Genomic DNA, 68452 nt, shown 5'->3' with positions numbered 1-68452 from the left:
GTGTTAATATCAGAGGAAGTAGACTTCAGAGCAAAGAAAACTACAAGGGACAAAGAAGGACATTACATACTGATAAAAGGATCAATCCACCAAGAAGGAATAGCAATCCTAAATGTGTATTCACAGAATAACAGAACCCCGAAATGCATGAAGCAAAACTGATAAAACTGAAAAGAGAAACAAACAAATCTACAATTATAGTTGCAGACTTTAACAGCATCTTCTCGACAGTAGATGGAATTACTAGTCATAAAATCGGCAAGGTATAGAAGAACAACATTATCAATCAACGGGACCTAGCTGATATTCATAGAATGCTCCTCCCAGTAACAACTGAGTGTTCATTCTTCTCAAGTGCCCATGGGGCATTCACCAAGATAGATCATATCCTGGGTCATAAAACAGATCTCAACAAATTTGAAAGAATTGAAATCACAGTGTGTGATCTCTGGTCGTAATGGAATCAAACTAGAAATCAGTAACAGAAGATAGCAGGAAGATCTCCCAACACATGGACATTAATACACACGTAACAAACTGTGTGTCAAGGAGGAAGTCTCAAGGGAAATAAATCACAATGAACCAAATGAAAATGAAGAGGCAACATGTCAAAATTTGTGGGACACAGCTAAAGCAGTCTGAGAGGGAAATTCATAGCACGAAATATTTACAGAAAGAGCTCAATAATTTAAACTACTACCACAAGAAACTAGAAAAAGAAAAGCAAAATAAACCCACAACAAAAAGAAGGAAGGAAATAATAAAGAGCTAAAATCAATGGAATGAAAAACATAAAAACAACAGAAAGGCAATTAAACAAAAAGCTGGTTTTTGAAAGATCAATAAAACTGATAAACCTCTAGCAAGACCAATAAAAGAAAGATACAAATTACCAATATGAAGACTATAACGCTGGACAGCCTCGAACCAGTGGATCTTAGGACAAGGAAGCAGACATGTGACAGTCCAGGCAGGAAGCCTCACTCTGACTCTATTCCAGGTTCCATAATGCGTTCTAAGCCTTTGAGCCCAGGCCAGCCCACAGGGAAAGGGAAGTCCTCACCAGAGAAGAGACTGGTGGTGAGAATGATGTTCCACACCCAATGCTCACCTCCGATCTGCTGACAGAAGTGGCTGGACACGTAGGCAGAGATGCCGCAGGTCAGGGCTTGCAAGACGGCACTGTGTTAATGTCCCCACGATGGTGCACATGGAACAGGCCCAGCAGTGCCATGATTATAATGCCTGGAGGGCAGTAGTGTAAAGCTTGCATTAGGTCTCACCTATCCTTCTTCTCGCAAATTCAGAGGAATCAGCCCCATTTCTCCCAGATCCAAGGACTCTAGCAAAACAATCTCCCCAATTCTGTTGCCCAGAAAACACACAATAGGGTATGTTCATCCTTTCTAGAGCCACCCCACCCCTTAGGTCTGCCACTCACCTTGGAAAGAAGATCTGCAAACCTTTTCTGAACAAACTTCCTACTTAGTTCTACTCCTTGAGAAAAATCCCTGATTAATTCTTATCATCTCACCAGTGCCTAGGGCCAGGAGCTAGGCACCCATGCTAAGCACAACGCAGAGCAGACCATGGTATGGAAGGAAGCAGAAAACATCTGTACGGATCAATTTCCAGCCATTGTCCCTCTGGTCAAAGTCATCACCAGAAGCTTCAGAGGTCATCTCTTCACCCAAGTTGTACTGATCCAGGCCATTCTAAAGCACACCCATGAGAACGACAGCCACAAAACACACCAGTAAAAACCATAAGCACCATGGAGTGGATGATGGAAAAACAATAGATTTCCAGTGTTTGGGGAAAGAAACCACCACCATCATCACCACGACGCCTGTCACTCCAATGCTACAGTGACATCTCAGAGCAGCACACACTGCAAGTGTGGCCATAACTCATTCAGGCTGTGGGGCTTGGCATCCTGCACTCTGACATTGGCGCATGTAATTCAGTCTTCGTGGAATTCTAAGTGGAAGTCCGGAGGGGTCCAGAGTCCTATCTTGTGGTTGTGTGGCAGGAAGCTCCTCTCGTCTGTGTAGCCCACAAAGCCACAACTGGCCAGTTGTCCACCATAAACTCAAAGCAGTACAGACCCGATGGCCTGGCACAGCTACTTCACATACAAAGAGCCAGTCAGGAGTCAGACGAGGCCTCCCAGCCACAGGCTTAGAGCAGGGTTTCTCAAATTCGACACTGCTGACACTTGGGGATGGCTAATTCTTTGTTGCGGGGGCTGTCCTGTGCATTATAGGATGTTTAGCAGCATGCCTGACCTCTTCCCAATAGATACCCAAAGTACCCCCTAGTTGTGACAGTTAAAAATATCTCCAGACATTGCCCACTGTCCCTTGAGGGACAAAATTGCCCCCTGTTCAAAAGCACTGGATTAGACCTTAGTATATTGGGGTCTCCAAAGAGAGCAAATATGATTTGACAGAGTTAAGGCCTAGAAAGGAGAGAGGCTGGGTGCAAGATGGTCTGGAGTAGACTAAGGAAAAGATCCCTAAGATCGGGTTTACTAAAGAAAAAGCATAACAGGAAAGGGTAGGTAGAAAGTAAAGAAACCACTTGAGAAAGAGCTGAGCAGTAGGTATGGAAGGAAACAGAGCTACGTAGGAGTGATAGTTGGGACCTTATTACCAACAGAGAAGCTTGGAGTCAGGATCCCTGGCCTCTAACATCAGCTCTGCAGCTCACTTTTCATGTAGCCTGCAAAAAGTCACTTCTAAGCAAGGATGTTTCTTCATCAACTGAATGTGAATAATACACCTGCCGTGCCTGCCACGTGAGGTTGTGGTTAGAATCAAGTCAGAGAATTTCCATGAAGATGCCTTGAAAACCAAAAAATACAATAAAATATTGATTCTCACTATCAACTCTGAAGACCTTAAAAGGATAATAAGGCAACTCTATACGTTAAGAACTTGGATGAAATGGACCAATTTCTTTAAAACCAAAAACTACCAAAACTCACTCAACATGAAATAAATAATTTCAAAAGGCTTGTAACAATTTTAGAAATTGAATTCATAGTTTTAAAAAAACAATCTCCCGTCTCAGTGGCCCCACAACTAGTTTGGTAACTCACTGGAAGGACTCATAGGATTCCACATAAAGTTGTACTCAAGGTTAAGATTTATTATAGCAAAGCATACAATGCAGAAACAGCAGGAAAAAGATATTCATAGACAAAGCCTGGAGGGGTCAAGTGCACACTTTCTTATCTCTCTATGGGATACCAAGGACACGTCTTCTTTAGATACAAACTACAGGAACATATGTGAGATGTTTTGCCCAGGACTTGAGTCTTGGAGTCCAAAGTTCTTAAAGGGAGCTGGTCACACACCTGCCGTGTGACCAAGCATGGCCGCAAACCAGGACCAGGTGTGCACGGTGAATCTTTATGTTTACTTTAAACATGCTGATAATCTGTTTTTTCTCAATCCACTGCTTTGGGCACAGAGAATAACATCTTACCCATTGCTGTGTGAATATTCCAGGAGTTTGGTTCCCAGAGTTTGACTAAGGGTCATCACCATGGATACAAAGATAAAGGAGAAATGAGTGCAACAGACCTGCTGCGTTCACTCTTACCTCACACTCTCAAAAAAGAAACCTCCAGACCCAGATAGTTTCACCGGAGAATTCTACCCATATTTAAAGCAATATTAATGCCAATTATCACAATCTCCAGAAAATAGAAGAGGGAACACTTCCTAGCGTAAATAATGAGGCCAGCATTACCAGGACACCAAAACCAGGCAAAGACCAGAGACATGTTTATGAGACATCGTTCCTCATAAACACAGATGCAAAATCCTCAACAAAATACTAGCAAATTGAATCTAGCACCATATAAAAACAATTTTACACCACAACCACTTAGGATTAATTCCAAAAATACGGCTGGTTCAGTATTCAAAAATCAAACAAAGCAACCCACCATATTAACAGGCTAATGAAGAAACACCACATGATCATATCCATTGATGTAGAAAGGCATTTCACAAAATTCAACACCCATTCATGATAAAAACTCTCTCAGCAAACTTGGAATGCAAGGGAACTACAACCCAATAATGAGCATCTACGAAAACCCTACAGCTAACTTCATACTTAATGGTGAAAGAGTTAATGCTTTCCTCCTAAGATTGGGAACAAGGCAAAGATTTCTGCTGTCACCACTCTTATTCAACATCATACTAGAAGTCCTAGTCGGTGCAATAAGGCAAGAAAAAGAAATAAGCATACAGATTGGAAAGGAAGGAATAAAACTGTCGCTATTTTCAGGTAACCTGATAGTATACCAAAAAAAACCCCAATAAATTGACGATAATAAAAAACTCCTAGAACTAATGCATAAGTGAGTTCAACAAGGTCTCAGAATACAAGACCAACGTACAAAAATCAATTCTATTCCAACATACTAGCAATGAACATTTAGAAACTGAAATCTAAAACTTAACGTTTACAATCACTCAAAAATTAAATACTTAAGTATAAATCTAACAGGAGTTGTATGCTGAAAACTACAAAATGCTAATAAAGATAGAAGATCCAAATAAATGGAGAGACATACCGTGCTCGTGTATTAAAAGACTTACCATAGTAAATATGTCACTTCTTCCCAAATTGATCTACAGGTTTGATGCAACTCCTTTCAAAATCCAGGCAAGAATTTTTGTTGATATTGACAAGGTTTTCTAAAGTACATATGAAAAACAAATAAACTGGAATAGCCAAAACAACTTGGAAAGAGATTAAAGTGGGAGATGTCACTCTACCTGATTTCCAGACTTACTGTATAGCTACAGTAATCAAGACAGGGTGGTATCAGCAGAGGGAGAGACACATAGCTCAACAGAACAGAAGAGAGAACCCAGAAATGGACCCACACAAATATACCCAACTGAGTTTTGACAAAGCTGCAAAAGTAATTCGACAGCGGAAAGACAGTCTTTTCAACCAATGGTACTGGAAAAATTGGACATCCATAGGCCACCAAAAAATGAACCTCAACCTAAACCTCACACCATATGCAAAAATTAATTCAAAATGAATCACAGACTTTGTATAAAATGTAAAACTATAAAACTTTCAGAAGAAAACATAGGAGAAAATCTCCAGGACTTAGAGCTGGGCTGTGGTTCTCAACCAAGGGTGATTTTGCCCGTCAGAGGACATCTTTCAATGTCTGGAGACATTTCTGATTTTCATGACTAGAGGTGACAGTGCTGCTGGCATCAAGTGGATACAAGCCAGAGATGCTGATAACCATCCTACTGTACACAGAATAGACCCCCCAGACCAAAGAATTATCCAGTCCAAAATGTCAGTGGTGCCAAGGGTGAGAAACTCCGGTGTAGGAGAAAGTTCATAGACATGACACCAAAAGCATGATCCATAAAAGAAAAAAACTGATAAGTTTAACTTTATCACGATTAAAACTTTTGAGCCAGTAGTAAAAAAAAAAACACAACCTCCCCCCCCCCCCAAAACCCTCCAAATGATCCATATGAACAGACATTTCAACAAAGAGGGAATAAAATGTCAGGCATCATTAGACATTAGAGAAATGCAAATTAAAGAGATAGCATTAGGGGCCAGCCCAGTGGCGCAGTGGTTAAGTTCACACGTTCCACTTCGGCAGCCTGGGGTTTACGAGTTCAGATCCTGGGTTCAGACCTACACACTGCTTGTCAAGCCATGCTGTGGCAGGCGTTCCACATAAAATAGGAGAAGATGGGTACAGATGCTAGCTCAGGGCCCGTCTTCCTCAGCAAAAAGAGGAAGATTGGTGGCAGATGTTAGCTCAGGGCTAATCTTCCTCAAAAAAAAAAAAAGAGGTAGCATTAAACATGCATTAGAACTAAAATGAAAAATACTCATAGTAGTAGCAGTGACAAGAATGCAGAGGACCTGGATCTCTCATGCGTGTCCAATGGGTCATTGGCCTTTGCCCGACGTCTGGGGCACTGAGAAAACCAGAACGACTTTCAGCTAAATGTCCTGCTTGAGTTTTCTTGCACTGCCTCTGAGATGCCAATTAGGTCTGCTATTCCTCAGGAAGCCTGGGTTTGGCTTGCTGTTGCACAGGGATCTTTCTCCTTGTGCCAAAAGAACATAGGTTTACACCTGGTCTGACTTTCCCCTGAGCGGGAGTGTTGGCTTTTTCTGACTTCTCACCTCAGGCGTCCCTTGGACTTTCACTTTGAGTGAGCAAAACCGCAGCTCAGTTTCACAACAGTTCCCTGCTGAGTTGGTAAATATGCCTTCAGGGCAAAAGCAGTTTTAAGAATTCATTTACGCACCAGAAGCAAAGGCAACAAAAGCAAAAGTGAACAAGCGGGACTACGTAAACCTAAAAAGCTTGTGCACAGTGAAGGAGACAATCAGCAAAATGAAAAGGCAACCTATGGAAAGGGAGAAAATATTTGCAAATTATATATCTGATAAGGAGTTAATATCCAAAATACACAAAGAACTCATACAACCAATAGCAAAAACAAACAATCCAATTGAAAATGGACAGAGGGAGCTGGCCCCGTGGCCGAGTGGTTAAGTTTGCACGCTCTGCTGCAGGCGGCCCAGTGTTTCGTTGGTTCGAGTCCTGGGCGCGGACATGGCACTGCTCATCAAACCACGCTGAGGCAGCGTCCCACATGCCGCAACTAGCAGGACCTACAACGAAGAATATACAACTATGTACTGGGGGGCTTTGGGGAGAAAAAGGAAAAAAATAAAATTAAAAAAAAAATGGACAGATGATCTGAATAGATGTTTTTCCAAAGAAGACATACAAATGGCCGACAGGTACAGGAAAAGATCAGGGAAATGCAAATCAAAACCACAGTGAGACAATACCTCACACCTGTCAGAATAGCTATTATCAAAAAGACAAGAAATAGCAAGTGTAGGTGAGGATGTGGAGAAAAGGGAACCCTTGTGGGCTGCTGGTAGGAATGTAAATTGATGCAGCTACTATGGAAAACAGTATGGTGGTTCCTCAAAAAATTTTAAAAATGGGGGGCCGGCCTGGTGGTGTAGTGGTTAAGTTCGCACGCTTTGCTTTGGCGGCCCAGGTTCATGGGTTCGGGTCCCAGGTGCAGACCTACACACTGCTCATCAGGCTGTGCTGCGGTGGCAACCCACAAAATACAAAATAGAGGAAGATGGGCACAGATGTTAGCTCAGGGCCACTCTTCCTCAAACAAAAAGAGGAAGATGGGCAATGGGTGCTATTCCCAGTGCCAATATTCCTCACCAAAAAAATAATAAATAAATAAATAAATGGAACTACCATATGATCCAGCAATTGCACTTCTGGGTATTTATCCAAAGGAAACAAAAACAAAAAGAAATTTTCACGCATTGAGGTATATGAGGAAGCCATTCTGGTTTATACCTGATTCAGCCTGACTTGTACCTGACAAACGTCCATCGTCCATCTGCTTTAACCATTAAAGTAACAGGTGCATTCACTCATTACCCTACGGCAAGGAATGTGCTCTTTGAACGTAAAGATCAATGCCTCCTTCCCTGTGATGCCAGGTAAGTCTCCCTTCCCAGGGCACCAGGGTCATGTTGACCCGCTGTGTACGTGCTGAGCTGTAACAAAATATCTCCTTGAAACTTTGAGAAAAAAACGCACCCCTGTCATGCTTGATGTGTGTTCTTTGTTCTGAAATGTTATGTAAACTGTACTAAAAGCCATGCTTCTTGGCAATGCTTTCTTCCTTGGTGAAGGCTGTGCTCCCGGGCTAGTCCTCAGTTTGGCTCAAATAAAACTGTCTTCTATTTGTTATTAGAGATTGATTACTGGTTATTTGCTTCGACAACACTAACTCAAAAATACCTCTGCACCCTCATGTTCGTTGCAGCGTTATTTACAAGAGCCAAGACACGGAAACAACCTAAGTGCCCATCAATGGATGAATAGGTAAAGAAAATAGTGTACACACACACACACACACACACACACACACACACACACAAAGGAATATTATTCAGCCATAAAAAAGAAGGAAATCCTGCTGTTTGCAACAACATGGATGGACCTTGAGGGCATCATGCTAAGTGAAATGACAGACAGAGAAAGACAAGTATCGTATGATCTCACTTATATGTGGAACCTAAAATACAAAAACCCCCAGAACTTGTGGATACAGAGAACAGATTGGTGGTTGCCAGACACAGGAGCAGAGGGATGGGGAAAATGAGTGAAGTGGGTCAAAAGGTACAAACTTCTAGTTATAAAATAAATAAGCTCTGGGGATGTGGTGTGCAGCGTGCGGACTATAGTTAGCAATGCTGTGTTGTATATTCGAAAGTTGCTAAGAGAGTAGATCTTAAAAGTCTTATCATAAGAAAAAAACTTGTAACATGTGTGGTGATGGATGTTAACACTTATTGTAATGATCATTTCACAATATATACAGACATTGAATCATTATGTTGTACACCCGAAACTAATATTATGTTTTGTATCAATTATATCTCGATTTAAAAAAAAAAGAGTTTATTAACCACCTCTGACATCTCCTAAATTGTGACCAGGTAATTCTTTGCTATCTTGTTAGGTCTTTAGTGCTTTCAAGATATTTTATTGGACTTCCTCTAGCAGTTTTTGCAATTTTCTTTTTTTTTTTTTGAGGAAGATTAGCCCTGAGCTAACATCTGCTCCCAATCCTCCTCTTTTTGCTGAGGAAGGCTGGCCCTGAGCTAACATCTGTGCCCATCTTCCTCTACATTATATGTGGGACACCTACCACAGCATGGCTTGCCAAGCGGTGCCATGTCCGCACCTGGGATCTGAACCGGCAAACCTCAGGCCACCGACGCGGAACGTGCGAACTTAACCGCTGCGCCACCGGGCCAGCCCCTTCCTCTAGCATTTTAGTTGGAATAACCTAGGAAGTAGAAATGTCCACAACATACAAACACCCTGTTCGCTCTGCTTAAAATGCTCTTCTCCACCCGCCTAGCTTATCCTCTAAGTCCCAGGCCAAATGCCACTTCTGCAAAAACGTTTCCGTATTTTCTAAGAAAAACCCCAAAGCACCAAATGTATACACCGCACCATCACAGGCTTTATCCTTCTGTGTCTGGGCATGAGTAGTGAGAAATATGGACTGTGTCTTCTTCACTCGTGAACCAAATATGTCTTGAGTGCCTACATACATCAGGCATTGGGCTAAGTCTAGGACGTATAAACATGAACTTTAGTCCCTGACCTCAAAGAAGTCACAGTTTTTAAAGGAGAACTCTGTCGCAATATTTCTGGTCGAGTGTGCTGTGAGCTGGGAGAGCTGGGAGCGGAAGAGGCTGAGGAAATGCCCAGGAGAGACGCCTCGCTGAGACCAAGAGGGTCGTGGAGAAGATGCTGGAGCTGAATCTTGAAAGACATCTGTCTAGGTGAGCCAGCTAAGGAGAGACTCGGCGTGTTGACAGCAAAGGCAGCTATAGGTGCAAAGGTCTAGAAGTGTGAAGGAAATTGAGGCAAGAAGCACACTTGTGAGAGATGGCACAGGACCGAGAAATCTTAAGCTGAGACGTGTCAGGAGCTGGTTTGCAGTTTAGAAGTTTCATCTGGGAGCAGGGAGCAGACGGCCTGCGGCAGCACGGGGGCGAGGATCCGGGACAAAGGGTGAGTGGATCAGCAGAAGCGCCGTTGAAGTCGTTATCTCTGGCCGTTGAAGTCGTTATCTCTATCCTGTGTGTCAGTCTCTCCTTCTCTGCTGGCACTTGCCGTGTTGGCACTTACGCTTGCCCAGTTAATTATTAATTCTAATAATCAACTAACTGTGATAAATATATAGATAAATACATAACCACCCATCCTCCTCTAGCTGCCACCTGTCTCCTTTGTCCCAACGACTTCCTCCGTCCCCTGACTGCACTGCCGCCCTTCTCCTCGAGGCGCCATCCTTCCCTTTTTGCTAAATCCAGGCACTCCTCTTTGACCTTGACTTTCCAGCAGCGTGTGACACTACTGGCCCTTCTCCTCTCCTTGGCTCAGGCGTACATCTTCCCCCACCGCTCGGGCTGCTCTTCAGCCTTCACAGGAATGGCTTTCCAAGTATTCCCCTAAGCTCACCTCCTTCTTCCTCCACAGTGTGAGGAACAACGGCTGTCTCGCCCATCCCGATGCTGACGCCTCTCAGATCCTCACACCCTCCGTGGCGCATCCTCTGATTTTTAAGTCCGGCTGTTCCCGGCGTGTGGACGTCTGCTCTTCTTCGGCTGCACAGCCTTCTCCCTCGCGCTCTACATCCAATCTGATACCAAGGCTTGGCAATCCTACCGTCAAATATCTCTGGCATCCATCTCCAGCCCCCTGCCCTCACCCAGGCCCTCCCTAAATCTCTCCTCAATCAACATCTCCCCGTCTCTCCCTCAATTCCATCCCCCCCCCCCCCCCTGCTCCCCGAGTGACATTGTTAAGACGTAAATTAGACCACGCTATTCTCCTGCTTAAAACCTTCAATGGCTCCCCATGGCCTCTAGGATGAAGTCCCAGCTTCTTTAACTTATCACACAGGCCCTGTATCATCTAGACGCTGCTGCCTCGTTCCTCATCTGCCATCCCCTGCCGTTCCCCTATAACACAAGTCCTCTGTTTCATTTCTTTGGAAATCCCTTCTGATTTCTTGAACACTGTGACAGCCATGATTTATTGAGCACCTGCTTTTTTTCAGGCAACGTGCATTATTTCATTTGATCCTCAACAACATGCTGATTGTTGTTTCCGCTTTACAGATGATACAACTGAGGCTGAGGGAGGTTGAGAAACTGGCTCAAGGTCATTCAGTTGTTAGTGTCTGGAGCTGGATCCAACCCAGGAGCACGACTCCAACGCCGTATTCTTAGCCTTTGCACCAAAAAGCACTTGACCCCTCGCTGTGGCTGGCCAGCGGCCACTCAGCTTTGAGAACTCATCTGCCATCACCTCTTCAAAACCCTCCCCTAAATTCCGTCTTGTACTCACGACCCCTTGTTCTCATGATCCGCACAACTGAGCAAGCACATTCTGCCCGCTGTATTCTAAGAATTCCTTTACGTTAACCATTTTTTCTCGCTAGACAATGAATTTGTGTTCGGAAGGCTCCGGGGTTTTCTTTATCTTTGGATTTCTCTTCCTAAACATAGTACCAGGCAGGTCGTGGGTCCTGAGTAAAGGTTTACTGTGTGGAATTCCTGGCTCTGCTGCTTACCAGCTTGTGTAAACTTGGGCGAGCTCTTTCAGCTGCTGGTGCCTCAGTGTTCTCGTCTGAGTCAGTGTCCTTATCTGTAAAATGGGTATAATAATAGCAGCTATGGAGAGTGGCTGTAAGGATGAAGGGAGAATTTCTCTCCAGGCCGGCAAACAGTGAGTACTTAATAAGTTTATTATTAGACTGTAATGTATGCCTTCGCAAAGGTGGGCCTCTCTATCCTGCCTTTGGGGCCAAACATCTTCACTGACATCTCATCAGGGCCAACTGGGACCCGGGTCCTGCCCCACCAGCACTGTGAGGCTGCAGGGTATATGGGCAGAATAGAGACCCGTCCCCGCACCCAGATCTCCTGCAGGGCTGGCAGGGACAGCTGGGGAGCTGAGAGGAAGTAGGGCGGCCCAGGCCTGGCCAGAGCAGAGGAGGCAACTGTGTTAGGGGGTCACAGGCCTCTGAGTCTAGGCTCCCAACGAGCATGAGAACCACCACCCCACACACTTCTGAAAGGGCACCGAAGCTCGACTCTGTGCCGCCCTCTCTGGCCCCTCCTGGTCCTGCAAACCCCTGCCCCAGGACACCGAGGTGGGCTGCCAGAACGGTAAGGGGCCAACAGACCCCTGCCGAGGAGCTCGGTGATCCCAGGAGCTGTGCAGAGACCTTTGTCTTAGTGCCTGCGGGGGGTCTGGCACCAGTATCTGAAAAACCTCCTCTGCGTTCCAGCTCCGAGTGAATGGCAGAAGCAATCGGAGAGGCCAGGCGTGCACAAAGCTTGCCTGGGAATCAGATCCGGAAAGCTCTGGAATAGCAAAATGGAACCCAAGGGAGGATTGTATTATGCAACCAACAAGACTCTGTTAAGAAGGTGTCTGTATCTTTATAAAAAGAAGTGAGTTTTCTCATGCAAAATGACCTTTTCCTGTTGTGTTAGTTTGCTAGGACTGCCATAACAAAGTAACCCAGACTAGGGGGCTTAAAGAACAGAAATTTATTATGTGACAGTCCTGGAGGCCGGAAGGCCGAGATCAAGGTGTTGGCAGGGTTGGTTTCTCCTGAGGCCTCTCTCCTTGGCTTGTAGGTGACCGTCTTCTCCCTGTGTCTTCACATGGCCTTCCCTTTGTGTGTGTCCTTGTCCTCATCTCCTCTTCTTATAAAGACACCAGTCATATCAGATTTTGGCCCACCCTAATGGTCTCATTTTAACTTAGTTACCTCTTTAAAGACCCTGTCTGCAAATACGGTCATTCTGACACGCTGGAGGTCAGGACTTCAGCACAAGCATTTGAGGGGGATGCAAGTCAGCCTATAACACATGTAAAGTTCAGGCAATTCAACAGTGAACAAAAACCTTCCAAACATATACAACGTTATCTAAATTACAAATTTCTTCAGGCTTTTCTCCTGCTTCCATCCTATCTCAGCTGTTAAATCAATAGAAGTCTCAGCGTTTTAAAAATCCCTTAACAACTTTGACATTTAGGAAGGCTCCTTGCCTGAGCCAGCTCTCAGATTTGCCCAGCTTGATGTGATCTCATTTTTCAGAGGAAGCAGCCTCTATTCAGCTCTCAGTCACAGCTGGCCTTCTGGAACATCCTTTCTAGCATCTGAACGCTTCCAAGTGGTGGGAGGAGATGGTTTTGTAAGGGGACATTTTGAGTAATCTAGCTCACGCAGACATTCTTCTCCATGAATGACTGCGCTACCTGACTTTTTACCAGAAACAGACGCTTCTAAAAAAAGCACTACTTTTTTTAAAAAGTTGATCTACCGCATATCAAAAGAGAGAACGGTGCAGAGAAAAATCGTGGCCTGAAAACCAGGACACCTAGGAATTTTGAGAAAATTACTTCATCTCTATAATCCTGTTTCTTCCCTTGAAACACAAGTGGCTGAATTAAAGGTCTCCACTTCTCCCCGGCTATAAAATTCTAAGCTTAATATGAAACAAACATGCAGCTTTCATCACAATGGCATCCTCTTAATTCACCCTAAAAATACAGATTATTCCATTAAATTCTGGCCTTAAGCATAGTTACCCCACTATTACTCATCTCAAATATTCCTTAGCAATGCAGAGGTGTAGCCCGGGGGAGGGACCAGATTTACAGAGAACAACAATGAACGTGCTGCAGAGATGTTAGGATCAGCAGCCACAGGTCTGCCACGAGGCCTCCCATTTCATCCAAGACAGATTCTCCCAACTTGGCCCTCATGCTCCCTCAACGTCTTATGGAGTCCTGCCCCCATGTCTTACAAAGCTGCTTGCTTTCCTGTATTCATTACTTCTTAGACCTAGTAAATATGTGTTAAAGACCCAAGGGTATGGGAGAAAACATTATACGAGTCAAAATACAAGAGCACATGCTGAGCGGCATTCCAGAAATTCCACTTGTGTGGTTTCTCTCCTGTGTGTGTTTCTCTCCATTGTTGCCTCATGTTTAAGCATCCTCTGACGGCCTCCCAGTGTCCTCACATGCAGAGGGCCACGCCACTGTGACTTCTCTAGTGCCGGAGCAGCTCTGAGGCCCGCCTGAAGGTTTTTCCACACCCTTTACAGTCATATCGTTTCTCTCTGGGCTGACCTCCCTGCTGCTGAATATGGTGTGAGGCCCAAATGAAAGATTTCCCACATTCTCAACAGTCAAAGATTGTCTCTCCAACATGAATGGTCATACACTGAATGAGTTTTCCTTTTCCCCCGCAAGCTATTCCACACTGACCGCATTTTTCTCTTGTATGATTTACGTAAGTTTGTTTACGGTTTGAACTCTGGGTGAAGTTTTTCCCACCTTTATAGAGTTTCCCTCCCATATGAATCTTCTTGCATCTAATAGGATCTGCGCTTTCCAAGTGCTGCCCACATCCCTTACATTCATGTGGTCGTTACCCAATGTGAATTCTCTGATATTCAGTAGGATGTGCATCTTGAATAAAAGTTTTCTCATGTTCACTATAGTCAAGGGTTTTATCTCCAGAGCAAAGCCTGGGGTGTTGACTGTGTTCCAAATACTGCTTAAACATTTGGTCATCTTTATGGGCTTTCTCTTCCATAGCAACAGTGTCATGTTCAATAACTGTTGAGCTCAGACTGCACTTTCTCCCACACGGATCATACACAGAGTTTCCCCAATGCTGCTTCAGGTTGTTTCCATAATCTGTACACCCCCAGACTCAGACATGGGGGCAACAGCCTGTGGGCATCTTCTCAACCCAGCGATGAGCGGCAATTTCACTTCTGCAAAAAGATCCTGCTTCTCAGTCAACGTTTTGTCCTCCCTCCCAGTCTCACAAGCAGAAGCAATAGAAAATGCAGATATCACCAATTCCCTGTTCATGGAAAAGAGAAACTACTTATTGGATAGCCATGGGGTTTTAGAGGCAAGCTTAAAAGAAAGAGTGCTTTTGAGTATCTACTCATCTCTCAGGGTTAGTTAGCACTTTACTCACACACACAGACAACAGAAGCTATGTGTCCTGCTATGGTCTGAATGTTGTGTCACCACTATTCCTATGTTAAAATCCTAACCCCAAGATGATGGTGTTAGGAAGTGGGCTCTCACCAGACGCCTAACCTGCCACCGTCTTGATCTTAGACTTCCCAGCCTCCAGAACTGTGAGAAATAAATGTGGCTTATAAGCCACTCACTTTATGATATTTTGTTATAGCAGCCCAAAAAGACTAAGACATGTATTTTTTTCCTGAGGAAGATTAGCCCTGAGCTAACATCTGCCACCAATCCCCCTCTTTTTGCAGAGGAAGACTGGCCCTGAGCTAACACCCGTGCCCATCTTCCTCTAATTTATATGTGGGACACCTGCCACAGCATGGCTTGACAAGTGGTGTGTAGGTCTGCACCCGGGATCCCAACTGGCAAACTCTGGGCCGCCAAAGCAGAACGTGCAAACTTAACCACTGTGCCACCAGGCCAGCCCTAAGACATGTGTTGAATATAAACAGATATAAAGACATTCTTCCGTGAAACTAGTTTTGATATTTCTGGTCTAGAGCTCTTTGGCAAGTATGCTTATAATGTTTATTCTTGTGGTGATGATAAGTTGATTTTAGTAAAGACTCTATCTTGATGGCATCTAGTCAAAGTTTCCCTCAGGATGACCTTGAAACAATTGACCAATATGGCTGTCTTGGATACTTAGGAGCTTGGAGCTGGGACACTATGAAGGAAAAGTGGGAGAGGTCCAGTAGAAGTTCTAGAATAGCTACACAGGAGGGTCTTGGGGGTGGTAATCTGATTGGAAAGTGGTGAGAGGCTGAATAAGGAATTTATCCTGAAGCTGCGTCGGCATAGTAAGAATTCAGATTTTAGTAATAAGACTGACATAATTACTTAATGTGATTTTGGGAAGAGGGGGCTGACGGAGACCGTGGGGAGCTGCATCTTGCTCACCCACTCCTGGTGCTGCCACAACTCTCTGCGTCATTGCAATGATAAATTAAATTCTGGTCCAGGGGCAAAATTTTCCATAAGGATTCCTCTCTCTTTGTTATTGTCAAGGTCAAGCAGAAGATAATTGGTTCGACATTCCTAGTAGCTGTAGACATTAAAAATTGTCCATAAAGCCATTAAGCACACCAGATGACACCATGGAATACAGTGATTATAGTTGTTACCTTTTAGATCTGGGGAAGGGAGACGCTAGGACTGCCGCCCTCAGCTTAGTTAGGTCAGCTGTAGGCTCATTTTCCTATCAATAATCTGTACCCTTGATGAATATTTGCTACATGAGTAGGTGAGTGAATGAATGAATCTGGACCCTCTCGTTTAACTTAACACTTCTACTTGGTGAAAACATTGTTGAATTTGTTAAACGGTATGGAAAAGTAGCCAAGAACAAAATCGAGGGAACATGCCGACTGCTATTTCATTTCCAGCCAGTGGGCTCAGTGAGGGAGGCCACACCTATTTCACTTACCCTGGCCCAGAAAACACCCCTCATTAGCACTTGACCACAAGACTCGTCTACAATGAGCTTCTACGATTTTGTCGTGACATCATTCTTCTGGCTGTCAGTCACAAAGGCAAAGCAGACAGGAAATAATGGGAGCCAAGTGTAGAGAGCAGGGGGGATGACCAAGAGGAAGGGAAGAAACAGAGAAACCAGAAATTCAGGGGCAGAGTCAAGGTTACCCAGAACAACATCTCAGGGAACAGATTATAGTGAACAGCCCACCTGGCCAAAAGCTAGGCAAAAGGGGAAAAGAATAAAACTTACAGAAAATCTTATTTAATTGGAAGAAAATAAAATAATACTATCTGTGATATCAAAGAACAGCACTGCTTATAATCTCTAGCTTGTTATAACTTACAGATTGCAAATAAATTTAACATATGAATTCAAATATCTCTTTTTTGCTGCAATGTCTTCCTGAGAATCAGGTTGCAAAGCAGATCCTATGTTCCCAATGAATAAAGTTGCATTCCAGACCAGAGACAGAACATCATCTAAATCGCAGCTTTAAATAATAGAGCATGAAAGAAAATAATCAAATATCCTAAAAGTCGGCTCCACGTCCTACACGGTTAGTATAGAGGTGCTTACAAAATGGATGCTTCTTTTAGTTGATATGCTTTGAAATATAAAATTAACCCATCACTCTATTGCATCAAAAACTTGAGCTGGTTAAGACCAGTGTCTAGTTATGATAAACACTAAACACTACATTTACTGGAGTAACAATCTCCTTCAAATTAGATTATCATACGTCAGTTAGGGTTCAGTCAGAACATGGAGCAACCCTGAGTTCCGTGGAAGATGCCCTAGAATTTTAAGAACCAAAGAGTGGTCCCCAGATGCATCAGCCTCCCTCGGAATTGTTTAGAAAGACAGATTCTTGGGTGCTACCCTACTGAGTCAGAAACTCTGGGGATGTAGTCCAGCTTCCTCTGTTTTAATATGCTCTCCAGGGAATTCTGGTGCATCTAACAGTTGAAACCGACTGTTCCAGAGCTCAAGTAAAAACCCGAGGTTCGGTGATAGCTAAAACCAAGTCCAAATAGTGAAGCTGACAGTAGCATCTGGGTGAAAGTGTGATGTAGGGTTTAGGAAAGGGGGAATGACAAAAGTCCCACATGACTATGCTGACCAGATGTCTGGTTTGCCAGGAGAGTCCCAGTTTACTCCTGTTGTCCTTGTGTAACTACTGACATTGTAACCATCATGGACCAATTTGTATGGGCCCTATTGTATCAATAACAAAATATCAAAGTTATCTTGCAGGAGCAATGAGCAAAAAGTGCAAGTCGTGTAGCAGAAGCATGTGCAAAAGACGGAAACCTTGTCCTCAGATGACCTCGAGCCACCTAGGAGCCAAAAGCTCCCTAACTACGGAACTTGATGTGATGAGAAAGTGGTGCAGAAAACCTAACAAGAAGCAAGTGGTCCCTTGATTTGTAGCACACACAACTCATAAGACCCTTACACTCCCGCCATCCAATCAGATTCCGCCAACGTAGCATTTTGCATAACCTCTCCCACTCCCAACTCCTTGCAAGCCTGTCCCGGCTTCAGCTCAGGGAGACCAGTTTGAGTTTTGCCTCCTGTCTCTTTGCTGGTCAGCCATGCAATAAAGCTCTTTCTTTTTTCATAGTATCGGCTTCTGTGGGCGTTGGGCAGCAGGCTCTTAACTCGGTAACAATATCACTACTGTTTCACTCTCAAAAGCGTCCCTGTTTGGATAATAAATTATACGGCCACCAATACAATGCTTCATTTTATTAGACAGAGTAGGAAGGGGAGCATCACTGAGAAGACCTTTCCATCCCTCACATGCAAGCACAACAACCAGGTCCTTAGGATTTTTGATTATTTCTTATTTCTCTCCCATCTGCCTTGTCCTGTTTCCCTCACTCACCTGTGACAGACCCTCTCAAGTCCCCTCTGTCCTCTCGCTCTCCATCTGGCCAGAAGATCAGAGCAGATGTGTTAACTGGAAGTCCTAATAATGGCAAAGGAAGTGGGGAGACATGTTCTGTGATGGCAAAATGAAGCTGAAGCCATCCAAGGTCTGTCTTAGCTCTTGAAATCTTTGGAGCAGAAGAAAGAAATGACCAGAAGGATGAATCTGAATTGGCTGAAGAGGCCTTCGGGATGAAGCTTCTCGGGGCTGAGTTCCTTTAAGAAGGAGGAGAAAACAAGCTGAACAAAAAGGACAACTAACTCATTGGCTCTTTCTCGAGTGAGCATATCCAAATTAAAATGCTGGGAGAAAGGAAAAGCATCTTCCACAGGGATTTTTAAAGCTTAAAAGGTAACGTACAGCTTAAGAAACCTTCCTATTACTGCCAAAGCCCAGATTGGTGTATTTTATTATTGGTGTATGTTGATAGTCAGTTCACGTTTATAGAATAAGTCTCACTATGTGAAGAAAAATAGTTGACCAGCAAAGGAAAATTTGGAGAGATGTTGTATTTCAATAGAAAGATAGATCTCTTCTGATTATTTAGTGTGATTAACTAAGTAAATTTGTAAACAAAATCTGACTTTAACAACATAAATGTTTGAGTGATCATAAGATACATTTTCTTCTTAGAAAGAACGTTGGGCAACAATGACCAATAAAATGAAGTTAAAATTTTTTAACAGATGTGACTCTCCCTTTAGCCATGATTTCAATTTAATTTGGAGCCCTGAAAAAACGATGTGATGACTTTTGCTTCTGATAATAGTAGGCAGGGTAATTCAGCTCAGGTCTCCTAGTGATGAGACTCAAAACCCAGTCAGAAGACAAAACACATCTGCTTAAAGGCATCAGAGAGTTAACAAAAGAGTGAAGAATTACCAGCCCAGAATCCAGGAAAGGAAGGAGGCTCTGCAACGTGAGCCTGGCCTTGAGGGCTGCCTTTCTCCTGGGGACATACACCAACTCCAGGGCTGCTGGCTGGGAGGCCAGTTAGCTTTCTTTTTTTCTTTTTTTTTGGTAACATTTTATCAAAGTAAATTATACATACTTAAAGGTGCACAAATCATAAGTTTACAGCTCAATTAATTTTTACAATGTGAATATAGACACCCAGACAAAAAAATAGGACAGCATCCCAGAAAACCCCTCACAGTCTTTTCCAATCTCTGCCTGCCCCCACAAAGAATGACTGCTAACACAACTTCAAATATACAGATGATTTTTGTCTGGTTTTGCACTCTGTTTAAACATAATCATGCAAAGTACAGTTTTGGTACATCCATACAATGGAATACTATGCAGCAATGAAAAATGAACAAATTGGAGTTACATACAATAATATGGATGCATCTCACAAACAACAAATTCAGTGAGAAAAACCAGACACTAAAAAGTACAAGTAAGTTTAAACACACACAAAAAAACCAAACTATAGTATTTAGGGATGCATTTTTGGTGGTAAAACTATAAAGAAAAGCATAAAAAGAAATTGTGACCGTAAAAATCAGGATATTGGTTACTATTGGAGAGGTAGGAGGGTGTAACATTGGTAGTGGGTCCAAATTGTGGGAGGGGAAGCTTCTGGAAGATGGGCGTAGGGAAGGAAGACAAATCCTCTACCCAATGGGTCCTTCTGGCTGGGCTATGAATTAAATTCACCTGAGACAGAAAAACAGGAGAAAATTAACCAAAGCTTTATAACGTGTATACATGGGAGAGACTCAGGAAAACTGGGTAACTCACCAAAATGGCCAAGCTGCCAGCTTAAATATCATCTTCAGCTAAAGACAAAGGAAGGTGTTGGAGGCAGCGGTCTGAGCCTTCAAAGGGGAGGCAGGCAATTCACATGGAAATGGAAAAGCAAATTTTGATAAATAGAAATCTGATAAGAGTGGGCTTAGCAAGGACCCTCCCAGTCTACCAATATTCAGAGTTATCTATGGCAATGGCCTGTCCTGGGGACAGGCCTTCTATCTTAAATTTCTTTCAGGCCGTTCGGGGGAGGGTCAAAGTTTCTTTCAGAGTCTTTTGTTCTTGAAAATGATGAAGGCAAAGCAACATAGTGTGAGGTGGCCACTCTGATCCTCCACACTAGGAATGTTCTACGTCTTGACTGAGTGGTGGTTACGTGGTGGTTCATTTGGTAAAAATCACTGAGCTCTACTCTGGTGTACTTTTTTGCATGTGTGTTATACTTCAAAATAAAGAGGTTTTGAAACTGCTTAACGAAATGACATGGTTATAACCCATGATATAACTTATTTGGCTGCCCTGGGAAATCATATAGTTGCCTGAAAATGTGAACACCTACGATCACCACGAGTTAGTTCCACATCCACGGTCTGTTGGGCGCATTCCAGGTCTCCCGGCAGGCTCGGGGCTATGCTATATTTTGAAATTTTCAACTGTGGAGATCAGAAAGAAACCCCGCTAATCCCCTGCATTATATATTTGTAGCAAATAATAGAAACCAACTTGAGTTAGCTTAAAAAGGAAAAGAGGACAGTCTTTCCCCAGGATCTAACCTTAGGACTGTAGACACCCGCAGGAGGGACCCACCGGGACCTGAAAGGACACCAGCCGACCGAGGCAGCCCTGCCCTCAGGATCTTTTGTTCGGTCCACAGGTTCTCTTGTCTCCGATTTCCTTTGTATATGCCCTGCATTCTTCTCTCTATATATAGACGGGCTTGGTCTGCCTCTCATGCACAGAGCACAATGAGGACCCCCCACAGCTGCTGAGTTTACACAGCCCTCAGGTCAGCCACAGGCAGAGGCTGGGCTAACTATGGCTAAGTCCCGAGAGGGAATCTGCTTGACTCATCTTGATCCAAAAACTCTGGGCCCATCCAGGTGTATGGTGGCATTTCCCAAAGGAAAGATATAATGATGAACTGCACAGATGGTCTAAAAAAGCGATAGAGCTGTAATGAATTGCACAAACCACATACCTGGATGTTTAAAACAGTCCTTTTCCTTATATTTCAGAATCGGGAAAGAAAATGTTTGGTCTCTATACTAAGGGTTGTTTCTGCCCCTCTGCCACTGTCTAATGCAGCCATCACCAAATAGGTTTCCCATTTAAAATAAATAATTACTCAAAGCTTTAAAATTCAATTGCTATCATAAAGGACAAATCCACAAAGATGGAGAGGGTTCCTCTCACTGGTAAACTGGTTATAATTAGCATGAATAAAGCCAAGTCACAAACAGCAGAGGTCAAATACTGGAATCCAACATGCCCGTCTGGCCTCAGATCTGTCTTTTTATTTTAACGATTGGCACCTGAGCTAACAACTGTTGCCAGTTTTTTTTTTTTTTTCTGCTTTATCTCCCCAAATCCCCCCAGTACATAGTTGTATATCTTAGTTGCAGGTCCTTCTAGTTGTGGCATGTGGGACACCGCCTCAACATGGCCTGACGAGCGGTGCCATGTCCGCGCCCAGGATCCGAACCAGCGAAATCCTGGGCCACCACAGCAGAGCGCACAAACTTAATCACTCAGCCATGGGGCCCGCCCCTCAGATCTGTTTTGTTGGGCTACCTCGGTGTTACCCTAAAACTTGAGTTCCAGGCTGCACGTGCACTCTCCAGTACCCCACGAGCTTCCTCACTCCTCAGTAACCCCGACCCTATGGATTTACAATCTTATTACCAATGGATTCTAAATCATTGGTGTTTGTGGCTTCTTATCAATTTACATAATTAAATGGTCAATGATTGAATCTCTCTGAATCTAACAACTATTTAAGTAATTAAATAGGAAATGCAGCACATTCAAAGTAATTCTAGGTCAGCTTGCTTGAAATCCGCTGTCTAAAGCTATTTCACTTAGAGCCACTAATAGCTAATGGTTTAATTATCTATTCATACACTTATAGTGAATCACTTAAAGTCTTCTCTGTCACATTTCCAACATCTCTCTTTTTTCCAGCTTTGTTAAGATTTAATTGGCATATAATATTGTGTAAGTTTAATGTGCATAACATGATGTTTTGATACATGTATTTTTTTTTTTTTGGTGTGGTGAGACCATTTAAGACCCACTCTCTTAGCAACTTTCAAGTATAGAATACAGTACTGACAACTATAGTCACCCTGCTGGACATTAGATTGCCAGAATTTACTCATTTTGTAACTGGAACTTTGTATCCTTTGACCAACATCTCCCCATTTTCCCACCCCCCACACCCTGGCAAGCATCATTCTACTCTCTCTTTCTATGAGTTCAGCTTTCTAAGATTCCACATGTAAGTGAGATCAGACAGCATTTGTCTTTCTCCGTCTAACTTATCTCACTTAGCATAATGCCCTCAAGGTCCATCTGTGTTGTCAAAAATGGCAGGATTTCCTTCTTTTTTATGGCTGGGATATTATTCCATTGTATATTTATATGTATACCACATTTTCTTTATCCATTCTTCCATCAATGGACACTTCGGTTGCTTCCATATCTTGGCTATCGTGCTGCAATGAACATGTGGGTACAGATATCTCTTCAAGGCAGTGATTTCATTTCCTTTGGCTATATACCCAAAAACGGAATTGCTGGATCATATAGTAGTTCTATTTTTATTCTAGGGGGAAACCTCCATACTGTTTTCCATAGTGGCTGCACCAATTTACATTCCCACTAACAGTGCACAAGGCTCCCTTTTTCTCCACATCCTCAGTAACAGTTATTATCTTTTATCTTTTTGATAGCCATTCCGACAGGTGTGAAGTGATATCTCATTGTGGTTTTGATTTGCATTTCCCTGATCATTACTGATACTGAGCACCTTTTTGTATACCTGTTGGCCGTTTATATGTCTGTCAGAAAGATGTCTATTCAGGTCCTTTGCCCATTTTTTAATTGGATTATTTGTCTTTTTGCACTTGAGTTGTGTGAGTTCCTTATATATTTTGGATATTAACCCTTTATCAGATATGTGATTAGCAAATATCCTCTCCCATTCTGTAGGTCACCTTTTCATTTTGTTGATGGTTTCCTTTGCTCTGCAGAAGCATTTTAGTTTGATGTGGTCCCACTTGTTTATTTTCGCTTTTGTTGCCTGTGCTTTTTGTGTCATGTCCAAAAAGTCATTGCCAAGACGAATGGCAGGGAGTTTTTTCCCAACATTTCTTAAATAAAATGATTTCCTCCCCATTTGAAAATATTTGTATTTTTACATGCATTTTTTCTCTTTCGCCTAGTTTTGAGTATTTCATGGAATTTTTAGCCAATTCACTAAGTGTATTTCCACCTTAAGCTTACGTTTAAAAAAAAGCACCTATTAGACTAAATGCATTTCATACGGGACACGTCAGCAACTAATTGCCCTGAGGAACTCAAGGGGGGAGTCTGGAAGCATTGAACCGTTTTTCCAAATTGTTCTTTTTCCTTTTGTTATGTTAAGGAGATGCAATCACCAACCACCCTGGACCGGACCAGGCCTCACCACCAGAGCTGCGCCCATGACCTTTGCCTTACTTTTAATGCTAAGATCTTTCCCGAGGACCTTAGGCCTTATTACTGCAACCTGCAGGGTATGTAGAAGTGTGTTTTCCAGCTGAGCCTGAGCAAGTGAATATCCTCCTCTCCCTTTTGAATATTCATTCCTATCCGAAATAAGTGTCCCTGCTTCCCTTTGTTCAAGGACACCATGACTTTGGAAATGATTCCACTTGGCCTCCTATTTGCTGCAAATATACTTTACTTTGTGAGACAACTCCTTCTGGTGGAGAGGCTGATTTAACCCACCAGGAGGGAACCCACTTTGTTTCAGTAACAGACATACAGAGCTTATCCCTTTTTGAGCGTTAACTATCCTTTTAGGAACCGTTTTCAGTTTTACCTACTTTCAAATATCCAAGGATCTTTTTTTTTTTTTCCAATTTTATGCTTGAAATGTTTAACAGAGCAAAAAAGGAAGCAGCAGCTACCATAATAAAAAGACATCTATAAACACAGCAAAGCCAAAAAGATGAAAAAAAAAAAACCCATGTAAAAAACCTATCATGAAATAAATATTTTACATTGAACTAAAATTAGAACGTCAATATATCTCTGTTTGGGTTGATTACTAGTTAGCCAAGCTTAAGACAAACTGACCTGCTCGCATCCAAAGTTACCCAGTTAGAACGTGTCCCTTATTGGGGCAACTCTGGTTAAAAGACCTGGACCATTACTCACAGCCTCTCCTTTTTCTTTGCAGCCCAGTGTATACCCCATCCCCTCCCCACTAACATCAACAAAATGGAACTTACACTCAAAATATGGCTAAATTAAGAGTTGTGGTTCTTAAAGCAATAAATGTTAATTACAACAGAAACTCAAAAGGCCTCCTCTCTAGATGGCAGAATCCTTAGCCAGTAAAACCGTGTTCCTGTAATTCTCCAGCATGACATTCTCTAAAGACAGCCCTCTGACCCTGGTACAGCAACTCCATTCGCCATTGGTGACGTATACAGCCACATCCTGCAAGGTCCAAGAGTCCTGAAAAAATTCCTAGAGTCAGTAATCCAGTAGGTCAGGGTGGGATGGCAGGGGCAGTGTATGAGGTATTCTGATTCTTCTTCTGGCAGCTTGCATTCATTGCCAAACGACAACTCAGTGATCCAGAAAATTCTCTCGCCCCTTCCTGGGTTTTCCTTCTTCTTTCGTTTCTCAAATCCTAAGACCAAAGTGGTGTTGAAAATAATAAGAAATTTTCACATATCAGAGGTGTAGGGGAGGACGACATTTCCTCTACCCACTCTAGGTTCCTCTGCCCAGGCTATGAATTAAATTGACATGAGACAGAGTAACAGGAGAAAATGAAACAAAGCTTTAAAGCATGTATACACAGGAGAGACTCAGGAAAACTGAGCAACTCACCAAAATGGTGGAGGCTCTCATCTTAAATACCATCTTCAGCTAAAGACAAAGGAGGAGGATGCCGGTGGAGGAAGTCAGTTATGGGAGATTACCAGAAAAGCACAGTAAACAAGAGTAAGGTTATTATGCAAATTTAAGTCCTTGCCTTCGGTGTCGATAAGAGTTTCTAGAGATAAGGTCTTCCCCCCTCTTCCTGGTATAGAGGGAGACACCTTACAGATGGAGATTTCCCTTACAATGTAAATGTTTCTTACAAAGGGTAAGTAAATTCTACTTTTTAGAGTTTCTCTCATGTCTACAGTTTTAAAAAGCAACCAGCCCAAAATAATCCTCAGGCCAAAGAGACGCATTTGGGGTGGCCAATTCCAGTCCCCCACGGAGGCATATGGGGAAGTCATCAGGTTTAAACCTGATTCTGCCTAACTTGTTTTTCCCAACAGCAGCCTGACTTATGGTCTGTCAAACATGCACTGTACATCTGCTTTAAACATTAAACATTATCCCAAAGCAAATAATGCACTCTTTGAAGATAAGGATGAATGCCTTCTGTCCTCTGACATCAATACCAATGCTCTTTTGAAGATAAGTTTTTCTTCCCAGGAGCCGGGGTCAGGTTGACTCACTGTGTATGTGCTTAACTGCAGCAAAATATCTCCTTTTGACTCTGAAAAAAAAGTGTATCCCTGCACTCTTGGTGTCTGTTCTTTGTTCTGAAATGGTATATAATCATGCTCCAAACTAAGCTTCTCCAGATTGCTCTCTTCCTTGATGGAGACCGCACTTTCAGGTTATAAGTCCTCAGCTTGGCTCAAATAAAACTCACCTTCTCTCTCTTACCAATACATCCATTATTGATTATCTGCATCAACAGTGGTAAACAGCAGAGGTGGTGTCATTTCCAGAGTGGACAAGCAGGATAATCACATCGAAATAGTTTAAGGTACATCTGTTGTTTGAAGAAAAATCCCTCTTTGTGTCATTGCTTTCTGAAATTCACTCATTTGGAAGAGGCACTCCAAATAAGTGAAATTATATTATTCATTCCTCCAGATGAAGGTATTTGTGGAAAGTCACCATCATTGAGAGGTAATATTGTTGAGGTCACCACCATTACAGCCCTGTCTTTTCTCCTTTGGTGGACTGAAAGAGTAGTTTGATGTTATTTCTCCATATGTTTACCTCCACCCCTCATCCGTTTTAAAATCTCTTTCTGTCCCTATCACACTAGTGAAATTACTCTTTCGAGGCTCACCACCAATGGCCAACTAGTATCAAATCTAGTGGCCTGTTTTTGGTCCTCATCCTACCTAATGTCTTCGCAACCTTCAGAATAACTGTCCACCAGCACCTACTGACGTTCTCTCTAGGCGATCAGGACACCAGCTTCCCTGGGCTTCCTCCTGGCCACTCCTAAGTCCACTCCTTCTTGGACTCCTTTTCTCTCTTCTCTTCCTCTACCTACTTCTTAAAGGTTTTCTGGTCCCTGTGGTCCCGCCTTTGATCTCTATTTGCACTGTCTCTATTTACATGTTCTTTCTCCTACATATTTAGGGAATGACACACTTGTTCACCCCTATGCCAAGCTAGAAACCTAGAAGCAATCATGGATTCCTCCCACTCCCTCGTCCTCCACATCCAATTGGCCACCAAGTTCTGTCCGTTTTAACAAAGAAACATTTCCTCCTCCTAGTATTTTCCTGTTAGTTTCACTGCCAGCGCCTTAGCCTAGGTCTTCATTGATTCTGGTCTGACCTATCACCATAGCCTTCACACTGGTCTCTCTGCCCCTCAGGATAGCCCACCACAGTAGCAAGATTTGCCATCCTAGTAAACATGGCAGATCCTCTATTCCCCCAAAGCCCTTTTCTCTGCCTAAAGAATGGATTGAAAACTTCATTGCATGGCACACAAGGTCTCTATGACTTCTTCTGCAGACCCCTCTCCTGTCTTCCTTCCAGAATACATTGCCCCCCACTCCCGGCCCTTTCCTGAGAATGCCTGTTGTGTGCTCCCTGTTTGTAGAATGCCTTTTCTCAACTTCCCCGCCTTCCCTATCCTTCAAGACGCTGGTTCAGATGTCAACTCGCAGGTTTCTTCCCTGAAGACTTTCCCGGCACCTCAGGCAGCTGCCTTACCCGCTCCTGCACTGCCCTTTGGCAGTCCATATAGATAGTAATGATTGCTTTTTCTCCCCAAAGCCCCCCGGTATATAGTTGTGTATTTTTTTTAGTTGTGGGTCCTTCTAGTTGTGGTATGTGGGATGCCGCCTCAGCATGACCTGATGAGCGCGCCATGTCTGCGCCCAGGATCCGAACCAGCAAAACCCTGGGCCTCCAAAGTGGAGCGCACAAACTTAACCACCTGGCCACGGGGCGGCACGATAGTAATGACTGCTAACTTTTATAGCATGCTTGTGATGTGTGCCAAGAGCTATACATCCATTATCTCACACTGACTCTTCACCATAGATTCACTAGGAAGGCATTAGTATTTTTATCCTGATTTTTCAGCTGAAGAAACTGAAGCTTAGTCAGATAAGGCGAACTGACCGCAGCCAGACGTCTGTTCAAGGATGAGGCTCAATTCGACTTTTCCACTGTCCAGTGGTTCTCAGACTCCAGCAGGCATCAGAACCACCTACAAGGCTCGTCAAACACTGACCGCTGGGCCCCACTCCAGGACTTTCTCATTCATCAGGTGAGGAGCGAGGTCCAATAACCCGCATTTCTAACAATCCCCCGGTGATGCTCATGCTGCCGGTCTCAGGACTGCACTTTGAGAACCACGTTTCACACTTTTGCTCCTCAAAGTGTGTCACAGAGTCTACAGCATCCGCATCCCCTGGGAGCTTGTTGGAAATGCAGCATTTGGGGCCTCCCCCAGCCCTACTGAATGTGCATTTTTAACAAGATACCAGGTGATTCGTGTGCACGTTAAAGTTTTCGTGCGCTCCTCAAACACCTTTGGACGGAGCCAGACTCTAGAGAAGGGAACAGGTAGATCTTAATTTACAGAGACCGTCTCTAGGACAAGGATCAGCAAGGAAAACTTCGGTCACCCCGGCGCCACGGGAGCGGGTCGCAGACCAGCGCGGCAGAGCGTGAGGCTAGGGACTCCCAAGTCTCGGCGCCGCCCCCTCCACCGCCCAGTCGCGCCTCGCCCCGCCCCACCGGTGGAGCCGCTCTCGCTAATTGGCCAGCGGAGCCCTCGCGCCCCGCCCCAGGCTCTGCTCGACCCCGCCTCCACGCGGAGGGCGGCTACTGCGCAGACGCCGACGGTGCGCTCTCCCCTCGCGTCTCCCCGGGTCCTCCGGACCACCGAGCCCTGCTCCTAGAGGAGCCCAGGAAGAGGCACCTACGTCTCGTGTCCTGCGGTGCCCACCGAGCCGCCACCCGGAAGTGCATACGTCTCCCAGGTTCTTAGCGTGTTTGTTGGAACGCCTGCCGTTTCTTTTTCATTCACCCCACAGACGATTCTTCCGTGCCTGCCGTTTGGCAGAGATGAACAGTTCCCTGTCCACGTAAAGGATTGTAAGACTGGGTGGTGAGTGCTGTGCGTCCCAGGAACTGGAGGCGCGGGGCCGGAGAGAAGCAAGCTGTCCCAGAGGGGTGCGCTCGAGTGGCTGGTGGACGGAGATCTCCGGTTGGAGAGCACTCCGCATAGAAGGGTGGCAGTCATGAACACGTCTCCGCCTGCAGGGTGCGTGGGTGCCTGCGGGTGACGCTGGAAAGGTAAGCAGGGGCGACCCTGAGGGGCTTGTGTGCATGATAAGAAATTTAACCAATGTCCTGAGTAGCTTAGACGGTGTTGTAATCCGGATGTATGAACTCTGATTTGCACTTTAAAATACAACTGGCAGCCGGGCAGAGTTGGAGGAGGGGAAAAATGGAGGCGGGGGTGGCCTGACATGATAGATTTTTCGTTAGCAGTCTTGTGTCTTCCACTAAGATGTAACTCCCATGAGAGAAAGACTATCTGTGTCTGTTCCGTTCATTTCTCTAACTCAGCGCTTGGAAGAGTGACTGGCACACAGTAGGCCCTTATCAGACCTTTCGTGGATGAATGAATGAATCGGTTTGCCTCGATAGCACTTCCTAACTGACTGGACAGTAGATGAAGTGGGAAATAGAAGAGAGCGATCGCCGAAGATTGGAAGAACACAGATAGTGGACACCTGTTCAGTGGGTGTTTGCTGAGCACCTCTCCTGGGCTGACCACGACAAGATGCTGTAGGGCACCAGTCCAGGACAGGCTCCAACATCTGGTGTAGTTAAGGGAGGGGCCCCGGGCCCAGAATCCAATAACAAGGACCAGTTGTCCGTTTCAGTCCCACCAACAAAAAATGTCAGTTTCCTTTCTGCCTACTCACATGACCACATTTGAGAAGTACACGCTTTTTTCCTTTGTTTTGAACATTCCCGTCCACGTGAGTAGAATCCATATGACTGCGACTTTAAGGCTGGTTTTTGTTTCATTATATTGATGTATCATCATTTAATAAAACCATTCCCAGGCATTTTTGTTGTTTTTACCTTCACAGATATCCTGGAATGAGTATCTTCATTTCTTCCTTTTCATTTTTTTTTTTTTGCTTTTGTTGACTCTTTCCATAGGTGTAGATTACTAGTCAAATAACATTACATCTTGTAGCTCTTACCACACGTTGCCTCATTGCTTTCCAAAAAGTTAATAATGCCAACAGCAATATCCAGTTATGCATCAGTTACAAATTGATTATCTACTGGTGCCAGGCACTGAGCTAGTGCTGGGGGCATAATATGAGTGAAATAGACACAGAGCCTGCCTTTTTGTAGCTTCCAGTCTAGTCCGGGAGGGTGGCATGAATCACGTCATCATACAAGTGGAGAATGACAGACTGACAAATAGTGTGAATGAAAAATACCAGCCACTAGCCAAGAGGCTGAAGCCAGTTTTACAATTTCAGCAGCACTGGTGATAGTATGGGGGGTTCGTTTTAAATTTTACTAGTGTGCTCCCTGAGAAATGGTTTCTCAGGATTGCTTTGCTTGTTTTGGTTTCAAATTGACCTGAATTGTACCTTCCTGGTTCACCTGCTGCTTAAGGGCAGTGCTCTGTTGTAAATCAACAAAAACTTTACAAATTTAGGCCTCGGTGTTTAAAAGATGTGTAGCTGGAGTCTACTTATGAACTTGTCCTATCCTTTCCTTGGGTTTGCTCTTCAACGCGCTCCCCCTCTCCTCTGAGCGCTGGGCCGGTCTCTCTCCTCTTAGCTGAGGAGGCAGCAGTGACCCCATGCAGGGCAGGCCTCAGCTTTGAATCCCAGCTCCTCCACTTAGCTCTGTGGCCCTGGACAGATTTCTGAACGTTTTTGAGACCCAGTTTCCTCATGGGCCAGATGGAGCTAATGACAGCACCTTCCTGGTGTGATTTTTCAGCCACATGTCATGTCTGAGCCTTTGTTTATGTGGGGAAAAATAGATGAGAGCAGAATCGAGTCTCTGGCTCCTGGCAGAATGTAATACCATGCCCAAACCAATCCTTGTGGGGCTCCCCAAAATACAGAGCTAACGAAGAAAGGAATGTGCGGGTTACACTTTCCTCTTCTGCAAACGTAGGATGGGTAACGCTCTCCCCCTGTACAGGAGCCCTCGTCTAATCTGGGCACGAGAGAAGGCCTCCCTGAGGAAGAGCCTTAGAGCTGAGAACTTCAGATGCAGAGTCGTTCCCTGGGCCATCTGGGCCTGCACTTCTCTGGCATCCTACACTCTCTCTCAGGCGTGCAGTCCATCAGCACGTCCTGCCGGCTGTCACTTCTGACCATATATCCTGAATCCCGTCCCTTCCACCACTACCACTTTGGGCCGGGCCACCACTGTGTCCTGCCTGGGCCACCACAGCAGCCTCCTCGCTGGCCTCCTGCTTTCCTCTTGCCCCTACAGCCTTTTCTCCACATGGCAGCCAGGGGGTCCTTCTCCAATGGATCAAATCACTCTTTTCCTCAAAACCCCCTCATGCTTTCCCATCCGCGTAAAAGTAAATCCGGATTCCTTACCACAGTCTGCCAGACCCTGCGTGACCTGCCCCTGGCTGCCTCTCCACCCTTACTTTCTATCACTCTTTCCTTTGCCCGCTCCACTCCAGTCACACTGGCTCCTGGCTGGGCCTCAAACAACCCTTGCACGTCCCCTCCTCGAGGTGTCTGTGCTTCCTGCTTTGTCGGCCTGCAGTGTTCTTCCCCCATTTACCTGCCTGGGTCATTCACATGCTTCAGTGCTCTGCACAGGCGTCCCTGCTCCAGAGCGGGCTTTTTGGGACACTCCTCTGAGAGCATCGGCTTTCACAATTCTTTTTCTCTGCTGTGTTTGTTTTCATAGCACTTTGAACTCCTGACATTGTTGTGTTTTTAGTATTTACCTATTCAGTTACTTTTTGACCAGTTATTTTTTGTTTTCCCCACTAAAATGCAAGCTCCGTGAGAACAGGAATTTTATTTTATTCAGTGCTGATCCCTAGCACTTAAACAGTGCCTGGCACATGGGAGGGGCTCAAATACTTGTCGAATGAATTAAATCACGAATGAATGAATGAGCCAGAAAAGCAAAGGGTGAGGGGACTGATGTTCCAGATAGAATGGACTGCATGTGCCAAGGACCTGTGGCCACTAGGGATGTCAGAACTGAAAGAAGGCCTGTAGGGCTGGGGTACAGACGGGAAGAGGTAGTGATGGAGAGGTGAGGCAGAGAGTTAAGCATGGCCCAGCCTACAGAGGACCTTGTAGCTTATGTTACAAGATTTTGGCCTTCGTTCTAAAGGCAGTGAGAAGCCATTAAAGGGTTTCAGGTAAATTGAGAATTGTGTTTTTATAGCATCCCTCTGACTACTGGGTGATCAGTTGATGGTAATGGGACAAGAATGGATGCGGGGTACCAGTGAGGTGGCTGTCAAAGTCATCCAGGCAGAGATGACAATGGTTTGCATTTGGAGACTGGTTGAAGAAGACAGAGAAACATAATTTGGACGTAAAATTAACAGACACTACTTCTTACCCCTGTGATCCAAGGTGGATGGCTCTGCTAACTCGACCTGAAAAGGCACAGACACAGACTTAGGATCTCTTCTTTGGCACGGAATTGAGCCAGTTGAGTAAGGCATCCCTTTTTTTCCCACGTATATACCTTTAGCGGACTCTCATGGAGCTTTTGCCATGGGCCAGGCCTGTGCCAAGAGCTACAGCAAATGCAAAGATGCAGAAGGTGCAGCAGGCCACTGGGGAGAATTAACATCCTAAGAGAAATAGCGCCCTTCGGCCTTCCTGTCCAAATCCTATATCCCCATCCTACTTGCACTTGCCTTCTGTCTTCCGTCCTGTGTTCACTCTTCTACTTCCTATTATGTACATCTTTTTATCCTCTCTTCTCATCCCAAGGCCCAGCCAAAATTAGTTGCTCCGTAGATCTTTGAATGAATGTGAATTTTTCTCAACTCTTAATGCTAGTGGTCATAAGGGAGCCAGTGCCCCAAACTGAAGTTTCTCTCAAGTTTACTGAATTCATATCAAGATCATTTCAACTGCCCAAGCCAAATAGAGAAGAATAACTTGGCTCCCTGACTCACAGGGCTATTAGGAGAATAAAAAATAATTCACAGGGCTTTGCAGCCGTGAAAGGTGTTCGGATGATAATCGTCTGCATCTGCACTGCCTTCCTTACTGTTGTTGGCTTTGTGTTTGTTCAACAGATACATATTAAACATTCACCTTGTGTTAGGAGCTGGAGATGCAAGGACAACAAGATACAGTCTGTGCCCTCATGGAACTTATATCCTAACGTGTACTGGAGCACTGTGGGTCAAGGGAAGACGACTTTGAAAGTCACTACCTACACAGTCCCACGGCCTCACAGAACGCAGCTGCCTGAGGAACCAGCAACATTGCTGCCAAGTTCCTCTTTACCCGTGACCCCGCAGCGCAGGCTTCTCCCTCGGGTACACCCAGAGGATGCTTTATCTAAATACTATTTAAAAGATTGGACCCTCTCTGCAAGTAACGGCAACAGCTTTTCTTTAAATTCTCATTAACAGTATCCCGTTATGATGTACTCTGGTCTCTGGGCGTATGGGTAACAGATCCAGCTTTCTAGCCTCTTGCATTGGAAGAGTCAGCAGGGGCCCTGGAGACTCTGGCACGGGTTAGGATTTTCTTGCAGGCGCTGGAAAGTCATGTAGCCTCCAGAGTTCTATATTTCAGGGATGGGAGAGCTGGGGGTGGGGGTAAGTTTCGACTAGTCCCTAAAATTGTGTGATCCATGCTCGGTTCTCCTCACTCCTGTTTCCACTGTTTGCACTCTGGGGGCCCAGCCGCCAAGACACAGACTCAGACTTTCCTGGAGCAGCCTCCGTGCAAGGAGGCACACGCAGGGCACCCTGAGGGTGAGAGGGCGACCGGTCTGAGCGTGCGCACTGGTGCCCCAAGTGCGCACCGACTTCCCAGGGAGGGAGGGCGGGGCGCCACTGGCCCGGCGGGGGGCGGGCTCGGCGTCTGCTGCGAGAGACGATTGGCTCTGCGTAGGGGAGGGGGCTCGCTTCCTGTAGAGGCCGGAAGTAGCTCTCCGCCCTGCCAGTGGGCCATGGAGGCGGTGGCACAGTAGCACCTGAGGTGTGAAGATTGCGGGGCGGCGGCCATGGAGGCCGTGCTGAACGAGGTGGTGTCTGTGGACGACTTGCTGGTGAGGCCTAGCCCCGGGGGAGGGGGAAGGGACGACTCAGAGGGCGGGTCCTGAGGAGAGTCGAGTAGGGACCAAACCCTCTTCCAAGCATCTGCTTTGCCTAGGGAAGCCGAACTACGGCTCCCGGCAGCCTCTGCAGCGTCCAGCTCCTGCCCAGGGGTGCCGCTTTGCCCCAGAGGCTAATGGGAGTTGTAGTTCCTCCACCACCCCGCCTTGGACTCAGGGCCTGGAGTCTGGCATGGAAAACTGGCGGGTTTGGGTTGCGAGCAGGAGTTAGGAGGTCAGGGCGCGGACACCCATTTTTGAGTGGGATCATGGTAAAATTTCATATATTATTCACTGATTCCGGCACGGTGCTAAGTGCATTGCAGGCGGTATCTCAATCTTTGCAGCTTTAGGAGGTAGGTACTATTATTTTGCAGATAAGAAAAGGTCCAGACCCGGTAGGGTGGGGCGGGATAGGGGAAGCAGGCTCCGTCGAGGGACCGCGTAGGCTGTTGTTGAGCAGTTCTGACAGCGTGTTTACTCGGCCGCTCGGGGCCAGCTGCTCCAGGAGCGGTGCCTGGAACCGCCACCAGATGGCATCTCCGCTCGGTACCACCGGGGGGGAGGGGAGTGGAGGGGGGACCGTCCTATGAGACAGCCCGCCAATAAGAAGCAGAGTGCTGGGTCCGAGGGATGGAGAGAGCAGAACCTGGGATGCCAGGTACCAAAACCCGCGAGGGGAGTGTGGCGGAGGCCGGGGAAGATGGAGTGTAACCGGGAAATGGACACCCGGGTCCTGATAGCGAAAGGTTCACCCCCTTCGTTGCTAAATGACTCCTCTCCTCTCCTATGGCAGAAGTTTGAAAAGAAATTTCAGTCCGAGAAGGCAGCAGGCCCGGTGTCCAAGAGCACGCAGTTTGAGTATGCCTGGTGCCTGGTGCGAAGCAAGTACAACGATGACATCCGTAAAGGCATTACACTGCTGGAGGGTGAGGTGCCAGGCTGCCCCCACTCCCCTTCCCAACTGCCATCGGGGTCTGTCTTCTACTGCCATTGGGCCTCGTTCACTCCCTCCAACTCCAGTGCTGGGACCCTTTGTCAACATGGGCCGCTATAGTACGGTCACCTCACGGTTATTTTCCAGTAAACTCGCTGCACTGAGGGGCTGTCCTCAGCCTGACTTCTCCCGGGGTGCTTTTCACTCATTTCCAGCTCATCATTGTTTTGCCAGAGTCACACATGTCAGTCCCCCAGGACTTTGGTGATCTGGTAGGCCTAACCATAAGGAAAGTGACTTGTCAGGCCACACAGTTAGCTAATTAATGGGTGGATTGGGACTGGAAGCTCCTGTCTTGGGTATCTTGGTCCCGTGCTCTTTGCCCCCCACCACGTTGCTTATTCAGCAGCTGTTTTTGAGAACTTTTTGTGGGGGTGGCGTGGAAGATGCGCAGAAGACAGTCCCCAAAACTGTGAGCTGCTGCTGCCTTTTTGACTGAAATCCTGTTTCCACTTGGTTTTGGATGGGTCACCGTTTATCAGAGGCCACAATACTTGACCTTTAAATTCTCTGTACTTCCATTCTCTTGGTCAGGTAATCGTGTGTGAGCCAACAATGTGTCCTAGCAAAGGATGGCTATTGTGAATCTCCAAGAATTACAGTCTTTCTTGATGCAAGTAATCTCACCCTATTAGTCGATCTTGCCAATTTGGATTTTTCCAGTTTCCTGTGCAGCACGGCACAGCTGTAGAAGTGGTCTCGAAGCGGCCAGTCTAGTTGAGGAGACGTACGGACACTTAGGAAGACTTGTAAACACCTGCCACACCACTTCGCGTCAATTTTTAGTGCACAAGCTACAACTGAGCCCATAAGCCTCTGGGAAGTCACTGAGTTAAGAAAGAGTCGGGGGGCCATTCAGGGAAGTCTAACTGAAAGTGAGTTTTGAGCTGATTTTTGCACAGGGAGGGAGAGCAAACTCATTTACAGCACTCCTCTGGGCAGCAAGCAACTGCAGTGAAAACACGCGGCAGATGCCCCAAGTGAGGAGAGATGCCTTTGGCTTCTCCAGCCCTTGATTTCCTTCCAGTTCGCTGCCATGAACCGGAGTTGACTGTGGTGTTGATACCGGGGTGTTCATCACCCTGGGTTCCCACTGCCCCAGAGCTGAACCAGGGACTTTCTCCCAGGATCCCATAGGGATTCAGGGGTCTCTGGGACACAAGTACTAGAGAGTAGGGAAGCGTTTCACCCTCTGCCCTCCCCTCCCCAGAGCTGCTGCCCAAAGGGAGCAAAGAGGAGCAGCGTGACTATGTCTTCTATCTGGCTGTGGGCAACTACCGGCTCAAGGTAGGCAGGGAGCTCCCTCCTTCCCTCTCCCCCTGCTTGGCTGGGCCACAGGACCCTCTTCTCCCCGCAGGGTGGAGCCCTGGCCACCAGGAAGGCTGAAGGGGGCAGGAGCAGGGGGCGGTGCTGGGTACAGAGGTGAGGGGTGAGAGCAGGTCAGGACGCTGAGGGAAGGTGAGTGACCTCGGATCAGGGCGCTGAGGGTGTGGGGAGCGAGGTGACGTCAAGATTGGGGTGCAGCCCCAAGCCTTGGGTTGTTATCTGCCCCAGCTTATCACCCCCACACAGTTGGCGTTGTTTGTGGACTCTACTCCGTTGGGTGGGGCTGGATGAGGGAGGGGGAGGGGGAGGGAGGCCCCTCCCTGGGCAGGGGATGGGATGCTGAGGGGGATTGTGTCTTCCCTGAGTGCAGGAATATGAAAAGGCCCTGAAGTACGTGCGAGGGCTGCTGCAGACTGAGCCCCAGAACAACCAGGCCAAGGAACTGGAGCGGCTCATTGACAAGGCCATGAAGAAGGGTGAGCGCCTCGTCCCGCCTATCTCCCGCCACTCCCCGCCCTCCTGTCTTCCCGGCCCCCGTTGTCCCCAGGTCCCCTCAACTCTGTTGAGTCCTCTTCCTTCCCCCATGCCTGGTCCCTCCGGTCTCAGTTTAAATGACCCCCCTCCAAGCATTTCCTCCTCAAGCCCCAGAGGCCCTCTCTGTCCACATTTAGAGTCCCTCGCTGCACGCCTCCAGGCGGAGAGCAGCCTTTCTCTTGATGAGCAGTGGGCAGGGAGGACATGGGGGGCTGGGGTCCCTATGGGGGCGTGGCTGGGCTCCTGACAGTCTCCCTTTTCCTTTCCCCAGACGGACTAGTGGGCATGGCCATCGTTGGAGGCATGGCCCTGGGCGTAGCGGGACTGGCCGGACTCATCGGATTTGCTGTGTCCAAGTCCAAATCCTGAACGAGACCGCACCTCTGCCTCTGCCCGGGGACATGTAGGAGCCCGTGGAGGTCACTCGAAGAGGGGCCTGTCCATTTTCCCTGTCTTCTCCTCCGCCTGTTACTGTCCTCAGCCTCCTCTCCCCTGATTAGCTCCAAATCCTGTGCTTTGGGATGAGTGTAAATAAAATTGGGCTTTGTCTTGGGAACTGTGTCCGCGTTGAGGAAGGGGTGGATTCTGTTGGGCCTAGAGGTGGGGGTCACATGTGGTCCTTTCCTGCTCTCCTGCCCCTGCCCTCTAGGCTGGTGTGGGGCTCTCCTTTGTCCACCGAGCTGCCCAGACCCCACACCCTTCCTTCCTCCCCCTCCCCCAAAGCCACGCCCTTTAGCAGTGGCGGACAGCATGGGGACGTGACCCCAGAATCCTGGGAGGAAGCAGCGGCTGGAGGCGGGTAGGACACAGCTGAGGGGAAGGCTGGGAGTTATGGCTCCGGTCTCCTCTGACCCACTCAGCTGCCTCTCTGCACGTGGAGTTTTCCATACCAGGGGGGCCCCCACTCAGTTTCCTCCAAAACCCCCGCCCTTCCCTCTCTTCCTGCATCCTCCCCTCCCCGCCCCCCCATCTTTCTCCTTAGGGGCAGAGGCGGCTGGTAAAGGGAAGGAAACAGGCATTTGGCATGGAGTAGCAGGGGTCTTGGGAGAGGTGAGGAAGCCAGGACACCTCAGCTGTAGGTGGAAGGTCAGGGCCCAGTCGGCACCCAGCCTGCTTTACCCCACACCCGCCTGTGCCAGGCTCAGCGTGGGCCTGTCTTGCTTCACTGCATACCTCTCGTTCCACAGCCAAGCCAGCCCAGCCAGGGGGCGGGGAGGAGTCTCACACGGGGAAGGGGGGCATGGGGGTTACAGTTCACCAGCTCAGTGATGTCCTGTGTGACTGCCCGGGTGTAGGATCAGCCCCTCAGAGGCCACATTGCCAGAAGAGAACCGGAGCAATCCTGGCTGGGGCCTTGGGGCAGGAAATGAGACTCCCCATCAGGACAGGTGCTCAGCCTTGGCTTGGGGTAGGAACCCAGAGGTTTCTAATCTGTCGTAATTAATAAAGCTGGTGACAGTTCTGATAATTCTAAGCTTCTCGAATTAGCCCCAGGATCACGTTCTGGGCTGGTGACAGCCCCTGAGGGCCCCTTGGCAGCAGGTTCAAGCTCATTGCTGATCAAAGATCAATTGCTTGATCAAAGAGTCAAAGATCAACCCACCAAGGGGGGACATTCAAGTTCAGGAAATTGAAGCTTAGAGGTAAGCAGCTGCTGGTGGCTTCACCCCGGGCCTGGAGCACCCAGACCCAGGCCACTCACTGAGGACGAGCAGTTCATATGTGCAGGTGCTTTCATCTGTGGCCACAGTTATTACAACCTAGGAGGTGAGGAAATCCACGGAAGCAGAAATGAGCACCACCCACATGCCCGTGGCACTCTGCTAAATGACGGGGTCTGGTCTGAATCCAGGCGGATGACCCCAGAGCCCTGGGTTCCTCCCAGAGACCCCGTTCCCTTACTCAACTTCGGTTCTCCTTGGAGACTCCAATGGCCAACCCCTAGGGCTGTGAGTCTATAGACTTGTCCTCACCGACATCCAGAGGAGGTGGCTCTGCTCCCTGGATCCGTCCGCTACTGAAAGCTACGGTGGGCCTGTCTGTGGTCATTCTCTGTCTGTCCCTGTCGCTTGTCTCTCAGTCACCTTCTCTCTCCTTGTCCCTCTTATTCCATTCTCTGGCTCCCAATGAAAGCCGAGTCAGAGACAGACGCTTCCCCTTGACTCCCAGTGCCTCCCATGGGGGCCCCTCCTTGGCTGCATCCGTTAGTCACTCCCCCCACCCTCGTGGGGCGGGAGCCCAGGGCAGCCCGGAGGCCGGGGGGAGGGGGTGGACTTTTGGCCCATTCCGTTTATTCCCTCCATCGCCTCGTCAACAGCTGCCGCACGCTCTTAGCTCATTCCTCCGACCAACCTGCGGGGAAGCAGAGAGACCCAGAGAGAGGAGACAGAAACCGGGAGACAGACCTGCGGGGAAGCAGAGAGAGCCAGAGAGGGAAGGAGACAGAAACCAGGAAACAGACCAGAGCGAGGCCGAAGCCGAGGCTGCAGGTGGCCTTCTGCCCTCCCCCTCCCTCTCTCTCCCGCCTGCCTTAACAGCCCTCCTTAGCCAAAGCCGCTTCACCTTCCTCCGGGGCTCAGCCCCTTCCCCTCTCTGGGGCCCCAGGCGCCCCTCAGGGCCTGCGTCCCACCATGTCGGTGGCTGTGGAGACCTTCGGCTTCTTCATGGCAGCCCTGGGGCTGCTGATGCTGGGGGTGACCCTGCCAAACAGCTACTGGCGAGTGTCCACCGTGCATGGGAACGTCATCACCACCAACACCATCTTCGAGAACCTCTGGTATAGCTGTGCTACCGACTCCCTCGGAGTCTACAACTGCTGGGAGTTCCCGTCCATGCTGGCCCTCTCTGGTAGGGGCTGGGGAGAGGTGCACGGGGCAGAGGGAGGTGGAGGTTAGAGAGAGCCCTGAGTGGGGCGGGTGCCGCCTGGGGCCCGGCCTGGGGCGCCATGTGGATAAGGGAGGCCTGCTCAAGCTCAGGGACTAGGGCTCCTCCAGCCAGGAGTGCTGGGGATAACCCCTGTGCCTGGAACTGCAGTGGAGACATCGTCACACATGGCCCCCTGCTCTAACGTGACAGTCCGTGTTCGTGGTTCCAAGCGCGGGTGCCGTGGGGGTCAGACTGCCGGATTCAGCGCCTGCCATTTACTAGCTCTCTGCCTTGGGCAGGTGATAAAAGAGCTTCTTTTGGCCCATTTGTAAAATACGGTCACAAGAGCCCTGGTTCACAGGGTGGTTGTGAAGAGGAGACGAGAGAAAACCTGCAAACTGTTAGCATGATGTTAGCATCTAGATGCGCTCAATCAGTGTTGGCATTTTAGTTTGGGGTGGGAGTGGGCTGAAGAGGAGCCCCCATCTGGGATTCTTGCGGGTTGAGACAGAACTCTCGGTAGCCTCCCCAGGCTGCCACTGGGGCACCGGTCTCGCTGTCACGGCGAGTTCTGAAGGCCTGTTTTAAAGGACGTCTTCCTGCAGGTCTCCGTACTCAGGTACGGGCCGTGCTCAGGGTTCTCGGGGCTGTGCATTGTTTTGAGGTTCCTAGCAGGCTGGAGCCTACTAGGAAGGCTCTGCCTGGTGGCTGTCGCATCTTCCTGCTTCCGGGTCACCCTGTGAGTGTCACCCCCTCATCCCCCAGGTCAGTCTGCCCCAGGCCGGGCCAAGAGGGGATGACCAGGAACCCCATGAGGTGCAGCTCCCATGCCCTCACTGGGTGCTCCCGGAGCCATCATGCTCTGCCAGGTCCCTCCTGCAGGTGCCAGGTGGTACAGGAAGGACCGGAGGCCAACACTCCAGAAAACTGCCCCCATGAATGTCAAAGATGCTCTGAGCAGTTAGGGGGTCCGGGTGGGTCCCGTGCCTCCACTATTCCCAGGATCTGTTCCCACTATTCCCAGTGCCGGGGCTTCATGCTTTCATCCGTCTCTCCAGGACGACTGTTAGCAAGGCAGCTCCCCCAAAAGCCCTACAGAAGCTGAGTACGATCTGGGCCAGAAGCCCGGAAGGCTGGGTGGCCAGCAGGGACATTGGAGGCAGCCAGCTCAGCAGCCCTGGCCATCTCCACTTCACTTACTCCTCAGCCACACCGTGGGATGAGGACGGGCCTTTGCTGTGAGCCTGCCCACTTGAGAAGGCCCCTTTTGGAACTGCTGCCCTTAGCCTGAGAGAGGACATGGGTGTGCATGGAAGATGGGGGTGCAGGAGCGTGCTTGAGGGGGAAGGGCAGAGAGGGCAGCCACCCAGCGCTGAGAGTCATCCGGGGTCCCGGCGTTATGCCAGGCACTCCCCACACCCCGTTTCTGTGTTGTTTACAAGGGCCCTGCTGTCAGGGGTGTTAGCAACCTCATCTTAGCGAAGCTGCAAAACTGCAGGGTCAGCTTGACCTGCCCAGAGCCGCACAGCTGGTGGAGGGGCTGGAGTCCGGACTCGTGTGTCTGAGTCCAGGGCCAGGGATTCTCCCAAGGCTGATGCTGGGCCTGACAGGGGTCCTGACAGGCACTGAATCACCCCCACCGCTCAGCCCCTGCTGTTAATAATTGCCCTTTGTCTGCCGGAACCACCTGGGGTTTCGGAGGGGGTCTGCCCAGGTGCAGGTGGGCGGATGGATGGGTGGGGAAGGATATGCAGCAGGGGGGAGAGGCGGGAAATCTGGAGGGAGTGGCTGGCAGTGAAAAAGGGCTCCCAGAGAACTTTGTCCCCCCTCCTATCTACCCCCCAACTCCGGGCCACTTCACATCCTCCTGGCAGGGACCCAGCCTTTCCCCTTCAGCACCAACGGCACTGCCCCACCCGGGAAAGGGGTGCAAGGTCCTTGGGAGTACTTGGCAACTATCAAAGAGGAGGGGGAAGGGAGCCAGCCTCCAGCTTTGAGAAAGGGGAAACTGAGGCACTGAAAGCACATGAGCTAGACTGACTTGGATTGGTCCTGGGCCCAGGTATCCCACCTCCTGGATCAGAAACTGCCCTCAACCCAGTGACCCATAGGCCACTGCTGCCCCCTATTGGTCATTCCAAGGAGGAAGCTTAATTCAGGATGCTTGGCACTCTGCTAGGCACTCAGTGGCACCTGGAGAGGAGGCAGGGTGTGGGGAAGGGGCAGGAGGAGCTCAGGGGCAGTCTCTGTGATACACGGCAGAGTGTGGTCATCATCTAACAGAGGAGTGGTTCTCACACGGGCGATTTTGCCCCCAGGGGGTTGACGATGTCTAGACATTTAGATTGTCCCGCCTGGGGGGATCGCTACTGACTTCTAGCGGGTAGAGGCCAAGGATGCTGCTAAACATCCTGCAATGCACGGGACGGCCCCCAGAACAAAGCGTCATCCGGCCGGCGGGTCAGTAGTGCCACGGAGAAGCCCTGTAACAGGTGGAGGTAGAGGTGAAGTGCGCTGGGCTCACAGGGGTGGGGCGGGAGGGGCTGAGCCTCCTTGGGACTGACTAGCTTCTGGGAAGGAGAGGGGTGTGACCCCTCAGCCTGTAGGCTGGATGGAGCCCCAAGCGGAAGGAGAGGACTGGAGGGCTTTTAGGGGCTGAGGCCTGAGCAGGGGCTGGAAGGGGCTCACTCTGCTGTGGAGGGAGAGGGGAGATGGAGGGGGAGGGGCTGGATCAGGGACCAATGGCTGCACCCCACCTCCCCAGGGTACATCCAGGCCTGCCGGGCGCTCATGATCACCGGCATCCTCCTGGGCTTCCTGGGCCTCTTCCTGGGCATGCTGGGGCTGCGCTGCACAAACATTGGCAGCATTGAGCTCTCCAGGAAAGCCAAGCTGGCGGCCACCGCAGGGGCCCTACACATACTTGCTGGTAATTGGGGGAAGGTGATGGTGGGCCCTGTGTTGTGGTGGGGGGTTGGGGGGCAACAGACCCCGGGGTTCTCTGTCATCTCCAGCTCCCCACTCCTGGCACTTGTCTCACTTTCCCCTTTGCATTGACACTTGCCTCCCAGGCTCAGCTCTCCCTCTCTCCCTGCTTACATCAGCCTCACCCACGTTCACCAAATCCTTTGGCTACAAATCAGCCCATCAGCAATGTTTCTTGAGCGCCCACTAGGAGCCAGGCGTAAGCGAGGTGTGGGAGGGACTCCAAAGGTGAGCGTGAGTGTCTCCAGAGCTCACAGCCTGGCTGGGAAGACAGGAGTCAGGATGCACACACACACATGCACACTGCACGCAATAACAGTACCACGTGGCTTGCCATCCCTTTTCAATTTGCTAAAACGTTTCTGCACACGTCACCTCATATCGAGGTGGGGTGGGTCTTGTCCCATTCTCCAGATGTGGAAACGGGCTCAGAAAGGTCAGGTGGCTTACTGGAGGACAAGTCCCCAGCGAGTAGCGAGGCTGGTCCTGCAGTCCAGGGGTCTGGCTGGCTTCAGGCCTTCATGCACTGAGTGGCAAAGGCCTGTCGCAGGCTCTGAGGGCTTTGGGCGGCCAAAGGAAGAGGCATCAGGGCAGGCAGGGTGGGGGTGGGGGGCCGGGAAGACTGCTTGGGCTTTGGAAGATGGGTGGGACTCCCATGGGGTGGATTTTAAGTTATCAAGGCGCTAGAGGTAGGAATGAACAAGGCAGGTCAGGGATAAAGATAGGGGAGGGGAGCTGAGGAGCAGAGTGTGGGAGACTAGACGAGAAGGGTGGGCTGCGGTTGGGTCCTGGGTGCTGGGTCAGGAAGCTTACAGTGGACCCTAGGAAACAGAGGGTCATGAGCCGGGGAGGGGCAAAGAAAGGGATCGAAGGAAACTCGCCCTGGGACTTGCTGCCCTGCGTCCTGCTTCTGGGCTGCCCCTCCCTCCGCCGGGCCGAGGGCGCTGGTTCGGGCCTCCTCTCCCTCCCCCAGGTGTCTGCGGCATGGTGGCCATCTCCTGGTACGCCTTCAACATCACCCGGGACTTCTTCAACCCCTCGTATCAAGGAACCAAGTGAGTGTGGGAGCCTCACCCTTGGGGGCGGTGGGTGGGACTCGGCCCGGTCCCCGAGCTAGCGCTGCCCCATGGCCGTCCGTGTCCCCAGGTACGAGCTGGGCCCCGCCCTCTACCTGGGCTGGAGCGCCTCGCTGCTCTCCATCCTGGGCGGCTCCTGCCTCTGCGCTCACTGCTGCTGCGCCCCCGATGAGGACCCCGCCGCCAGGTAAGGGAGGGCGGAGCGGCGGGGGCGGGGGACACGCGAGGGCCGCCCCTCCCTCTGACTGGGCCCCCTCCCCTCCAGGGCCCGGCCTCCCTACAAGGCCTCCGCGCTGCGCTCCGCCAGCCTCGCTGCCCGCCTGTCCCCCACGGCCGCGGATGAAGAAGACAGCAGCTTTGGCAAATACGGGAAAAACGCTTACGTGTAGGAGGCCCGGCCTGTGGACCCCATTCCCTTCCCACTGCCCCCAGCGGAGAGGGGTCCCCGGAACCCGGGCCGCAGGCACCGGCCCACGCTCCTTGTAACAACCTCAGGGGCAGACCGCGCCCCAGGCCCCGCCCCGTGCTCGGAAGCCAGGCCCAGCTGTGGCCGCACCGCGGGTCCCGTCTCTCCTATGGGAGCTCAGCCCCGGACACGCCTCCTGCGTTTGGCCAAGAACCCGTCTCCTGAGAACTCACCTCGGACTCCTAAGGTCGGACCCCTCTTTTTCTTCTGAGTCTAGGCTCTGGGTGGTTAAGGGGGCCGAGCTGTCCCCGATTGTTTGTATTCTATATAAATACATACATAAATAAATTTGTATTGTGAACCGTCCAGGGGTTGAGGGCGTCATAAAGGGGCTGGCCAAGCAAGGGTGGCTGGGGCGGCGCCCAGGGCCATGTCAAGTCTTGGACCCCAGACTGTCACATGTCTCCGCTGCCTTTGAACTGTCTTATCCAGCAAGAGAGGAGGCGAGGGACTTCAAGAGTGTGGCTCTCTTTTAATTACTGATAAGAGTCATCCAGGAGCAGATCCGGCAAGACTCAGCTCTGGGAAACTGAAAATAGCAGATAGTCCCTGGCCAGCCTGAGATCATAACAAGTCACTCCTTTATTCCTGACCTTTCTCACCGCTGTGCAAGGAGACAGTTGGTCTAGAGCGGTTTCTTTACCAGAGAGCCGGCATTAGAAATTGACAAGTCCTTTGAAACTGTGTCAAATCAGCCGGGTCTGATGCATGTAGATTTTTCTGGGGAAGGTTCAGTAGCTTCCAGAAAAGGCTCTGAAGTTCTGTTCACAGAGGCTTGCATATCGGTGAGGTGTGTGTGACTGGATGTTGCCCAGCTCAGACATGGCACTGGATCATGGGCAGGCTTGGCACATGCCCAGTGGGCACTGAGCAGAGCTGGTACCCACATGAGACAGGAAAATGAGGCCACAAGAAAAGAAGCCAGATGTCCAATGGAAGGAGGCGACTCGGGCTCTATCCTGGTTCCTGTCTGTTGCAGCGTTGCCTATGCTGACATGTCACTTGGGGGCGGCCTGGCTTCTGACCTCAGTGCCCTCGCCGTTCTCTTTCAGGCCATCCGTCCACCAGCGCTGACTCTCCCCTGGGACGTAGAGACCCCTAACTCGGCTTTCTAACTGAGCTCTCTCTCCCAAGCTTCAGAAGTACATGTACCCCCTGGTGTCTTCTCACCAGGCTGGATAAATTCATCAAATTCCTCACTTTCCCCCAAAGCCACAGTTCCTGTCATTCCTGTTACCAGCATTGCCAACCTCTCAGTCGCAGGCTGACAATCTCAATCATCTCTGGCTTCTCCTTTCATTTCTCCACCCTTCATTTCCACTTCCCCTCAGCTGCCAAATCTGACCACTCTTCCCTCCACAGTGTTTTTCACATCCACCTCCTTCTCTGCCTTCTCCACTGCCTGGTCCTGGATCAGGCCCTCATCCTTTCCTGCCCTGATTTGTCACAGGATTCCCCTAATTGGGCATCTCATTCCATCTTTCTAGTCCCTTCCACATTCCTCTACTGGAGGAGAAAAAAAGCCCAAGACAATTGAGACTTTGACACACTGCCTGGCCCCACCCCACCTTTCTACCCCCATTTCTTACCCCTCCGCCATACAATGGTCCTCTCCCAGCACACTGCACTGCTCACTGGCCCTGGACACACCCTCCCATCAGGGCCCACCTACTGGGCTCCACCAAGAAACACTGTGTTTTTTGAACTGTTCTCTACATAAAGGGTCCATGGCCAGGTCTGCAAAAATCTGTATATCCTACCCTGCCTGACACTCTGCTTTCGTACAGTTTATGGATGTCCCATGGCCAAGTCCAAAGTCCACGTGGAAGGGACTGCAGGAGAGTGCGGGAAGCGTGTTTCATGGCGGGCCCTTGGTGTAACCCACTTCGTTAGCACACCGATGGTGGTTTCTCTCTCCAAAATGAGACACACTCCTTAAAAAGTGTCACACAATTCTGAAAGGCGGGAAAGCTCTGCAGGGATGCCTATGTCCCCCACGGTGAGGGACAAAAGTCAACTACAACTCCTGACGCCCCCCCAGGCATCTCCAACCCAACTTGTCCCTCTGCCCACCTGCAGCACTGCCCCCTTTCCAGCCTGCCTCTGCTCACCTCTCCCCCTTTCTGGAAAACTAACCTGAGCCAGGATTCACTTCAAGCATTGAAGTACGTGCCTTCATATGGTCACTTGGTTATGCTCCCATTTCTTTGTCTGTCATGTGTGGTCACGTGGCCATAAAGGGCTATTGACACACTCACCCTTTTTATTTTCTTCTTTGCTAGAAGCTAGAACACCAAGACATGGTGCCTGCCCTTGAGGCACTCACAAGCTGGGGGCAAACAGGAATGCAAACAGCTGGTTACCACACAGGGGCAAGGTGCTGGGAGGAGGACTCCGGTCTCTGAGGGAACTGGCGTGAAAAAGCTCGACAACAAACTGCTCTAGGTCCTGGGCAATGAGGTCAACAGCTGTCGCTCACTGAGGACTTACCAGACGCAGGCACTGGGCCAGGCGCAGCTTCATGTGGTCCTCACGATGCTGGGAGGGGGCCCTGAGAGAGTCAGGGAGGGGAAGTGAGCTGCACAGTTTGTAAGGACTGGGACCACGATTTGTCCAAGACTGAAGACATCACCGGCCTGTGTTCCAGAATTCCTGGCTCTCCAAACTAATTCACAGCTATTCAATTTAATGCCCATTGAGGTCTTCAGGCTATTCAGTTCAATGCCCATTGAGGTCTTCAGGCGGGAGCCCCACCCCCCCAGGCTTCCAGGTCCTAGCATGAACCTCTCCTGCCTGCTATGGACCCAGGACGGGGCTGTGCTGCCCCATCACACTAGGTCTAGCCTCTGGCAGCTTTGGGCACAGTGTAGATTTCCCAGAGACCTGGGTGTCCAAGTGGGGTGGGGACCAAGTCTCCATGATTACACAGGAAGCTGGCAGAAATTGGTCAAGGCTTTCCTTGAGGAGTTATGGTTTTAAATGGGGGTCTGGAGATCCTTCCTGGAAAACGTCAACTGGTGACTTATGAAGCCTGTCAGTCTCGGGGCAACGGGAGGCCCTTGGAGTCTGGCTCTGTCCTATCGAGGTCAGTTGGGGAAGGCCGAGCGTGTCACCCAGGAGACAAATCTTACACCGAGCAGAACCTATGTGATGCTTTTTTTTTTTAAGATTTTATTTTTCCTTTTTCTCCCCAAAGCCCCCTGGTACATAGTTGTATATTTTAGTTGTGGGTCCTATAGTTGTGGCATTTGGGACGCCGCCTCAACGTGGCCTGATGAGCGGTGCCATGTTTGCGCCCAGGATCCGAACCGGCGAAACCCTGGGCCATCAAAGCGGAGCGTGTGAACTTAGCCACAGAGCCGGCCCCTACGTGATTCTTTTGATCACAACAAAATATGAAACAAAGTCAGTGAACTTAGGAAACAAACCACAGAGGCTGTGCTGACTCAGTGGAAATCTGACAGGAATTCGACGCAGGTGATCAGCGAAGCACAGACGGTGTTTCTCAGCCAAGAAGTAGTCTTGTCTTCTAGTTTCCTTCTTGAGCATACTTCTTGGTGGAGAGGAAGGTAGAAAGGTCAGGGGCCAAGGAAGTTTCCTTTCTGAGACAGAGACATCGTAAACCTAGGCCCTGGCTTAGCAGCCAGCAAACTGGCTTCCTGATGTCGCAGGGCCTACTGCTGCGTAATGAAGCATCCCAAGACTCAGGGCAGGAGCATCTTACTAAGCGCACGGCCCTGCAGGTCAGGAATCTAGGCAGGGCCCGGCAGAGATGGCTTGTGTCTGCTCTGGCATGTTGAGGACACAGCGAGGGAGCCGCAGATGGCTGAGGGTGACTTGATGCCTGGGGCTGGAATCGTTAGGCAGCATCTCCACTCCCATGATGGGAGCCTGGGCCAGGATGGCTTGAAGGCCTGGCTCAGCTGGGCCTGTGGACAGGGGCACCTGCACGTGGCCTCCCCCTGCAGCTGGGGCTGCCTCACAGTGTGGCGGCTTCTGGATGGTGGGTTTCTCACGTGGCTGAGAGCACCAAAAGCAAGTGTTCTCAGGACCAGGCAGAAGCTGCGCTGCCTTTTACGACCTAGCCTTAAATGTCACGTGCTCTCACTTCTGCCACTGCCTACTGGTCGAAGCAGTCATAAGGCTGCCCAGATCCCAGGGGAAGGGGAACTTTTGATGGAAGGATGGTCAAAAAATTTACAGCCATCTTTAAAACCATCACACTTAGGACTGTCTCTTAACCCTGTCCTCACCACTACTCAACACAAAGCTGTCACCAACACTACTTGCCCCACCGCACGTCTCCAGAGAGAGGGCAAGCAGTTCCTCAGGAAGACGGGGGAAACATTTGGGCCAGCCCCAAGAAAGTCCCCAAAGGTGGGGAGAGAGCCGAAGAGGTTCCTAACCCTGACTTGGCTGCATCTCATTAATATCTTCTTGAGGTCATCTGCTCAACACGGTACTGGCCCAATGACAGCAGCTCCAAGGAGCTTCCGAGCTTACAGCTTGCAATCCCCTTAGAGAAGGCGTGGATGGAAGGGGCTCCAGCACCACACAAGAGCTGCAGCATCCAGGGCCACCAAGATCAGGAGCCTCCATACCGCCACTTCCCCCATGCTGCCCAGAAATTTCCGGGGCTTCTCTGCTGCTCAGGTACCATGGCCCCTGATAACGAGAGCTTCCTACGGACAAGTCCTCCTTCAGCCAGGCAGCACCAAGGACAAGGCTGAGCTCTCCTGTCTGGTTAAGTACCAGAGGACGAAGGATCATTCTGCATCCCTGTCCCCAACCCTCACTCCACTTCCCTGTCACCAGTCCTGGGACCTGGCTGTACCCTAAAGATGCTCAGAGGAACTAGAGAAACAAAAAGCAAAAACAAATAACTAAATCAATAACCAAAAAGGTGACATAAAGCAGCAGCCAAGACATGCAGAGACGTGGGGATGGCAGGAGAATGGGACAAACTCTGTCACGGTCAGGGCCCAAGGGAGGCAGACGGTGGGAGCAGTGATTGACAGGTAGGAGGACAAGACACAGAGCAGTGAGTAGGAGAGACAAGCGGCCCATTGCCCCCAAAACATCATGTGACCAGACAGGTGGCTCCTCCTTGCATGAGACCTTTTATTACAACAGCACCGTGAGGGCTCGGCCCACTTCCCTGCCACAGTCCCCGGGAGTGAGACTAGTCTTCCCTAAAGGATAAGACTTGCTTGGTTGGGCAAGTGAACGGCTCCTCTCTTGGTCCAGGAGGAGCACCTCTCCTTTTGCTGAGGCCCTCTCCGAAGCCGGGGTCACGCACGCAGGGCCTTCCTCTGAGGATGCTCAGGCTCACACAGTCCACTTCAGGCACCTGCAGGCAGAGGAAGCCCAGGAGGAGGAGAGGGGTTTGGGAGGCTGTGGGGCTAGGAGCGAGAGGGTGTGGACCCAGGGGAGGTTCCAAGCTCACCTGGTCTCCTGGTGGGTGCCCAGACAGCGCACAGTGCAGTACCGGGCGCCACAGCTGACACACGTGTAAGGGGAGGGGAAGCCGCAGACAGCACAGAAGGGACGCTGGGGACGGGATGGGGGCCCTGCACAGGCTGTCAGGTAGTTGGGGCCCTCGGCCATGCTCAGGTTCTGCAGAGACAACAGGGCAGGCCCCATGATGCCTCCGCTCACCCAGGTAGCAGACACCTGCCAAAGACAGGACCTCTGCGGGCTCATCCCTTCCCTTTGGGGTCCTCCCCAGCCAGCTCGTCTCTCACCTGCTCCTCCAGCAAGGCCTGAAAGTTTTTTCGGAAACGAAGTTTAAAATGATCACCTCGAGTTTTCTTCTTTTTCTTTCCTAGAGGTTAACAGCAATCGGTCACTTGGCATGTGCCAAGAAAGACACCATCTTTCTCTGTCCTGTCCTTCCCAATCCCCACGTGTCCATTCCCTGCCCACATACTCATCTGGCTTCTGAGTCGGCCTCTCTCTACCATCCTTTCCCCTTCCCTCCCCCCCTTCTCCAATCCCAGCCTTCCTATATCTCCAAACTCCTTAAACCAGAGCTTTGATGTCAGAGCTGGAAAGGATCTTAGAGCTCATCTGCTCCATCTTCTTTATTCTACATACATGAGAGGAAACTGAGGCATAGCAAGGGGCAAGCGGCTGGCTCGCAGTCACAGGAGCCAGTCCCTGGCAGAGCCCGAGGAGTTCCTGGGTCATTTGCCCCCAGCTCGATGTCCTTCCACAACCCTGACCTGGGCAGACCCTTCCCCCTTCCTTCAGCCTGTCTCCCCGGCCCCTCTTTCCTCCTCCACTGCCTCACCGGTGTCTGCATCATCATCAAACTGAGGCAGCCTCTTGCCGAGCTGGGGGAGTCCTGCGTGGGGGTCGTCCTGGAAGTTGTCATTCTCCAAGGCCTCAAGCTGCCTGTTGATGCGGCGCTGCCGGGCCGCGCGGTCCAGCACCCGCCGCTGTCCAGGGTCCTGGGAGCGAACTAGATGGGCGGGGCCAGCAAAGTTATGGCGGGCACAGAGGAGAGGAGCTGGGGCGGCCTGGACTGCGGGCAGGGTGTGCAAGATGTCCAGAGGGTGGGGAGCCTCAGCTCTCTCATCCCATCCTACTCACCAAGTCCTTGGCTCCTATATCTGTATCAGCCCCTCTGGTTTGCGTCCTTCTCAGCTAAGACTGCCATTTCAGTCATTCACGCCTGTTCTCAAGTCCTTTGGCCCCAGCCTTTCCTCGCAACCCCAGACCCAGCCAATGAAATGCATCCTGGAGACCTCCCACTGCTGGCAGAAATCACACAACCATACCAACCACTGTACACTCACTGCTTCCAGGCTCCACTGGGACCGTAATATACTTGGTCTTCAGGCTCAGCAATCTCATTTCTCGCCTCAAAGGAAACAGGCCACCCACATGCAGATGCTCATCCTTCAGCCCACCCTCAAACATAATTGCATGGGCAGCCACCTCCCCACCAAGTCCCACTGCTAAACCCAACCCTTCACCTCTAGCTCGAGTCTTCTCCTCCCTCTTACATCTTCAACCCCTTCTCCTCAACTGGTACTTTCCCTTCAATGCAAAAACCTGCTAAACTCTCACATGTCTACCCAACTTTACAGCTACTCCTTGAGAGGGTGGTCCATGAGATGTTTCATTTCCTCACCTCCTGTCTGCTCCTCAACCCCAGTGAACCAACTCCTATTCAATAGGAACCACTTACGCTCAGGATACCAATGCCTCCTAAGCCCAAACCCAGTGTGCATTTCTAGAATCCTCCTTTGACTTGAGTTCTCTACATCCTGAGCCTGTGTTGACTATCTCCCTTGGATGGAAAGAGGACATTCACTTACTTCCTTGACATGACTCCAAGTTTTCCTTCTCTCGCTACGCTTCTCAGCCTCCCATCTTGGCTACTCTCTCTGCTCTAAGGAGATGGCTGTCCCTGTTGTCTTTCCCAGTCTATACGCTCTTCCCAGGATTTCTAATCCAAACACAAACGCTCTAACTATGACCCACAAGCCAATGACTCTGAAAGTGATGCTCTCAATCCAGAGCCTTCTCCTGAGCTCCAGAACTGGCTGTTCAACTGCAGGAAATCACCTACTGACCCCATCAACTCAAAATTAAAACTCTTCCCGTCCAATTCTGCTTCTCCTCCTGTAGACTCTCTTTAAGTGAATGGAACCTTCTATGCAGACATCCAAACCAGAAACCTATGAGTTATATCAAACCTCTCTTCATTACCATATCAGCTGTTCACGGGGTTCTGATAATTCTACAGAAGATATCTCTTTATTCATTAGACAAATATTTATTGAGTGCTTATAACCATAATAATAGCATTAGCGCCAGTAGCTAATACTGGGTGTGTACTCTGAGCCAGGCACTATACCGAGCTCTTTGCATAAGTAGAGTCTTTTAACCTCCACAACAACCCCACGAGATAAGTATCATTATCATCCCGCCTACTGAAGTTCAGAGGGTAAGAATGTGTCTAAAGTTCACATAGCTGGTAAGTAGCTGGGTCAGAATTCAAACCCAGAACTGCTGAGCATCAAAATCCATGCTCGTGCTCACTGCACCACACTGCCTCCCTTTCTGGTGCCTGGCAGTGCCCTCAGTGCTGGGAACACAACCAGAGCCGACAGCCTGGTGGGCAACACACCTGATCAAGCCAGCAAGCACAGGGAAGTGCAAAATGCTACAGAGCACATGACACAGACACCTAATCTGGGCAGTCAGGAAGATTTCCCAGAGGAAAGTTGGTCTAGGTTAGGGCCTGACTGAGGAATACAGGTTAGCCTGGTGGGGGAGAGGGGAGGGTGTCTCAGGCCTTGGGACCAGCCTGAGAGATGGCCTGGATGGGAGACTGTGGTGCCTCCAATACGTTGAAAGAAGTCCTCTATGGCTGGGAGATAAGGCATGTGTGAGTGTGTGTGAGTGGGGTGGGGGTGGGGGATATGAAGTCAGGCAGACCATTAGGAGTCTTACCTTTAAGTATCTAACGGAATTTGGATCGGGGGCTTTCACGGTGAGGGGGGAGCCCCACTGCGGGGTTTTAAGGAGTGACAGACTGGATGGATTACAAGCCACTCAGGCAGAGTGTTCCGACCCGCATCTGTTTTTATGCGGACTGTTCAACAGCTTCCTAACTGGCCTTCCAACCTCTAGACCTGTGCTACACAACAAAGCGGCCACCAGTCGCATGTGGTTATTTAAGTTTAACTTTATATGTAATCAGTTCAGATTAAATAAAATTTTAAATTCTGTCCCTGGGTCACACTAGTAATGGGTGCCATACTGAACAGTGCTAATTAAGAACATTCCTATTATCCCAGAAAGTTCTATTGGACAGCGCGGCTCTAGTCCGTCCAATCCATCCTCGGCACAGCCAGAACTGCCTTTCTAAAAGATAAATTTGTTTCCGTCACTCCTCTGCCTTAAAAGCCCATGGTGGCTCTCCACTGCCCTCTCCATCAAGTTCAAACTCTCCGGCAGTGTATACAACGCCTTTCAAGTGTACCGTTCCCCAGCCCTCCAGCCTCTCTTACTATTGCTCTGCAAGCCCCGAACTGTGAACTTGGCTTCCTAAGCGACTTGCTTTTTCTTGCTTTCCTGCCTTTGCACGTGCGGCTCCCGCTGCCGGGAAGGAGTTCCCGCGCATCTGCACAGAGCGAAACCATAACTCGACTTTCAAGACTCAATCCAAGCGTTTTCTTCCCCGCCAAGCCTTCCCGGGCCCTTCCTTCCCAGAAGCTGGGTTCCCCAAAGCCAGAAGCTTCCCAGACGCCACTCCTTCCTGCGCCCTGGCGCTTTGCATCCCTCTGCCACAGCACGCATCACTCTGAAATGCAATGTCTGGGTATGCGTGTCTGTCCCCCTCCCAGAAAGCCAGTTATTAGATAATAATGATCTTTTTCCTTTCTCTATCCCCAGCGCCCGGCTTGGAGCAGGCTCCAATAAAGGGTGAACGGATGCATGGTCTCAGGGGGCTGCCTCGACGCCAGAACCCGAGAGCCTGGAAAGAGATTTGAGACTAATAACAGGGTGAGGAAATCCTAGGCCAGGTTCGGATTTGGGAGCAGGAAGGGGGCCAAGCGTCAGGGGCTCACGTACCCGAGGTTTTCTTCTCCACCATTATCCACAATACAGCTGACGGAAGAGCCTTTTTGCGCACGCGTGCTAAACCTCCCGCTTTGGTAGGGGCACCATCACTTCCGGCAGCGTGTACTTTTTGCGCGTGCGCAGAATAGTCCTACCGCTTTGATTCCTTATGTGATGTTCCCTTGGAGACGAGAAAGCTTTCCGCCATATTTAATAGGGGCAAAACTACTTCCGGCCTCAGTATGGTGGTGTACTTTGCAGGACTCCCGAAATGGGTTATTTTAAAGAGGTGATGCCAGTGGTCTTTCGAGAAATGTCATTTTCCTTTGGTCATTCTGAAAAAGCCATCTTCACAAAGGCAGCCCCTGGAGCTTCTCCCCGGGGCAGCAGAAATGATGGGCCGGACTACCAAAGAAAGTGGGCAGGCTTGAGCGGGCAATCCGAGGCGTCCCCGGCGACCCCCTGCCGAAACCTCAACCCTAGGCTGCCCCTGGGGCCGCAGACCCCTCGGCCCTCCCCCTCCCGCCGCCCGCTCCTCCACTCATCCCGGCTCCGCTGCCGCCGCCTCGCTCTCCTGTCTTCCGCCCAGCCGCTCTGGGCCGGGCTGCGGCAAAGACCCGCCTCCGAGTCCTGCCGGACCCACTAGGGGCCACTTCCCCTCCCCGGGTTGCAGTTTCCTCATGTGTCAGGCGGCCAGTGGGCCCGGCTGGCTCTGACCAAAGTCCTTGGCGCCTGATCGCCAGCCCGAGCCCCCGCCCCGCCCCTCCCCCGCGTCCGGCCGGGCGTCCCCTCCGCTTGCTCCGCGCGCCCGCGCCCCGGGACAATCCTCGCCTTGTCTGGGGCGCCGGCATCTAGAGTTTTCTGTAGCCTCTGGCTACGCCTTTTTTCCAGGGCGGAGCCCCTGCCCTGCTCCTCCTCGCAGCCGGCCGCACGGCAGCCCCGGCCCCCTTTCCCAGAGCCCGGCTCCGGAGTTGGGATCCAGGCACGCAGCCGGAGCAGTGCCGGCCGGGTGCCGTCTTGGCCCGCCTCGCGCCATGGCCTCCTCGGGCGCGGGACCCCGGCTCCTGTTGCTGCTCCTGCTGCTGCTGCTGCTGCCGCCGCCTCCTGCGGCCTCGGCCTCCGACCGTCCCCGGGGCAGCGACCCGGTCAACCCAGGTGAGACCCCAGGAGGGCGCGGGAGGGCCGAGTGGGCGCCGGGCTGACGTGTCCGCCGGTCCGGCCCGCAGGGGGTCGGGGCCTCGAAGGGGCGGCCCTCCTCTCCCACGGCCGGCGCGCTCCTAGGGGCCGAATCACTTGGCCCCTCGCCCACTCCCCACCCTGAACGAAGTTTCCAGCCTCCTCGTGCTTGCTGACCCCGAATTCCTGGGTGTCACTCCCATCCTGTTCTCAACGGGGTCGAAGTTTCTCTGGGTAAGAAGAGTTTAGGAGGGAATGGGAAAAAAGAGGAAAGGGACAGGAGCAGAGTCAGGGAGGGGAAGGGGCCTGCAGTGAGCTGAGTGCGTGGGGCAGAGAGCTGGGCCAGCGGGTCCCAAATCCCAATTCTCTGCTGGTGACAGAGAAGCTGCTGGTGATCACTGTGGCCACAGCCGAGACGGAGGGATACCGGCGTTTCCTGCGGTCAGCAGAGTTCTTCAACTACACTGTGCGGGTGAGGAGCAGGACGTCCTCATGGGCCCTGGGCGGGGGTGGGGGTGGGGGGGGCTGCGGCGGGGGTTACAGCAGGAAGAGTGGGCTAAGGGCTGGATGCCTGGGGCCCCACGGTGAGCCTGGTCAGGAGGGCCTGACCGGCTAAGCCCCTCCCTGGCATGGCGGGTCTCCCCCGTAGACCCTAGGCCTGGGAGAGGATTGGCGAGGGGGTGATGTGGCCCGAACGGTTGGTGGAGGACAGAAGGTCAGGTGGCTAAAGAAAGAAATGGAGAAATATGCAGACCGGGAGGATATGGTCATCATGTTTGTGGACAGGTAAAGGGGCTGGGGGGAGAGGGGAGGGGCGTGCAGAAGGCGGGGGTGAGGATACTGAGGTCCCTCATGGCTGTCCTGTTCATCCTCCCCTTCCTCGCCCAGCTACGATGTGATTCTGGCTGGCAGCCCGTCGGAGCTGCTGAAGAAGTTCGTCCAGAGTGGCAGCCGCCTGCTCTTCTCTGCGGAGAGCTTCTGCTGGCCCGAGTGGGGGCTGGCAGAGCAGTACCCTGAGGTGGGCACAGGGAAGCGCTTCCTCAACTCTGGTGGTGAGTGGCAGAGTGCCGAGGCAGAGGGGCCAAGAGTGGTGGGGCAGGGAGCGTTCCAGGTGTCTGAGGGCTGGAGAGGAAGTGGGAACCGGTGGGTGGGACCCTGGGAGTCTTGGACTGCGCACCTCTCCTCCCCCCACAGGATTCATTGGCTTCGCCCCCACTATCCACCAAATCGTCCGCCAGTGGAAGTACAAGGATGATGATGATGATCAGCTGTTCTATACTCGACTCTACCTGGACCCAGGACTGAGGGTGGAGAGGGGCAGAGGAGGGAGGGCGGGCCTCAGGCTGGATGGGAGAGAAGGCATAAAGGGCCTTGGGGACGATGGAAGAGTGCGAGGTGATGTCCTACCCCTTCTTTAATTAACTGCTCCATCTCATCCCATCCAGGAGAAACTCAGCCTTAATCTGGATCATAAATCCCGGATCTTTCAGAACCTCAATGGGGCTTTAGGTGAGGAGAGGGCAATGGGGGTGGGGGGGGGGGGGGGTGAGAGAGGCCTCTGCTGCTGGGGGTCCTGAATTTAGGAGGGGCTCCTGGGGGAACTGAGGTGGGCTTTAACTCACCTTTGCGTTGAATTCATTACACATCTGCATGGTTGATGGAGTAAGTTGCACTGTGCTAGTAGTAATAAACTCAGCAGTCTTCAGATTTAACATTTATTGAACATATACAGTCACGTGCCGCATAACGATGTTTTAGTCTACGACGGACTGCATATACGACGGAGGTCCCATAAGATCAGTACCATGTAGCCTAGGTGTGTGGTAGGCTATCCCATCTAGGTTTGTGTAAGGACACGCTGTGATGTTTGCACAACGATGAAATCACCTAACCGTGCACTTCTCAGAACGCATCCTCGTTAAGGAACGCATGACTATACAGCGTCGAAGCTGGACCACGGCTGTGCTTCTGTGATTTCTTTTAACACAACAGCCCTACAAAAGGAGGGTCTCTGTTTTTCCACCTGTTACAAATGAGGAAACTGCCTCTCTGAGGGGCTAGTGACTTGCCCGGGTCATATAGGTGGTGGGGTGGAGCTCCCCCCAGGGGACAGCTGCCTGGTCTGTCCCCTCAGAGAGAGGGTAGCCCATCCCTTCCCCCCACAGAGCCACGGTCCCTCGTCCTCTAGAGAAACTGGCTTCTCCTGATATATAGAAGCACGTGTTGCTTGGCAGCTTCAAAAGAAAGGGAGTCTAAAGCCTGGCTTTTCTTCCCCAGATGAGGTGGTTTTAAAGTTTGATCGGAATCGTGTGCGTATCCGGAATGTGGCCTATGACACGCTTCCTGTTGTGGTCCACGGGAACGGTCCCACTAAGGTGCCCAATGGCCCACACCCTTGGCCCCAGCCTCTGCCCCAGTCAGTCCTAGCCCCACGGCCCCTGGCCCAGCCCCTCCAGCCCTTCCAAGCAGTTGATCCTCCCGGCCCCAGCAGTGGAGGTGCTGGGAGAGGTTCAGTGTCCCTTGCCTGTCTTCCTGACCTCCCTCACCCCCGGCCCTCCCCACCTCCTCTGCCCCCAACGGCTTCTCACCATCTCTCCCAACAGCTCCAGCTGAATTACCTGGGAAACTACGTTCCCAAAGGCTGGACTCCCGAGGGAGGTTGTGGGTACTGCGACCTGGACCGGAGGACACTCCCGGGGGGGCAGGTGAGGAGGGGTGCCAGGGTGGGGCAGGAGAGCGCACTGAAGCAACGGGGATGGGGCGACCAAGCTGGGGAACAGTGGGGGGACAAAGCTCCTGGGGGCCCCAAACCTGGCAGGGTGTGGAGGGCAGACCAGGTGGGGCGCCCAGGCTTTCCTCTGAGCCCTGTCTGTCCTCTCTTCCAGCCTCCCCCCCGGGTGCTTCTGGCTGTGTTTGTAGAGCAACCTACCCCGTTCCTGCCCCGCTTCCTGCAGCGGCTGCTGCTCCTGGACTACCCCCCGGACAGGGTCGCCCTTTTCCTGCATAACAATGTGAGACACCCTGGCAGCCCGTCCCTTGTGGGCCCTCCCCAGGGCCACTGCCCTGGTCAGAACTCCCGCCCCCGACCCGACTCCTTCCTACATTTCCACTCACCACCTGCCCTGCTCCTGCCCCTCAGGCGCCATCTCTTCTGCCCTCTCAGTCCCCCTGTACCTCCCCCCATCTCCAGGAGGTGTACCATGAGCCCCACATTGCGGACTCTTGGCCCCAGCTCCAGGACCACTTCTCAGCTGTGAAGTTGGTGGGGCCAGAGGAGGCCCTGACCCCAGGCGAGGCCAGGGACATGGCCATGTGAGTGAGGATGGGGAGGACGGGTGGGAGTGAAGGGGGGTGCCCGCCTCCCACTGTGCCCGCCTTCCCTCTCCACTCGCCGTCCAGCCTTTCCTTGGCCTCCACACGAGTGCCCTCCCAGCCAGCACACGTGCTGGCCCTCCGTTGTCCCGCTCACACAGGGAGGACCTAGGGGTCCCAAGGAGGAAGCTCCCCAGCCTGCACTCCTTCGAGTTGCCCTCCTTTCCTCTTGCTGGTGCATCTGCCCACTTTTCTCCTCGGCGGGTGGAGGAGTTCCCCCACCCTACAGTCCCCTCTTCCCCCCAACCTGCTCCCATTTCAGCTCATCTGTCCGTTGGTCTGTCACCTCCAGGGACAGTTGTCGGCAAGACCCCAAGTGTGAATTCTACTTCAGCCTGGACGCCGACGCCGTCATCACCAACCCTCAGACCCTGCGCATCCTCATTGAGGAGAACAGGTTGCTTGCTTGGCTCGACCGGAGGGCCCCCAAAGAGTCCCCACCTCCTTCCCTGGGCGTGGGCTCGCCTCTGCCCGGCGCTCACCTCCGCCTGTCCACAGGAAGGTGATCGCGCCCATGCTCTCCCGCCACGGGAAGCTGTGGTCCAACTTCTGGGGAGCCCTGAGCCCCGACGAGTACTACGCGCGCTCCGAGGACTACGTGGAGCTGGTGCAGCGGAAGCGAGTGTAAGTCCTGCCAGGGCGGCAGCCCCCCTCCCCCCGCTTCTGACCTGGGCCCACGCACATGCCTGCCCCCTATCCCCAGGCCCCAGTCTCAGGGGTCTAGTGTGGCCACCAGTCAGACTTGCCACAGCTATGGGATGGGGACTGACGGTGGAGCAGGACATGAGAGGGTTGTGGCCAGAGGTGCTTGACAAGAGAAGGGAAGAGGACCTTCCGGGTCAGAGAGTGGGGTGCCCTGAGGGAAGAGGCTCCCAGGATGAACTGGGCAGAATTGTGGGGGGGCTCCCCACCTAGCTGACCCTAGTGTGGGTGCCTCCAGGGGCGTGTGGAACGTGCCCTACATATCCCAGGCATATGTGATCCGTGGGGAGACCCTGAGGACAGAGCTGCCCCAGAAGGAGGTGTTCTCTAGCAGCGACACTGACCCGGACATGGCCTTCTGTAAGAGCCTGCGGGACCAGGTGAGCGGGGCAGTTGTCCGGGGTGTGGGGCCTGGGGGCCTGATGCTGGGAGGCAGCCACCTCGTGTCTCCGTCTCACACCCTCCCCCCACTCCAGGGCATCTTCCTCCACCTCAGCAATCGGCACGAATTTGGCCGCCTCCTGGCCACTTCCCGGTACGACACAGACCACCTGCACCCCGACCTCTGGCAGATCTTCGACAACCCCCTGGTGAGTGGGGGCACCCTCGCGCAGAGGATGCATGTGCCCCGCGCTTCACTAAAGGAGGACATGCGCTCACACTCACACGCACACTCGCTTCCCCATGTGTGGATCTGCTCCTGCCTGAGGAGGGGGATGTCTGGGGATGGGGCTTCCTGGGTGGGACCAGAAGGAGCGAGGAGGGCGTCATCACCCTGCGCTCCCCTTACCCTCCCCAGGACTGGAAGGAGCAGTACATTCACGAGAACTACAGCCGGGCCCTGGAAGGGAAGGGACTCGTGGAACAGGTGAGCCCTGCGCCGGACCCCTGCCCACCCGATGGCCATCGCCCTTGAGTCCACTGCCCAGATCAGTGGATTTCAAACCGACTTCCCCCGGGTGCCTTAGGGTTTTCTGCTCAGGCGAGATGAGGCAAAGGCTGAGCAGCCAGGCCTTCCGGCCTCACCCCGGCGTTGATCAGTGATCCTTTCTCAGCTGTTGGGTATATCCGTGTTACAGGCAAAATGACATTTTTGTAAAGAAGTTTGAGCACCACTGTCCCAGAACCTGGGGCTCCAGGACCCTCCTGTCATTTGTGCCCTCAGCGCCACTCCCAGCTTGTGTGGCCCCGCCTCCCCTGGCCCAGCCCCCGCTCAGATCCCCGTGCCCCCAGCTTCTCTCATCTCCTGGCTTCCCTTTCTGCTCCCTGCTTTCCCCCTGCTCCGCTCTTCCTCAAGCGCCACCCAGCCCTATTGATCTTCCCCCGCCCTGTCCTCAGCCGTGCCCGGACGTGTACTGGTTCCCTCTGCTGTCAGACCAGATGTGCGATGAGCTGGTGGAGGAGATGGAGCATTATGGCCAGTGGTCAGGAGGCCGGCATGAGGTGAGAGGATGGGCGCGGGGAGGAGGGAAGGCCCCCAGAGGAGGGTGGGGCTGGGTCTGATGGAAGGAAATACAGTCAGGAGACTGGAAGCAGACAGGCATCCCCAAGGGGGAGGGGCCCACAGGGGGCACAACTGTATTCATTCATTCATTCATTCAAGAAGTATTTACTGGGCAGTTCCCAGATGCCACCCACTGACCTAGGGGGTGCAGGTGTACTGAGGACGTGTGCAGCTGAGCTCTGCTCACCTGCTGCTGTCAGTAGCAGCAGCCCAGCTTCCAGGGCCTGTAATGGGCAGCCAGGTACTGCAGGGGCCACAGGAGGGGCCCTTGGCCCAGCTGAGAGGGACTAAGGGGCTTCACAGAAGAGGCCAGGCTTAAGCTAGTACGAGTGGGTCAAGCTACGAAGTGGTCGACACTTCTAGACTGAGGGAACGCAGCTTTAAGGCCTGGAGCAAGGGGAGGGGGGAGGCTGGCACTGCCCTGTCAGGGGCTCAGCGCCCACTGCCCACAGGACTCAAGGCTGGCTGGAGGCTACGAGAACGTGCCCACCGTGGACATCCACATGAAGCAGGTGGGCTTTGAGGACCAGTGGCTGCAGCTGCTGAGGACGTACGTGGGGCCCATGACCGAGAGCCTGTTCCCAGGCTATCACACGAAGGTGAGCCTGCCCCCCGCCTCCTCCCCCTCCGCACACCCCGGTCACGGCTGGAAGGCTCCACACGGCACTTTTTGGCCCCTGTAGCATTTGGGGCCCCACGGAAAGAGATGCTGCAGGACAGCAGCCTTGGGGGGAGCCTGCTTGGCCCCTGCGGCCCCTCCCCCTCCCTGGACAGGGGCTGTCACCTCCTTAGAAGGCCCTCTGGACCTCACAGCCATCCCTCCAGCCTCTTCTCTTGTGTCCCCACAGACGCGGGCAGTGATGAACTTTGTGGTCCGCTACCGGCCGGATGAGCAGCCCTCTCTGCGGCCGCATCACGACTCATCCACCTTCACCCTCAATGTTGCCCTCAACCACAAGGGCCTGGATTATGAGGTGAGCCCTCCCGCCCTCCACTTCAGGGGGCCCCTACACACATGCGCACACACTCTCACACTTCACCCGTGACCGTGTGTCCCGCCCCCTACCCCCCTACTCACCCCGCTCAGTTGCCCTCTGCCCCTTGCCTGCCCTCTTCACCGTCCCTGTTACTTGGTGGATATTGTCTCCTGGACCCTTCTGGCTGGCTGCCTCCCCTTCCCCATGCATCTCCCCATCTGCCGATCCCCTAAGCACCCCCAACCCTGAATCCACCTCTCCCTTATCCCTCCGGCCGACCTGCCCCATGTCTGCTCACCCTCCACTCCTGTTCCCTTCCCCACTCCCCAGGGAGGTGGCTGCCGCTTCCTGCGCTATGACTGCGTGGTCTCGTCACCGCGGAAGGGCTGGGGGCTCCTGCACCCTGGCCGGCTCACCCACTACCATGAGGGGCTGCCCACTACTCGGGGCACTCGCTACATCATGGTGTCCTTTGTTGACCCCTGACACTCAACCACTCTGCCAAACGCCCCTGCCAATGTGCCTTCTTGCACCCCCTCCCGGGAGGGTGTCAGTCCGGCTCCTCGCTTCCTGAGTGTCTGTTCTCTGTGCCTGGGACTGAATGTGTCTCCTCACCCCCCACCACACGGCCCTCTCAGGAAGCTCCTGGAGCCCCCTTGGCCCTCTCCTCAGCCCCCAAGGGTCCATGGGGAGAGGGCTTCTGGGGGTTCCCCACGGGATAAATTATTGTGTCTCAGCCTCCCTCTCAATAAAGGAGGATTTGTAACTCTTGAGTCCATTTATTGCGTTTCATCCACTTACGGACCCTGTAGCCCCCATGCCCCCCGGGGTAGAGGGGAGACCTGGGGTTACGCCAAAGAAAAGGAGAAGACGGAAGGGTAGCAGCAGACTGTTTGAGCAGGGTGGGGACCTGGAAGCCGCCGGGGTCCCATTTCTCACTCCTGTTTATTGCCTGAGCTGGGGGAAGTGCCTAAGAAGGGCCAGACCAAAAGGAGGACTTCCCGGTCGGGCTCCGAGGGAAGCCCAGCCCCGCCCCATGCCACACGCTTCTCCCTGACTCTCCCATCACTTGGTGGCATGAAAGGGGGCAGGGGCGTGGCCCTGAGCGGGCTCCAGGGACAGTGCTGGGCCAGGACGGCCCTCTGGAGCTTGTGCTCCAATGAGGGAAGCCAGGCTGGAGCCTTCCTGCAGCTTCTTAGACCTGAGCTTTCAGTTAGGCAGGATCAGGAAAGGGGAAGGCCTGGAGGGTCATCCTAAGAAGGCTTCCTGGAAGAGGGGAATGTGCAACAGCCTTGAAAAAGAAGAGACCTCCTGGGAGCTGGTCTTGCCTCCAGCCTCCAGGGGACCATCAAGCCGTTCCCCATATCCCTCAGGGCGCCCTGGGGACAGCAGGCCATGCTCCTTTAGCTTGGTCTCTCCCATCCTTGCACCAGCCTTCCTTCCTGAATTTATCTCCCAACTGTTCCCTTGTAGAAGCCTTTTAAAAGCTAACAAACCCATTCATCTGTCCTGGGACGTTTCCTGCCTCTGACAGCTCACTTGCCATCCACAGCTAGAATCCCCTTCTTCCATCCTCCTGCCCAGACTCTGTGAAGCCTTCCTTCCTGGGGGGTGGGGCCGGTTGCATCACCTTTCCATGTGGACTGAGCATCTCTCTGAGGATCTCACCCCAGCCTCCACCACCCTCATCCGCACAGCCTGTGGATGGAAGCGGGCTGAGCAGGGACAGGAGAAAACGCCTCTTGGCAAGCTCCCCAGATAGGGAAGCTGCAGGAGAGTGAGGCAGGGGACGGGGACAGAAAGGGTGTGCCAGCCTGAGCAGTAGGGGCTGGGCCTTGGAAGCTGGCTTATCCTGTCTCCTGTGGGTCCAGCATTCATTTCCAGAGCATCTCCCATCACAAGGGTTGCAGCGATGAGCACAGTACCACTCTTCTTGTTGCCTCCAGCTGGGGCGGGGGGGGGGGGGGACCTTAATCAGAGAATCACTGTGACGGAGGGAAAGTATTTTAAGCTGGGAGAGCATGTGACAGAGGCTCCTGATGAGTGTGTTATAGATTTCCTTAAAAGAAGTGATGTCCCCTGACCCAGAAAAGGTGCCAGCTCCACAGGCCTCTGGTCAGTGTTGGGGAGGGCCGTGGGGGCGATGAGGACTGCCCACAGCCCACTGGGCTCTCTCTTAAGGGGTTCCCCACTCCTTAGCCTTTCCTGCAAAGGACTCCCCAATGGAGCATCTCCCCACAGAGGCCGAAGCTGCTCCTTAGGGAATAAATCCTACAGGTTGTCTCCTCCTCAAGGGCCAAGCCTGGATGACCCAGGGGGAGCCCTGCCTTTAATGGTACACACCACGCCGGCAAGCACCCACTTTCCCAGACCTCTGCTAGCCCAGCTTTTTGGCCACACCCCTGGTCACTCCCGTTTGGTTTTACTGGTCATAGCCCTGCAGCTCAGGTAGTGGTTAATCCTTCCTGGCCGGGGCGCTCGAGGGCCCAGGGTGCAGGTCAGCAAAGGGGGCAGAAAAGGGGGTGGGGCCAGGGGTCAGGGCCTGTGGACTGGGCCAAAACAGGTGTCCTTAAGCATCCTAGCAGCTCCTGTGTGACTCCTGCTATGGAATGCCAACCTCCTCCAGCCTCCTCTACCGGGGCCTCCAAGGGTTTGGTGTCCTGCAATGGGTCTTCTCCTTCTTGGGGCTTGGTGAGTCCCTGAGCCCGCCGGACCCCTGCCCCTGGCGCTCAGCTTCCCCGTGAGAGAGGGAGGCAGGGCTGGGATCTCCGGGTGGGGTCCTTGAAGGAGTGAGCAGGAAGTAGGTGGGTCAGAAGGGCCTGGAGCCATGGAAGCCGGAGTGGCAAAGTGAGAACCTGGCACTTAAACGTCTGAGTCCTGAGTTCCACCCCGCTTCAGCCCAGGTGTGCATGGCCACTTTGCTCCTTGCACTCCTAGGCCAGGCCTGTGTCCCAGCAGTCCTCTATGTGGTCTGGCTCTATGGAGACAGGGATGCGCCGTGGCCAGGAGGCCGCTGCTCTGCCTGGGTCCGCAACTGGGCAATCTGGAGACGTTTCTGTGACTCCCTCCCCATCTCCGTGAGGGCATCCAGGAACGGTGTGTGGGGTGGGAGCAGGGCTTCCGAAGAGACTCTTGGGACTGTCATCCCCCAAAATCCAATCTCACCCGCCGTGTGGGGGGTGCACCCTCTGTCCCCCGGCTGGTTAAACCACAGAGTCGGACCCCTCCAGCAGCAACCTCTTCGGCTTCCACCCTCACCAGCTTCTGGATGTCAGGGCCTTGGGCAACTTCTGCACTGGGCCCACGGGCTTCTCCCGCCCCCGGCCGCACCTGCTCATGCTGCCCTGTTGCTTCCACTTCCCTCCCTTCCAGGACTACACCATGTGTGGTGGTGAGGAGGGGTGGCCCTGCTCAGGACTCCCACTCTCTGCTGTCACCTCCCACCTGCCCTCCTCCTCCAGTCTGGGGTCACCTGGTCCCAGCTCGACTTTCCCCATGCCCTCCTCCCTCTTCTCTTCAAGATCTGGGCATCAGGCCTCCCAGCCTCTACCCTCCCCCCACGTTTGGTGCCCTGGACAAGGCCAGAGCCTGCCGTCTGTTGTCATGACCAGCGGATGGGGAGGGGAGTGATGGCCAGGCCAGGCCATTGTCCTGGCCATGAGAGGGCCCCTGGAGGCAAAACCCGGAGCGCTGAGCTTGCGGATCCGGAATCTGAAGGGTTTTGTCCAGTTAGCGCTGGAACATCGATGAGAAGCGCCGGTGGCCAGACAGGGCACTCCCGGGCAGCCGTGGAGGCAGGAGCACGGCGCGCCCCAGGGCCCAGAGTCAGGTGCAGCCCTGCTCCCCAGGGCCTCCCTGGTACCTGTCTTCTCTTTCGGGGAGAACGAGCTCTTCCAGCAGTTGGCGAGCCCGCTAGGCTCGTGGGTGCCGAGGGCGCAGAAAGCTCTGCAGCCGCTGCTGAGCGTGGCCCTGCCGCTGTTCCACGGCCCCTGGGCCTCCTCCCCCCGCGGCGCGTCCATCCACGCCTTCGGTGAGCCCCGGCTTCTGCCCCATCTGCTCCCCGGCCCGCCGGCTCCCCGCGCCGGGCTGTGGAGGTCCCTGGTTGCGGTCTGAAATCCTGGTTGTCGGCCGCGCGTCGGCCACGCCAGCCTCGCCCCCCGGGCTGGCCTATGGCCGCTGCCCCAGCCCTGAGCTCTGGCCTGGACGATCGCCGCCGGAGGGAGGGAAGGGGTCCGGCGGGGGATCCCGAGGACCCCCTCTCGCCTCCCGTTCCGCCCACAGTGGGGACCCCGATCCCGGTGCCGCGAAGCCCACAGCCTGACCGGGCGCAGGCGGACGCGCTGCCTGCGCTCTCCGTGGAGCAGCTCCGATGGTTGTTCGCAGAGCGCAAGGCGCGCCACGGCGTTCCCGCCCACGGGCACCTGGTCCTCACCTAGGCGCCCCCGCCGCCCTGGCCGTCCCCCAGCCCCGCGAGGCCCTCGGGAGGAAGGGTGAAATTAAAGGTGGGAACAGCCCCGCGGTGTTTGTGTTTGCGTGTTTGTGCGCGGCGGGGGACGGTTGGGCGCGCTGCAGGGCCTGGCGGGGGCTCGGGAAGGTCTTGACACTCCCGGAGACCTGCCAACAGACGCGGAGCGTGCGGGCAGGGGCCTACGCGGCCGCACTGGAGATTAGACGGCCTCCGTTGGGCTTCTGGCCCCCGCCAGCAGCTGGGACCCAGTTGGTGCGCTCTCCAGATTCTTCTGAGTCCCTTCCCCCAGGTCAATTCGGTTACCACACCTCCCTTGCACACCCCTTCCCCGCCCAGGGGCGGGTCCAGACCCACCGAGCACGAAGTTCACAGATCAGTCTGAGAGGAAGCCTGAAAGCGTCTGGGGCTCCAGATCCAAGCGTCTTGCCATCCACACCCCAGCACACACCCAATCCCAGGATGCCCCAAGGGCTTGGCCCCAAACCATCATTGTTCGTCCTCCGAGTCCTGGAGCCCTTCCTGACGAGGGGAGCTCTGGAGCGGGATCTCCACGCCCTCCGCGCTCCTCCACCATGAATACCCTGCAGAAGCAGTGGCTGGAAGCAGTGCGCACCTACCAACACGTATTCGTTTTGCTCTTTGTGGGTGAGAGGAGGGGAGAGGCATGGGTGCCTGGGGTCCGCAAGGGAAGAAGTGGGGGCTGGAACCCTACTTGCCTGGATGTCTGAGGGCAAAGGGAGGTGGAGAGGGCCAGAGGTCAGGCTGGGAGGTGGCGGGATGATCCCACCAGTGAGGCTGGAGGACAAGAGCTGTTGGCTAGAATGACTGAGTTTCCAAAGGGAATTCATTTTTCTTTCTCTTCTTTCGCCCAGTCCCTCTCTTTTCCCTTCTTGTCCTCTTCACGTCGCTCTGGTGGCTCTCTGTTCTCTATTTGGTAGGGCTCTTCCTGGGCTGGGACACACCCAGCCAAGGTGAGCCATGGAAGGAGGCCCTGCCGGAAGTGGGAGATGGCAATCTGGCGCCTCCGGGGGTTCCTCCATGCTTGTCTCTCTGCCCCAAGGTGGAAGGCCTTCCGAGTGGATGAGAAAGCAGACCTTTTGGAAACACCTAAGTGACTATTCTCCTATCAAGGAGACAGGTCACCCTCCAGAGGGACTCTGCTTCCTCCCTGTCCCCCACTTCCCCCACCTATTTGCCTCTCCCTGTGATGGAGCCTGAGCCCCTGCTGCCTAAGCTCAGGCCATGGGGCAGGGGCAGAGTGGTGTTCAAGAGGGGGTCCCCTGTGCCCTTGACCACCTCCTAGGACCTTGAACTCTGAAATCTGTTGGGGTGGAGGTCAGTTCTTTTTGACTGATGTCTTAGCTTCTATGCCTCCTCCCCTTTATCCTACCCAACACTCCGAAGCTGGTGAAAACAGTGGAGCTGCCCCCTAACTGGAACTACGTGCTGGGCGCTCACCCACATGGGATCATGTGCACCGGGATCTTCTGTAATTTCCTCACCGAGAGCAATGGCTTCTCCCAGCGGCTTCATGGGCATCGGCCCTGGACAGCCACCCTGGACAGCCTCTTCCGCCTCCCAGTCTATCATGGCTACATCATGTCCCTTGGTGAGCCTTGAGCTGAGTGCGAGGAGGGGATCCCTGGCCAGAGTGCCACCCACTCACCCCCCAGGGCAGGCACCTGGCTTGAACATTGGCCAGGCTCACACTGGGCATCAGTGAGTAACGTGGAGCAAGTGCCCTGTGTCCTCACTGGGAGAAGCACTGCAGGGCACACTGACATGGGCACAGGGCGAGGGGGGTTGGAAGGAATGGGATGTGGGGCTCACTCTTCCTGTGCTAAAGGGTTGGGTGAGGGGCCAGGGAGCCACGGAGGAGGTGGTGACTGCTCCCCACCTCCTTGAGCCACCAGGAATGTGTCCTGGGAACCACCAGGGCCTGGACTTCATTCTGTCCCAGCCCCAGCTGGGGCAGGCTGTTGTTATCATTGTCGGGGGTGCCCATGAGTGCCTGTCCATGGTCCCTGGGGAGCACCACCTCACTCTCCAGGAGCAGAAAGGCTTCTTGCACCTGGCACTGAGGCACGGGTGAGTGGGGTGTGGGTGCCTGTCCTGGGGCCACTCCTCATGGTCAGAACATCACGGTGTGTCTAGGGGCCACCCTCTCAGTCCCTAGACATCAGGTCCCTGTAGGTGGGACTGTGTGTCCCCGGAGCCCGTGCACTGTGCCCTGCACCTGGACAGCACTTACGTCAGCGCTTGAGTGCTTACCTGTGCCCAGTGTGCCCATCTCACACCAGCTTCCTCCCCCCGGAGAGAGGCAGGGCTGGAATGCAAACAGCAGGACCCCTGGGCTCAGAAACCCTGGGGTCTGGGGTCTAGGGTCTGGGGTCGAATCCCTTTCTGCCGCTCTCTCAAAGGCAAGAGCCTGGACTTGTTTGTTTGCCTGTGACATAGGCACACATATATAGATGAAGGCCCAGTTCACAAGTGTTTCTCGGAAATGTGAGTCCCTCCTTCCAGATCTTTCTTTGTTACCATCTTCATTTGCTTCCAAAGGCCTTGGGGCATGGCATCACAGGGTGTGGGAAGGAAGTGGCCGCCATCTGAGGCTCTTGTCTTGGGGCACTCCGGGGACCGCTGGCCTGACCACCCTCTTCTCTTCTGCCTCCC

General features: G+C 51.9%; 4 protein-coding genes and 1 pseudogene across 8 annotated transcripts; 3 read left to right on the top strand and 2 right to left on the bottom strand.

Annotated features, from left to right (window-relative positions):
* Window positions 1-980: 980 nt before the first annotated feature.
* LOC124242578 (transmembrane 9 superfamily member 1-like) lies at window positions 981-7884 on the bottom strand (annotated as a pseudogene).
* A 25672-nt stretch (window positions 7885-33556) lies between these two features.
* FIS1 (fission, mitochondrial 1) lies at window positions 33557-37165 on the top strand. The gene is made up of 5 exons (XM_046667392.1): window positions 33557-33707; window positions 34549-34681; window positions 35960-36036; window positions 36446-36551; window positions 36881-37165. Exons 1-5 carry the CDS (start codon window positions 33663-33665, stop codon window positions 36976-36978), a joined length of 459 nt encoding a protein of 152 aa, XP_046523348.1. The 5' UTR covers window positions 33557-33662; the 3' UTR covers window positions 36979-37165.
* A 1527-nt stretch (window positions 37166-38692) lies between these two features.
* On the top strand, window positions 38693-44307 carry CLDN15 (claudin 15). Of its 2 annotated transcripts, none has more exons than XM_046667390.1 (5): window positions 38693-39456; window positions 42239-42403; window positions 43433-43514; window positions 43606-43722; window positions 43801-44307. In XM_046667390.1, exons 1-5 carry the CDS (start codon window positions 39240-39242, stop codon window positions 43922-43924), a joined length of 705 nt encoding a protein of 234 aa, XP_046523346.1. In that variant the 5' UTR covers window positions 38693-39239; the 3' UTR covers window positions 43925-44307. The 2 variants fall into 2 exon arrangements, with proteins under 2 accessions (XP_046523346.1, XP_046523347.1); XM_046667391.1 differs by lacking the exon at window positions 38693-39456 and adding an exon at window positions 41733-41978.
* A 4795-nt stretch (window positions 44308-49102) lies between these two features.
* Window positions 49103-53743, bottom strand: ZNHIT1 (zinc finger HIT-type containing 1). Of its 2 annotated transcripts, none has more exons than XM_046667685.1 (5): window positions 53593-53743; window positions 50294-50464; window positions 49746-49825; window positions 49448-49617; window positions 49103-49351 (listed from the first exon to the last, which is right to left on the bottom strand). In XM_046667685.1, exons 1-5 carry the CDS (start codon window positions 53612-53614, stop codon window positions 49330-49332), a joined length of 465 nt encoding a protein of 154 aa, XP_046523641.1. In that variant the 5' UTR covers window positions 53615-53743; the 3' UTR covers window positions 49103-49329. The 2 variants fall into 2 exon arrangements, with proteins under 2 accessions (XP_046523641.1, XP_046523640.1); XM_046667684.1 differs by lacking the exon at window positions 53593-53743 and adding an exon at window positions 50802-53522.
* Window positions 53744-54234: 491 nt separating this feature from the next.
* On the top strand, window positions 54235-62077 carry PLOD3 (procollagen-lysine,2-oxoglutarate 5-dioxygenase 3). Of its 3 annotated transcripts, XM_046667682.1 has the most exons (19): window positions 54239-54735; window positions 55137-55228; window positions 55406-55542; window positions 55645-55808; window positions 55951-56063; window positions 56202-56265; window positions 57034-57131; window positions 57360-57461; window positions 57642-57767; window positions 57947-58068; window positions 58421-58525; window positions 58627-58752; window positions 59069-59210; window positions 59307-59420; window positions 59630-59698; window positions 60169-60273; window positions 60787-60933; window positions 61183-61308; window positions 61642-62077. In XM_046667682.1, exons 1-19 carry the CDS (start codon window positions 54615-54617, stop codon window positions 61795-61797), a joined length of 2229 nt encoding a protein of 742 aa, XP_046523638.1. In that variant the 5' UTR covers window positions 54239-54614; the 3' UTR covers window positions 61798-62077. The 3 variants fall into 3 exon arrangements, with proteins under 3 accessions (XP_046523639.1, XP_046523637.1, XP_046523638.1); XM_046667681.1 differs by having other exon boundaries at window positions 54236-54735; window positions 59069-59420; XM_046667683.1 differs by lacking the exons at window positions 55406-55542; window positions 55645-55808; window positions 55951-56063 and having other exon boundaries at window positions 54235-54735; window positions 59069-59420.
* Window positions 62078-68452: the final 6375 nt, after the last annotated feature.

This window comes from Equus quagga, chromosome 7 (assembly GCF_021613505.1).
Source record: "Equus quagga isolate Etosha38 chromosome 7, UCLA_HA_Equagga_1.0, whole genome shotgun sequence".
NCBI lineage: Eukaryota > Metazoa > Chordata > Mammalia > Perissodactyla > Equidae > Equus > Equus quagga.
This window is presented reverse-complemented; position numbering and strand designations above follow the sequence as displayed.

Excerpts from the sequence above, each read along its gene's own strand:
- FIS1 (XM_046667392.1), top strand. The coding sequence starts at position 33,663 with ATGGAGGCCGTGCTGAACGAGGTGGTGTCTGTGGACGACTTGCTG. Across the intron at positions 33,708-34,548 it reads TGTCTGTGGACGACTTGCTG|AAGTTTGAAAAGAAATTTCA; the intron begins GTGAGGCCTAGC and ends CTCCTATGGCAG. Across the intron at positions 36,552-36,880 it reads TGACAAGGCCATGAAGAAGG|ACGGACTAGTGGGCATGGCC; the intron begins GTGAGCGCCTCG and ends TCCTTTCCCCAG.
- CLDN15 (XM_046667390.1), top strand. The coding sequence starts at position 39,240 with ATGTCGGTGGCTGTGGAGACCTTCGGCTTCTTCATGGCAGCCCTGGGG. Across the intron at positions 39,457-42,238 it reads GTCCATGCTGGCCCTCTCTG|GGTACATCCAGGCCTGCCGG; the intron begins GTAGGGGCTGGG and ends CCACCTCCCCAG. Across the intron at positions 42,404-43,432 it reads GGCCCTACACATACTTGCTG|GTGTCTGCGGCATGGTGGCC; the intron begins GTAATTGGGGGA and ends TCCCTCCCCCAG.
- ZNHIT1 (XM_046667684.1), bottom strand. The coding sequence starts at position 50,925 with ATGTTTGAGGGTGGGCTGAAGGATGAGCATCTGCATGTGGGTGGCCTG. Across the intron at positions 50,465-50,801 it reads CCCAGTGGAGCCTGGAAGCA|TTCGCTCCCAGGACCCTGGA; the intron begins GTGAGTGTACAG and ends CCGCCCATCTAG. Across the intron at positions 49,352-49,447 it reads GGCACCCACCAGGAGACCAG|GTGCCTGAAGTGGACTGTGT; the intron begins GTGAGCTTGGAA and ends CTCTGCCTGCAG.
- PLOD3 (XM_046667681.1), top strand. The coding sequence starts at position 54,615 with ATGGCCTCCTCGGGCGCGGGACCCCGGCTCCTGTTGCTGCTCCTGCTG. Across the intron at positions 59,699-60,168 it reads GGAAGGGACTCGTGGAACAG|CCGTGCCCGGACGTGTACTG; the intron begins GTGAGCCCTGCG and ends CCCTGTCCTCAG. Across the intron at positions 60,274-60,786 it reads GGTCAGGAGGCCGGCATGAG|GACTCAAGGCTGGCTGGAGG; the intron begins GTGAGAGGATGG and ends CACTGCCCACAG.